General features: G+C 36.5%; 2 protein-coding genes across 3 annotated transcripts; both read right to left on the minus strand.

The window, feature by feature from the left end:
• Nucleotides 1–14,070: 14,070 nt before the first annotated feature.
• Nucleotides 14,071–14,814, minus strand: LOC123530487 (N-acylneuraminate cytidylyltransferase-like). The gene has a single exon (XM_045311262.2). It carries the CDS (start codon nucleotides 14,812–14,814, stop codon nucleotides 14,071–14,073), a length of 744 nt encoding a protein of 247 aa, XP_045167197.2.
• Nucleotides 14,815–20,372: 5,558 nt separating this feature from the next.
• Nucleotides 20,373–47,599, minus strand: LOC123529516 (uncharacterized). Of its 2 annotated transcripts, none has more exons than XM_045309883.2 (9): nucleotides 47,007–47,599; nucleotides 28,496–28,736; nucleotides 27,507–27,790; nucleotides 25,918–26,064; nucleotides 25,555–25,714; nucleotides 24,480–24,663; nucleotides 22,622–23,875; nucleotides 22,038–22,272; nucleotides 20,373–21,688 (listed from the first exon to the last, which is right to left on the minus strand). In XM_045309883.2, exons 1-9 carry the CDS (start codon nucleotides 47,235–47,237, stop codon nucleotides 21,188–21,190), a joined length of 3,237 nt encoding a protein of 1,078 aa, XP_045165818.2. In that variant the 5' UTR covers nucleotides 47,238–47,599; the 3' UTR covers nucleotides 20,373–21,187. The 2 variants fall into 2 exon arrangements, with proteins under 2 accessions (XP_045165818.2, XP_045165820.2); XM_045309885.2 differs by lacking the exon at nucleotides 47,007–47,599 and adding an exon at nucleotides 30,720–31,159.
• Between the last annotated feature and the right edge of the window lie 12,079 nt (nucleotides 47,600–59,678).

Genomic DNA, 59,678 nt, shown 5'->3' on the forward strand with positions numbered 1-59,678 from the left:
CTTGGAGACTTTATCGTATCCAGACATACAGGGCATGGCAGCTAATAGTTAGGGCACAATAACTAAATTTACATTACACATTGCGGCAGTTTTCACTATTGCCCACTCGGCCAACGCGGCCGAGTGGTTAAGGTCGCTGACTTCAAATCACTTGCCCCTCACCGATGTGGGTTCGAGCCTCACTCGGGGCGTTGAATTTTTCGTGTGAGGAAGCCATCAAGCTGGCTTATGGAAGGTCGGTGGTTCTACCCATGTGCCCACTTGTGATGAAATAATGCAAAGAGGGGCACCTTGGGTCTTTCTCTACCATCAAAGCTGGAAAGTCAACATATGACCAATAATTGTGTCGGTGCGACGTTAAACTCAACAAAAACAAAACACTGGTTAATGGGTACAAGCTCACTCTATAAGTATTTAGATTCTGCTCGCGGTTGTCTGTGTCTGTCAGGACCGTATATTGTGCCAGTAATGGTTTCATGGTATTCAGTTTATGATTTACAAGGTTCAACTGATTGACATGATTTTTGAGCATTACTGAGACAAGGCCATGAGGTTAGCTTTATTTTTCAGTCACAAGTTGACATTCACAGGCTCCTCAGAGATCCTCAGTTGCAGATAGAGTAGATTTAAGGACTAGCCAAGAGAAATCTGTAATGTGACAGCGAAATGTGATGGCCCAGTCTGATTTGTTTCGTTGGATCACTTTTATGCAAGGATTTGTCATACTCTCTACTGATGGAGGAAACTGAAGCTTAGTGGAAAAAGTGGATATTGTAGTAACATGTAAGACACATTCAATTATTAAATTCAAGCTCTTACCTGTCTGGGTGCAATACTATCCCCAAGCTATATGGCACTTGAAAAAAAATGGAGAAAAACTGCTCAAAACATGCCCAAACTACAATCATTGCCACATGCAATGGAATCGTTCTATAAGAATGTCAAAAGAGCACATATACAGACATGCATATATGGAGGAGTGGTCAGGACGAAGACTCTTCATTTTTATGATGCTTTCAGTTTTGGATGGAGCATGGATCAAACTCTGTTAGGCTAGTACCAACGACAATCCCAGAGCGCCAGTATTGTCTTTAAGAAAATCCTTTGAGGTCGTGCATCAGAACGGACATGTGTAACATCCCGCTATAGTTGGTCTGTGGCTCACCTCACCTGCACAATCTTCTATAACTGCCACAAAACTAGTAACTGTTGACATAGAAGGTTGGAGGATATAGACGAATACTCGGTAATGTAGATGATGATTCCAGTGGTCCTGTTGGAGGATATAGACGAATACTCGGTAATGTAGATGATGATTCCAGTGGTCCTGACGGAGACTACGAAAACTGGACAAATATATAAATGACAATAGTTCAACAGCTCTTTGGGAAAGTCAAACTAATAATTTAATACATAAATAATTGAGAACTACTATCATTACGAGCATTTGATCGCAAATTTTACTATGTTCTTTCAAATACTTTTGTTGAAATTGTAATGCTTTTGAATAAGAGCATCCATTCCATCCAACTCTTTCTTATAAAATTACTGTAGAAACATTCAAAGTGTAATAAACATGTTCAAATTATTATAAATACCCAGAAATGGTACAGTGATCTAGTTTCTTTTCTTCAACCGAATACATGCTTTCTATGTTTTCCCCTTAAATCCCAGAAAAAGCCAACATTGGATGCACATTTAATCCCAGACTGGATTAATTTAAATCCGGGTTTCAAGCACATACAGATCCAACATTGAACCCAGAAACAGCCCATGGTGGCACGAAAAAGCAGTCCATAATTCCAGTTTCAAATACCATCTTGGGCCATTTTAATGTTTGCCCATCTTGAGCCAAGACAGAAAACATTATTGAGCCTTTATTTCTTCAAGATTAAAAAATGATCGAAAACCTATTTCTTCGTTTTATTTGTCAGCGATTTGTCGTTTTTAAAGTGACATTTTTGTGATCTGTCAAAACATAGATAATAAGAGCACCGCAAAAAAATGCCCGAAGATACAATTTGACCTCTAAGTGCAACCTTGGCCATAAATCGACCCATCCGCTCTGCACGTCGTCTTGATGTGGTGAACATTTGAGCCAATTTTCTTTAAAATCCTTCAAGCAGTTCAACAGTTACAGAGCGGGCAGGAAACATAGTCATATGGCATTTGACCCCTAAGTGTGACCTTGACCTTGAAGCGAGCCATCCAAAACATGCGTTTTACAGGTTGTCGCGATATGGTGAACATTTGTCTCAATCTTCTTCGAAATCCTTCAAGATGTTCATGACAGATAGACGGACACCGGTGTCAGCGCATAAATCGCCCCCTTCGGAGGTATAAAAATCGAATAGGATTGTTTAATTGCAGCTGTCTTTGTGCATAATATCTCCTTGCGTTTTTTTTTTGTTTTTTTTTTTTTTTTTTTTTTTTTTGTAAACGTAAAATGTGTGCTTTTAGCTCACAGAAATACTTTAGAAACGCAACTAAGAGATATACAACAATGACACACAATTGACTGCTATATTGATATTATTTTCAAATCTGTTAAGTACCTTCTATCATTCCTGGAAGCTTTGCGTTATTATTTTGTTATTATTTTGAAACATGAATCGTCATTATCAGTTATCACAAAATAATGCAACACAATTCTATTCTTTGTATAACTTCTATTGTTAGAATTGGTTTATCTGTATTTTGATGTTTTTGGTCAGTTTGTAGACGCGAGTCAACCAACAACTGGAAATAGTCAACAACCTCTTCAACCTGTTGTTCAAACAACTTGCGACAAACCCTGACTTTTGATATTTCCAATATTATCCCATCAATAAGTACAAATACAACTTTTGAGAAAACAGAGCCATTCAATGATCTTTGTTTAAGATTTTGCAATTCATTAAGGTATAAGACCCCTAAAAGTAATGTTTAAAAAATGGCATTTGCTTGATATATTTTTACAGTTGACCGTGCTTCGCACTGTGTTGCAAATTTTTAAAAACTTTTACCGTGCCGTTTTTTTTTTATAAATTTTGTGTAATTTATGGTATTTCCTTAAGCTCAAGAAAAGACAAATTTCAAAGTGGCGGCCTTTATCCAAAACGTTTGCAGAGAATTCATTATCCCATTATTTTTAGCTCACCTGAGCAATGCTCAGGGTGAGCTATTGTGATCACGCTGTGTTCGTCGTCCGTCGTGCGTTCGTGCTTCCGTCCGTCGTCAACAATTCTGTTTAAAAGACATCTCCTCCTTAACGTCTGAATGGATTTTGATGAAACTTTGCATGGTTGTTCTTTGGATAGTCCTCTACCAAAGTTATTCCAATGATTCCGCTTGGTTGCATACAGGGGCCACCAGAGCTAAAAAAAGAAGAGAAAAATCTTCAAACGACATCTCCTAAACCGATGGTGGGATTTTGAAATAATTTCACTAAAAATGGTCCTTATGTCACCCTCTACCAAGATTATCAAATTATATTGATTTGTCAAAAAACATGGCCACCAGAGCTAAAAATATAAAAGCCTTCAACTGATATTCCTCCTAAACCGATGGTTTGATTTTGAAATAATTTCACCCTCTAAAAAGATTGTTCAAATTATATTGATTCGTCAAAACACATGGCCGCCAGAGGGCGTGGTCACTTTTCCCGATATGTATATAGTAAAAACTTTAAAAATCTTCTTGTGTGAAACTACTTGCCCGATTTTTGAATAATTTTTCACAAATGGTCCTTATGTCACCCTCTACCAAGATTATCAAATTATATTGATTTGTCAAAAAAACATGGCCACCAGAGCTAAAAATAGAAAAGCCTTCAAATGATATTCCTCCTAAATCGATGGTTTGATTTTGAAATAATTTCACCCTCTACCAAGATTGTTCAAATTATTTTGATTCGTCAAAGAACATGGCCGCCAGATGGCGTGGTTACTTTTCCATTTATGTATATAGTGGAAACTTTAAAAAAATTCTTGTGTGACACTACTAGCCCGATTTTAGAATAATTTTACACAAATAGTCCTTGTGTGACCCTCTACCAATATTGTTCAAACTATTCCGATTTGTCAAAAATAATGGCTGCCAGGGGGCGTGGTCACTTTTCCCTTTATGTATACCATACTTGTCCAAATTATTGCCCTAAGGTCAAAAGATGGCCACATCCCGGTATCTAACATATATTTATATTAGGAACTTTGAAAATCTTCTTCTCTGAATCAATAATTGCTACAGCTTTTTTTGATTCATCAAAAACATGGCTGCCAGGTTAGGTGGTCACTTTTCTTCTCTGAATCAATGATAGCTAGAGCCTTGATATTTGGCATGTGATATCAGATTTGTAACGTCTACCGTAATTTTTTTCAAATTATTGCCCTAGGTTCAAAAGTGTGTATGACATGTATGTAATAAAGGTTAACATAGAAGAAACCTAACTCTGTACTTATACAAGCACACTTGAAGCCTTGAACACAGGAGAGCGCTTTAGGGTCAATGACCCTCTTGTTTATGAGAGAAACTATTGGTGAACAATTATTATAAAACTTAAATTAAAACTGTCAATATCATTTTTCTAGGGTGCCTCAAGTAAACGGATTAAATTCTAACTCCAACATTGAAAAAATAAGGTCGAATCCAGCGGAACTGTTTTGAATTTTGCTCACTTCATTGAAAAATAACCTTGGGGCAGAAGTAAAACCTACCTACATTTCTTCCACAATATGTAATCTAAAGAATGAAGGCAAAATAGAGAACTTTTACCGCAATTAACTCAATATTTTTAAAGATGTCTAACTGTACCCCTTCTGTTTCAGAGGTAAATTCATTTTGAACAGCAAGAAATCGCTTATCAAATGATTTTTTTCCGCTTTTGTACAATAAATTAATAACAAGTCTTGAAAGAAGTAAAAGTTACTAGAAAAAAGGAAAATAAGGGAGAAAAAATGGTCCAAGTGGGGCTTGAACCTATGTCTCCCCGCCCCCATGAAAATTGCAGTCAAAGTAGGTTTATGGTAGGAATTGAATACTCTTCAAAAATGAGGTACTCTATCATGGGCCTAATACCCTAATAGATATAGTCTTAGGTTTTATATTATATTTTATTGACATTTAATCTTAACAAATCAAAAACAGCTAGCGTAAATGGTGAAAATATTTCAACTATTCATTCGTATCATGTTACAGTACAACGGTTCATTATTGTGGAAAACGAATCTGCTATTCAATGGGTTCAATGATCACAGCATTAACTGTACCAAACAGTGATTTTATATCACTTGCCGAACTTTTAACTTTGTCATTTGCATACATTTTATTCACTTTTACCGCAACATCTTCAGATGTAATTTCAAATCATTTGTATGACCAGAAGTATGACGGATTTTGTCATGCATCCATAGTCAGAAGGATAAAAAACTTGATCATAGTTCCCGCATCTCGAACAGGTAATTGTTATTTGCTCATCCCTCATGACGCAACATGGTCAGAATCTTTCCGTTGTATATCTAAGCTCACGACTAAATATCGTAGCAAAGGTAAAATGGATTGCCATGTTCTTGCATTAAAGCTATCTTAACGATTGAAAATGTTTGTAGATTTGTATCAATGACATCATATTGAGTCACTTTCGTCTTGAAATGGATAATGTGGTTCACATTGTAATAATATCAGCTCGTTTTTGTGTTTAAACTCTTCTGAGGTCAATTTTATCTACAGTAGTCATATCCGACATTTATAATCACTAACTGGATTGCGCATTTTCAACATGTATATATTACCTATTCAAAGCAACATATTTAGTCATATCTTTTATTGAAAAGAAACGATTTATAGATCTCATCTTATCTTATTGGTACAGTTCCATTTTACAAACTAAATGTCAATAGGTAATTCACGTAATGATCGCCGTATGATTCAAAAATATAGTTCTTTAATTAATATGCTTTTTTGAAACACATCTGCTAAAATGTCTACATGAGCTTAAATCTAGATATTTAGTCTACACAGGGATATATATGCTTGTCGCAAATGGTCATCCATTTTATAACATATTGTCTTTTAAAGGGATAGGCATGGCACCACAAATATTGAAATATGAATCAACGGATTTGATACCATGTTCTTCCAAAATGTTGACACAATCCTTGTGCTTATCAATAAAGCCATTAACAAACACATCATCAAGCGATAAAGCTTTCTTTATTTTTGCAAGACTTCTCACTAAATTGAAGGCATCTGTAGATCTGAAACTTGTCGAAACTTCCGGTTCAAGTAGCAAACGTATGTCTGCATCTTTTACAATATTTCCATTCATATATAATCCAGTAGTAATGCCAGTACCAAAAACTAAAAGCAGTATATTCTTTTGCTGTATATTATTTTTACGAACCAATTTCATGACAGCACTTTCACCATCGACTTCCATTTTGATACTTTTTCCATCGACGACCTTCGGAAAGATGGTGCCTTTCAAGAAAGGAATTTTTTCTGATCCTTCCAAAACAAGATAATTTCTTTCTTCCTCGATGATATTTCCAACGATGCTTATGTAAATCTCGCTTTCATACATTTGTTTTATCTGGTCCAAAATGAATGATTTCAGTTGGTTTTCCGACCCACATAAAGTTTGAGTACTCCATTGTTCGGTGTTGTAATTGGATTTTAATCGAACAGAAGTTTCATCAACACCAATAAAAGCAGTAAGCGTCAGAGACACCAGGGCTGATGCGCGTTGGAAATCTTCTTCTGTGTCAATATCACACACCGGATGTTTTATCACCATGGTCTGACACGGCATTGTTGGTATTGATTTTGTTTTGAGAAAATCGGCCACATGAATGACATAGATACCGCCATCTATAGCAAATGTCTTGGAGTCTTGTCTAGGTGTTTTCTTTGTCCACAATGGCTTATTGTCTTCATATAAATAAACATGTGCTGGCTGCACACTGATGCAACCTTTACCAGAGGCACTGATTCGCAACGCTTCTTCAATATCTTTGGACGTAGTTGTCGGTGAAGTTGCCTGCAGAAGAACAACTGTTGCAATATCTGGACGAGTTTTGACAAACTCCATAACAACGTCTTCTGTCGGTGATTTGTCTGTAGCCGTTTCCTTTGAACGCTTGTGCACTTTAACACCTGGCGGAGCTAGTTCAGCATAATGATCACTGTCTGTTGATATCCACACCTCATTCAAAGAGGAAACTTTTAGAGCCTGCAAAACTACATGATGAAAAAGTGGTTTACCGTTAAGTATTCGGATATTCTTATTTGGGACACCTTTCGATCCCGAACGGATAGGCGTGAATGACACGATCATTGTTAATGCAATTAGGGCGTTTAATCTTTTTATTGTTATTCCATTGTTATCCGTTTAATATAATAAATATTGTCTTCTTTTGCTACGATATCTGTAATATTACAATGAACGTTTTATTATATGATATACCTTGCTGAACACGATCGTCGTTTTGATCTGGATCGATGAACAAGATGTTATTCGAACCGTATATTTGGAAATGATTTATGTTTCCTTTTCAATACATATCAGACGATAATAAATTTTTATGGATGTGTTTAACATGAGTTGCATTCATTTAATTTAAGCTCGAGTGTTATTACATACAGTCCTTCATATAAATCAATCTGATTAAAACCATCTCCTCTTAACGCTGCGCATACATTTCTTAAGGAAGATCGAGTACTTTTGTCGGGTTGCCAGATAAATATACTCGCAAATCACAATGACGATTGCTAAAATATGTCTATTAATCAGGACGTAAACCTTTAATCAAACACAGAATCTAAAATTAAAACAAGTTGCGAAGATGGCTCAGAAAATTATAAGACTTTAAATTAAAAAAGCGTGTAAAAGCAGCTTAATGTATAACATGATGCTTAATGAAATCTAATTGACGTCACAAATGACGTCACACATCCGATATGAAAGTTGAAGGTTAATATGGAAAAATATTGACGTTTCAGGTTCCATTGAAACTTAACAGAGTTTCTAAGTGAGTATGTAATAATATGGAGTTATCACTCATATTTCAAACTGATTTCAACATTGTTTCAATATAAGGAACTCAGTATATTCTAGGTTGTTCTGTACAAAATTTAATTCTACAGAAGCGTCAGCACTGAGAATACATTTACAACATATAAGCTATGTTAGACATGTTATTTATATTTGCTATTTGTCTTCAATTGCTTCTGCCTTTCTAGGAATATTTCAGTACTTATTCGATATGTGTTAGTTATAAAACGTCAATTTATTCGATAATAAGTTCATGCAATTTCTGACCCTCTACCATGCCTGATTTGAGAACAAAGTGACACTATACTTTCTAATATTAGTACAGCTATGAAAAGTGAAAAAAATAATTCCCCAAGAATAATTATAAACAATGATTGCATTAAATTGCAAAGAACTTGATTCGATTTGTTATACAGAAATATATATATAAAGAATGAATCGTAACAAAATAGAATCAATATAGATCTATTAGCTAAAAGTAAGCATGTCGGTATTGTCAACTTGTTTTTTATTCAGTTTCATGTTTTTATATTACGTGTATTGTCTTGTTTATTTGTGGTGTTTCTTTCCCTATTTCCACGCCCCTTTGCATTTATTCCCCCTTTCCTTTTACAATATGTGTGGTTGTGTTCCTACCATATGTTTGGCCAATGGCTGTTCCTGGGCGGTACCCAGCATAATTTCCTGCTTGTCTGATTGTTTACTTTGCTTTTTTTGCTTTGCGTGCGTGCGTGCTTGTGTATCACATCGTTGTTTGCGCTGATGAGGATGGCAGTGTAGGAATACAGCGTCTTTCTTGGAGCGTGGTTTTCGCTGTTGAATATCTTGCTCTTCTCCACTTTTCCAGACACATTATCCCTTTACTTCCGTTAATATTTTTTTTTTGTATTTTGCATGCAATTAAAATGTACTTGTTGTTTGATTTTTAGCTCCACTATTCGGAGAATAGCGGGGTGGCGGGGGGGGGGGCTATTCTACACGTCCCTGCGTCGGCGTCGGCGTCGGCGTCGGCGTCGGTTTCGGCGTGACCTTTCTTGGTTAAAGTTTTTCGGCAACCTTTGTTTTTTCTATCATATCTTCGTTACTATTTCTTTTATCTTACTGTAGCTTCACATAAACATTGTCCAATATACAAACAAAGTATGTGTAGGGTCTGAGCCCATTATACCCAAGGCCAAGGTCACTAAGGTGTTATACTTAGGTTATTTTTAAGGTTAATGTTTCTCGGCAACCTTTGTTTTTCTGTCATATCTTTGTTACTATTGCTTATATTTTACTGTTACTTTAGATAAACATTTGCGCAGCATACAAACAAAGTATGTGCAGGGGTTGGGCCTATTATACCAAAAGTCAAGGTCACAAAGTTTTTATACTTGGAATTATTCTCATGTTAAATTTTTCGAAAGCTTCGTTTATAGACACATCTTTGGTACTTTAAAAGATGATGACTTGAAATTAAAAATATTTCTTTATAATCATCATCACTATGTGTGGTTACAAACCCCATAACTCTCATTGTATTTTTGACAGAATTATGCCCCTTTTTTACTTAAAGTTTTTTTTTTGCAATCTTCGCTTTCTGGATATAACTTTAATGCAATATAAGATAAAGACTTGAAACTTAAAATGTATCTTTATCATCATCATCTGCATGTGTGGTAACAATCCCCATAACTCTGGTTTGTATTTTTGACAGAATTATGCCTCTTTCATACTTATCTTTTTTTAACAAACTTCGTTTTCTGGACATAACCTTGGTACTATATAAGATAATGACTTGAACTCAAAATATATCTTTACCATCATCATCTACATGTGTGGTAACAATCCCAATAACTCTAATTTGTGTTCTTGACAGAATTATGCCCCTTGGTGTAATTTCCTTTTAAAGTAGGGGTCTCTTATTGAGACACATATTCATTTTACTGTCAAATAGCCGAATAGTGGAGCGCGCTGTCTTACGGACTGCTCTTGTAGAAGCAACCTGTCTGTTATATCTAACCGCTACAATTTTTCGCGGGCCTTCTTCACGATGTATGGCTTGTGCTTGTGGCGCTCTGTATTTCTGGGAAATCTACCCTATCCTTCTATATTTTTAAGGTCATCCACATATTTTCCTAGCCTATTTTATTGCGTGTTAAAATAGTAAAAAAATATTTGAATTTTAAAACCAGCCACATTGCAAGGTAATGAAGTGGTATGAAAGTCAAATGAAATTTCTGTATTTCAGACAATAACTCTAACAAGGAGAAACGCGTCATAATTTTATGAATGTTCACGCGTATTGTACGTTTAAAAGCTAGAACGAATGGTCTTCTGCATAATGTTTCGACTGTTCTACAAGATGACGTTGGCTCGAAACCCCACATTTATGATACGTATAATAGAGTTACTATAACAGCAGCTCGGTCTGGGATGCTGTATTCGGCTCGAGTGGATTTTTGCCAGATCGGATCCCACGAGGAGTACAAGCGCCGAGTGTGATCCGACCTTGTAAAATCCACAAGAGCCGAATACAAAATCCCAGAATTAGCTACTGTTATAATGACCCTTTTATTATATACCTCTACGTTTTCGTTAATTGTTTTGTTATTGAACGAAATCTTCAGTGTTTATCGATATGAAAATGGAACTAAGTGAAGTTTTTAGGTGCGCAATATATAATAATATATTCAATATAATTGAAGATTTTTCATTTTGTCAGCGAATATTGCTGTTTTATTTTATGCTAACTGATGAAATACTAGTACCGAGTTTTGTCAGTGAGATTTAATCCATATCAGATATAGCTATGCCGATCTACTTGTACATTGTGTATAAAGTTTAAACTACTTGCTTAAAACAGGATGAAAAGTTCTTTATAGTATTTCTTGGCTCAAATTATGTTACTAAATGAGAATTTCATAACGTTATGCAGCAAGAAATAAAATAAAATAGAACTTTATGTCCTGTGCGTCTTTCTAACGCCACAACACGTCTGACGTCATATTCGTTTACGCGCGCTGAGATTTAATATTGTTGCAAAATGCAGATCTCAACGTTATTAAACATAAAATAAAAAGAAATCTTGTTTGTTTTTCGTGAATATAGAATATCTTCTCATTTTGAGATGAGATATTCACTCAAAACAAACAAATATCCTCTATATATTATAAGACAGGTTTCGTCTGTTGATGATTTCTCAGAAATACTTATTGCTATTTTACATGATAATATGCAAAAACTTTGTAAAGAAATATTTAGGATCCATATAGAGTTCAAACGTTTCAATCTCGTAATATGAATTCGAAAGTCACTTACAACACATGAATAGCACAATAGTAATAATAGAAATGCATAGTATAATATTGAAATATTTGTTATGCATTGTTCATTTTTCATAATGATGTTGTAGAATATTGCTTACTAATTATTGCATTGTATGACTGATGTCACAGTGATATTGCTGCCGGTACCCGTATGTAGCGTCATCTTACCTTCAGTCATGTCTGTCATTTTATTCATAATGTATCTTGTTGAAGCCTGTTAAAATGTTTTTCGTGTCCCATAAGTATTCAATAATCCTTCGCAAATACCATAAATATAATAAGATGATTAATCAAATGCAAGACTTACCCCCTAACTCAAAGGTTAAAGACGATTTGTGTCATATTTCGTGTCTGGTTAATAACTGGTATGTACATAAAGGGGTACTGAAATAACTTTATACAAACTTTCACCCTATCAAGTTAATGCAACCTTTCATGATAAAAAGAAATAAAATAAATACTTGAGGTATTTTACGGTACGTGAGAATTCCTATAGTTTTTTTCCTTTCATAGACTTTTTTAAAATTCACATATATGATAGGAAAATTTGTGCTGAAAACTATGAACGAATAAAAACAATAGGTCACCAGGCTTGTTTTTGTGAAAAATTGTTTTGAACACACCCACTGTTGCTGAAACTGTCAGCGATTTTTCAACATTTTCATAATTTTCTGCTTTTTTATAAATACCAACCAAAATATACATCCAGGCAGCACAATACGGTTTTTTCTTTTTACAGATTTTATTATATACTTATTTGATATCATAGTCATGTTTGTAATACTCTATCCTTACAATAATGGGTACAAATGAAAAAAAAAATTGTTTCATATTTACTTTTGTGAACTTTTTTCAATGAAAAATACCCATAGTGAAGAATATTTTTTTTAAATTTTGAAAAAACTCTTTCATAGAATTTTTTCTTTTTCTTCTTGTGTATAGATAATTGTATTGTGAGCATAAAAATGGCTAAAAATGTATGGGTCACCAGGCTAAATTTTATGTTAAGACCGCTAGAATACAACACATGTTCGGACGGAAATGGCGCGAACCTGGCCAAATTGATAACATGTATGTCTGCTAAAAGTTAAAAAAAAAGTTTTAAAAATTCTTAATTCTTTCTATAATTGAATACTAAATAATCTGAAAGGTGACATTGTCTTATCAGTACTAAGTCAATTATCTTACATTATATGAACAACACTGTCTTTGTACTAAAATGCGATGTGAAAACACAACCACAAAAATAGCAATATACCTGTCAGGCATGATACTTGTCAATACAACATAAACCAGTATCAACATTTGATTACTGATATAACTTATCAAAAATGTTATTTCATTCAAAATTCCTCATATTTAAGATTGTCGGTAACATGTTTCAACAAATGTTGACTTCAGTTCAGTTTTCCATAGAAAGTGTCGGCTGCGCAGAAAGATGCGCATAAAAAACTATAGGAATTCCCTTCAAGACCAGAGGATTTCCGAATTTTACAATGTATCCATGGTAAGAAGGATAAAACTTGATCCTGGTTCCCAGTTCTTAATCAATGCGAAGAAAAAGAATTGTATGTGTATGACGCAATGTGGTCAGAAACTTTAAGTCATGTTTCGTTCAACAACGGAACATCCTAGATGAGCAACTGCTGGGATAAATGGTATTCCCTTTTCCTAGCATAAAACTGTCTTTACGGTTGGAAATGTTTGTAGGCTGGTACGAACGAAGTCAAATAACGTCTCGCGTCGTCTTGAAATGGGTAGCGTGATGTGCATTGAAATAATGCAAGATCGTGAGCTAGATCCTCGCACTTATAATAGTAAAATCCGACATCGAGAATCACTTAACTGGATTACGCTTTTTGCAACATGTATAACCAATACAAGGCAACAAATTAAGTTATCCACCTTTGATAAAAACGAATTATAGAGCTCAGCTTATCCACTGGTACGGTTATGGTAAGCATAAATAGTTGTCAGTAGGTAACTCCTAACCGCCTAAATGATGGCCGTATAACTCAATAATTTAGTTCTTTGATAAATATGTTATTTGCAATAGATCTACCTCTTGTTAAAATGTCCGCTTGTGTTGATATCTAGATTTTTAGTTAACAACTGTACTAGCATATTTACATTATCGCTAAAATGTTCATCACCGTTGCTGATAACATCTAATTTCAGCAATCATCACTGATCGTATTAAGAGTTTTTGTCTTTTGAAGGAATAGGCATGGCACCACAAATATTGAAATATGGATCAACGGATTTGATACCATGTTCTTTCAAAATTTCGATGCAGTGCCTGTGCTTCTGGATAAAGCCACTGACAAACACGTCATCCAGTGATAAAGCTTTCTTTATTTTTGTAAGACTTCTCACTAACTTGAAGGCATCTGTAGATCTAAAACTTGTCAAAACTTCCGGTTCAAGTAGCAAACGTATTTCTGCATTCTTTACAATGTTTCCATTCATATATAATCCAGTAGTAATGCCAGTACCAAAAACTACAATAATTACATTCCTATTCTGTATATCATTCTTGCGAACCAATGTTACGACAGCACAATCGCTATTCACTTGCATTTTGATACTTTTTCCATCCACGAATTTCGGAAAGATGGTGCCTTTCAAGAAAGGAATTTTTTCTGATGCTTCCAAAACAAGATAATTTCCTCCTTCCTCGATGATATTTCCACCGATGCTTATGTAAATCTCGCTTTCATATATTTGTTTTACCTAGGCCAAAATGAATGATTTCAGTTGGTTTTCCGACCCACATAAAGTTTGAGTACTCCATTGTTCGGTGTTGTAATTGGATTTTAATCGAACAGAAGTTTCATCAACATCAATAAAAGCAGTAAGCGTCAGAGACACCAGGGCTGATGCGCGTTTGAAATCTTCTTCTGTGTCAATATCACACACCGGATGTTTTATCACCATGGTCTGACACGGCATTGTTGGTATTGAATTTGTTTTGAGAAAATCGGCTACATGAATGACATAGATACCGCCATCCACAGCAAATGTCTTGGAGTCTTGTCTAGGCGTTTTCTTTGTCCACAATGGCTTATTGTCTTCATATAAATAAACATTTGCTGGCTGCACACTGATGCAACCTTTACCAGAGGCACTGATTCGTAACGCTTCTTCAATATCTTTGGACGTAGTTGTCGGTGAAGTTGCCTGCAGAAGAACAACTGTAGCAATATCTGGACGAGTTTTGACAAACTCCATAACCACGTCTTCCGTCGGTGATTTGTCTGTAGCCGTTTCTGTTGAACGCTTGTGCACTTTAACACCTGGTGGAGCTAGCTCTGCATAATGATCGCTGTCTGTTGAGAACCATACTTCATTTAAAGAGGAAACTTTTAGAGCCTGCAAAACGACATGATGGAAAAGTGGTATACCATTAAGTATACGGATATTTTTATTTGGGACACCTTTCGATCCCGAACGAATAGGCGTGAATGACACTATCATTTTTTTGTGAAATTATAGCGTACACTCTTCTTTTTGTTTATCCGTTGTTATCCCTTTCATACACTTAAGCTTGTTTTTGTCTTTCGCTTCACCCAGTACACGCTTTTGTTAGTAGAAATTAACTGAACATACCTTGCCGAACACACTCATTTTATTGATCAAGATCGCTTAATTAGAAAGAAAAGATATCTATCGGACCATATGTTTCGAAAGGAAATATCTTTAAGCCTTATGAATTAGAAAGGACGTTAATTGCATTTCATTTTAAATTGAGCTTGAGTGCCTTTACATACAATTCTTTATAATTAAAATCATCTCCTATTAGTGGAGTATTCTCGCCAGAGTGTCAGATAAATGTACATGTACACGCAAATCACTATAACGGTCGCTTAATATATATATATATATATATATATATATATATATAGAGAGAGAGAGAGAGAGAGAGAGAGAGAGAGAGAGAGAGAGAGAGATATACAAGTAGACTAAGTTTTAAACTAGGTTAATTATAGGTCTAATAATGATGCTAAATGAAAATTATTTAATGATAATGAAATCGTTCAGTTTTGTATGTTTATGTTGAAAGATTGTTTTCAGTCTTAAGGTCTGAAAATGGCAATGACACTAATTTCGTCGAACTTTAAAGTTGCACTACTGATAGTGTGTGCATTATATTTATAAAATGAGCCGTGCCATGGGAAAACCAACATAGTGGCATTGCGACCAGCATGGATCCAGACCAGCCTGCGCATCCGCGCAGTCTGGTCAGGATCCATGCTGTTCGCTTTTAAAGCCTATTGAAATTGGAGAAACTGTTAGCGAACAGCATGGATCCTGACCAGACTGCGCGGATGCGCAGGCTGGTCAGGATCCATGCTGGTCGCAAACCCACTATGTTGGTTTTCTCATGGCACGGCTCAAATATGTTTTGCAGTGTCATCATTTATGTTTTAACAGTAAAACATATTCTCACAAGAGTTGTCACAGGAGACAGCGCGCTCGACTATTTCGATGCTGGATAGTGAAACGGTGCACATCTGAGGAAGCTGGAGCTGTCATTGGAGTGTTTAATGATTCCAATGGTGGATGTAGATATTGCACAATAGCTTGAGTCTGTGTCAAAAATATTAAGTTATAAGAGAGATAAAGATAAAATGTATCGAAACACTAAATAAGTATAATTCTAAGCAAAAATGGGACATAAAGAAATAACTAAGTTAAAGTGAAAATGCATCAAAATTAACCTTAAATTCTTAGTCAAAGGGGGCATAATTCATGAAATACTGGTGCAAGGGTTATGGCTCTTGCGTCATATGATGTGAGTGATGATGCTGAACAGCTGTTTTAAGTTTGAATCAAATCCATTTAGTAATAACTAAGATATAGTGAAAATGCATCAAAATTAACCTTAAATTCAAAGTAAAAGGGGGCATAATTTATGAAAAATTGGTGCCAGAGTTATGCACCTTGTGTCATATGATGTGGGTGATAAGGTGGAATAACTATTTTAAGTTTGAATCAAATCCATTATTAATAACTGAGATAGAGTGATAGTGCACCAAAACTTTAACCTGAAATTCTACGTAAAAGTGGGAGATAATTCATGAAATACTAGTGTGAGAGTTATGGCCCTTGTGTCATATGATGTGGGTGATGATGTGGAACAACTGCTTTCAGTTTGAATCAAATCCATTTAGTAATAATTAAGATAGAGTGAAAGTGCATCAAAACTTTAACCTGAAATTCTAAGTAAAAAGGGGTAATAATTCATGAAATATTGGTGTGAGAGTTATGGCCCTTGTGCCATATGTTGTGGTGAGGATGAGGAATAACTATTTCAAGTTTGAAACAAATCCATCAAGTAATTACAGAGATAAGGAGAAAAAAAGAGAAAGTGTAAAAAAATTTTTAACCAAGATGGGGACGCGGAAGGACGCCGACGCCGGGTTGAGTATCGCTTCGTATAGTTGAGCTAAAACGTGCGTCAAATTCGGCTGATGAAATGTTTCTTAGATATTCCATCTTTTTCAAAGTCCTATGTTAATGTGATATTTAATTTATAAGAGTACGTGGTGTAAGTTTTAGATTGCAATATCAGAAAATAACGCTGATGCACAATTTTAAGACTTTGCATTGCTTTCTTAAACAGTACATAGATGACCATTTTCGCAGTAATTAGAATTAAACATGGACACTATTAAAAATTTGCTATTTTACACGTATTATCATTACAATTCTTAAATTTTAGTGTTACTTCATATTACAATGTAACTATCCTGGAGATCGACCTTTCATCAGGTATTGCAGCTATTACAGCAGATAATGATATTTACTCAGAGGTTACCATTAATTTATAAAATTATTTTCATTTCTGTACGTCGAATACATTATTTTCATTTCTGTACGTCGAATACATTACTTATTCTACGCTATAGGGTTAAATGACGTTACGCCATCACTTCCGGTTTATCAAACGTGCCGAACTACCTTAATGTTCGTGAATAGATTCGCCTTAATGTTTGCGAATAGATTTGCGTTAGCTAGATAATTATCTGATTATCTAGTAAATGTTAGCGATTTTTCCAGTAAGATTAATATCTTAACACAAATGCCTAGACTGCCACCGGTTAAGTTATTTTTCACTTAAGACGTTCTTTTTCACATAACTTAAAGCGAATGGAATCGTGTTAGCAGTTATTTAACAATTGAAATACTCTGGACATAATCGCTTTTACATAATTTATGGATGATCTTCTTTTAATTATTATTCCTTTTAATCTTTTAGCAATATATTTACATGTATGTATATGTATGTATGTGTTCTTTATGTTTTTGTAAAGCATTTTTGAACGCACATATTTTGTATGAAAAGGGTGCTATATAAGTGTAGTATAATAATAATAATAAAAACGAATCTTATCTAGTTATAAAACTGAATAGTGGCTTAATGTCAGTTTCATTTGCATAGTAACAGTAGCTTAACTGCATGAAACGTACCAAGTTTCAGCTTGATAAAATCATTTCCAAAGTTTTATAGCATTTTCAGTAAAGCGTGTCCATTCAGTAATTTTCCACACACACAAAAAAAAACGTATTTTTCAGCTCTCTCTGCAATTCTGATGCACAAAAACTTCAAGTGAAAAGGGGGTGGGGGTGGAATTAAGACAATAAAGCTAAAACGAAGTGGGAGACTCCCGTGTTTTTCGCTCATTTTACAGTAAAATAAATTTATATGATGCTTTTAGTTTAAAATCTATGGGGCAGTTTATTCCACACTCATTAGTTATCCCGCTCGAAAACAATAATTTCGCATATTTTTTGCATAAAGTAAGTTTTCCTTCGACGAATACTTGTCGTTTTCGCTATTTTCTCCACCTGTGACAATGTTTTTATGTTTTTATTTAGAATATAAAGACGGTCTAAATTAATCTTAATTTGTGGTAGAATTTACACTTTTGTAAAATTGAAAGAAGAGGTTTCCTTTATAGAACTTTTTGTTATATACACTACAGTGAATATACTATGAATAGTTTCAATAGGGCGCTCATGATAGTATTTATTTTAATTATTTATGTTCCCAGTACAAAGCCATTCTCCATAAGAAACTGCCAACTTCCCAACATAAATCAGAGGTGGAGGACGAATGATTTCAGACACAGTGTATATATTCAGATGTGTTTTCAACAATATAATCACTTCAAGATCTATAGACGATGATTTAAACAGAAAACCTAAGCATTATCTTTAATTTTCGTAAAAAGTAATTAAAAAAGATAAGTGGTAATTATAGGTCTAACTATTAATGAATTAACACGGATGACTGAATGAAAGAAAACATCATTCATCTGAAGAAGAAAAACTGATAAAAGTGAACTTTACGACATCGAATCTTTCCTGTTAAAAATCGTTTCCCAAGAGCAATGAAGGCTCAGACCGTACAGTGAGAAAAAAATCGTAGCAATATCGGTATAAATATTATATATCTGGTGGTTGCACCAAAACTATATAAAACCTGTTTTGACCGCGTGTCAGCTGTTAGACCTATCCCTCTGTAAGGAGCTGGAAAAATCTGTCCAAGCATTCCTCAAGCACACAACAGTTACTCATTCGTGGGAATCCTTAGTTCTATAAACAATGTAAATAACCAATTTAATATATATATATATATATATATATATATATATATATAATTATCTGTTTTATTAAGGAAACGCACTCGGGCCTCAATAAGGACATAGCCATTGCCACTTAATTAAATATAGAAAATTTCCTTGATGTACATGTACTTTGCTTTTATCAGTTCGAAAAATGCAGAATGTTTTTTTTTCTCATGAATGGGATCTTCTTCTGTTTCCGATTAAAGTTATCATAATCTGCTGGGTAAATCAAATCTTTATCAAATAGCACAGATCCGTGAAATTATTATCAATGTGGACGCTGTCTTTGTGCTTTGATAAATAAGATATGATATCACAATGACGCGTGCGTTCAAGAAAAAGCAACCTGGACCCAGTTGTTCCAAACTTTAACGGTCGATTCAAAATAAGTCTTGTTGGAAAACACTAGTACGATGTTTTAATTCTACTGTAAAGACAATTTAGTGTTAATAATCATTAACTCATATATTTGTTTTTCTAAGTTTTCTAAAATGTGGAAATGTAACCATATTAGTTAAGCGACCGTTAGCTTAATCGCCTTCAACAGTTTCAAACAACTGGCTCCAGTTGCGATTCATGTTTGAAACATTCATGTAACGTCCTGAATTGTTACTTCTATAACACACTACTGGTGCTGTAGCATTTTGCCCGATTTTCAAGACATGCATTATAGGATGTAACACCCGTAACATCATTTCAGTTGTAACATCCTTGTAACAACAATGTAACACTTTATAACTTCTATGTCTACTTGTCAAACTTTCTTCAGATCTGGCCAACCAACTGAGGTAAAGTTCCATGGACTATAAATCAATGCACACATGTAAACCTTAACAGTCAAGATAGTTCTGCTGCGACTAAAGATTTTAATTAGGTAAATAAGACAATAACTGAATTAAGCTAGTTACCTACTACTGAGGGAAGCCATATCATTCGGTATAATGGTATTATTTCGTAGAAGCACTCAATTCCGATTTAAAGTAAAATAGAACATAATAATTTTTTTTTCCGAAATGGGCCATTTCTGGCATTACATTTATAACAATTGTTGAACAAATAAAACAAATAAATTACTCCCAAAAGCATAAAATGAGTTACCAGGTGAATATTAAAAATACTGGTAGCCTAAATATTATCAGTGATATGTTAGGGAAGGGAGAGAACTTCAACAATCAATAGTAGTTAAGGAAGTTAGAATTTTGTCCCTTCATTAAACATGCAAATTCGGCTGAGCACAAACCCACCCACAAATTATACCCAAGTAATAATCCGAGCAAGCACACCGTTACCTCTCAGTTGTATAAGACAACCTTCAAGAGTAAACAAATGGAAGGTCCAGTTTCCCGCAAATGTCATTTGCACATGACACTAACTGGCGCCAACGGAACTAATAGTAAATACTATAATTTCTACATTTTATTTACGAAATAAATATAACGATTCAGAGAATAACAACATACGAGTAACAAAACAAAACTGTATATTGAATGACATCAGTTTACGTCAAACTAAGCGTTTACTAAATACCATATTTGAATAAATACCACAGTTAATCTCTGTTAAAGAGCCAATTTACAATTTTCAAAGACCTGCAATGTCCATAAATAAAAAGTATACAGTCAAACCTGTCTATAAAGACCACCCTTGGGAGAGCCAAAATGTGGTCTTAATTGGAAGGTGGTCTTTATTCTCAGGTCAAAATACACTGTAAATGTTAAAACGGGAAACAAAACATATGGTCTTCAGGGCCAGGTGGTCTCTGTTCAGAGGTAGTCTTTAACACAGGTTTGACTGTACCTGCCTAAAGAAAATATGTAAATCTATATAATCGAATATTATTAAAGTATTTCTCTCCATCTGTTCTGGGGGTTTTATCTCACTCTGTCCCTCTGGTCAGATCGCTCTGAGTCATGAATTTCGCGGCCTACGGGCTGCGTTTGCTATATGTAAAGCGCCTTTGAACGCGCTATATAAATCTGGTATAATAATAACAATAATAATAACAATTACACTTTTTCAGTAATATATGACCATATACATGCAGAAAAATATCTGTCTCACGGTCATCATCGTAGCTTATTATTCCTTATTAAACTTTTGGCACATATCTAATTTCTTGACAATACTTCCTCTAATAAATATACATTACAATATATTCTTATCTGTCTCTTACTCCTATGCATAATGAACAGAATACTTGTTAATTTCACACTCTATCAAAGATAAGTGTTGTTCATATCTTTTTCTACTGACGGTCGTTTTATTGGTCTCGCTCTCGACCTCCGTGACGGCAGTTTCGCAAGAGCGTCCGCTTCACTGCCAATGTATGATGTATATTCAACTACCTCGCACATCTGTGGACGATTTTCTTTGTCTATTTCAAGACAGTTTACAATGAGCGCTCTCGTTTTCACAGTGAACACTTCGACTACAGCATCTAACTTGAGCATTTCTTCTGGATTAACAGTCCTAATGAAGTCACAAAGAGTCATTTTTCTCTGCTCTTTGAACACTACAGAGATTTCTGTTTGCACCAGTTCAAGAATAAGTAATCCGAAAGAGTATATATCTGCAAATGCTTCATATTTTTCACCACGAAGAACTTCCGGTGCCAAATACACAAAATCTCCTGTATCAATTCTCTCTGTATCAAATGGAAGCTTGGCAAACCTTGGCAAGCAAGCGCCTGTGAGTTGAACTGTTCCAGTTTCATCCACCTGTAAAATATATCACAATAATTAACAATTACTTTGTTATATCTGTTACCGAAAAGGACATCAGCAGTTGCGCTATAATGGGGTACAAACTAACAACATTAAGACAAAAGATCTGTCTTCAAGTTACAAACTGCTGCAAGTTTACTGTTGTCATTTCAGAATGATGTTACACTTCTTTGCCAATAATTATCAAACACATACCTACAACAAGTAAAACCACTCGTTATTGTTGTCATTGCTACAATCCGATAACATTTGCAAACAGCGTTAACATTATAAAACTATTCACTATACCATATCTGTATCAGGTGTTTTTAGACAACTACATATACAGTGGAACGAAACTTACTGTTATTGTATCTTGACTGAGCTCCATATGAACAAGTCCCTTGTTATGAAGATATTCCAGACCGCACGCGGTCTCAAGTAGCATGTTTGGAACACTTTCCCGTTTATTACAGAACCCACTGAGTGAACGCCGGACGGATTTTAAATCTCCGCCATATACAAATGCCGGAGTGATTGTTTCGGCATTGTGGATACCAAGAAATTCTGCTATGCTTCTGGACTGCCATGTCAAACACCTAAAAAGGTTATATATTGTTACATTCAATAAAATTGCATTGCTAGCTATAGAAATACTGACATGAATCATGTGTCATCTCATCAAAACAGAATTCTATAAACTTACTCAAAAAGTATATTTTAGACACTACGCTGGATAGGTGGCTCAATCAAACCGAGTCTGCTATTATTCTTCTTGGTTGCTCTTTACTTCCAAAGGATCTTTTTATAGATTTTATTATTCATTACTTTAGTTGCCATAGTAAACTTTGTACAAGTTAACAAAAATCTATAATATATTATATATATTAATATCACAGTACTGTGATCAGTACACATACTACGCAAATAGAAATATTTTCAACATACCTCAGTTTGGCTACTTCTTTATAGGTGAATTCCACTCCAGAGGAAGGAAGGTAAACTTTAATTGCAACGGGCCTCTCAACCTCATTTCGAATAAGACAACCTGAATAAGTTACTGTCCACAACCCTCGAATGTCTCTCCTCCTACAAATGTCTAAATCTCCTGAGCTTCCCCGCAGAAAATCAGTCACATTAAATGCTACAGAAATCGCTTCGCCGCCCTCATGTGGCATTTGCTGAATTTGTAACTCGCCTCTACTGAAATCAGCCACAAAAATGTACCCCTCGCCGTATTCCATCAATGCTTTCTTCAGAGCTTCTGTAGACGACATCATCTCCTCGTATTCCGACTGGTGTAATCTTTCTGTTTCAATGGACTTTTCCAGGCGATTAACGAGAATTTGGTTGGCTAGAATCATATCTGGTATCCTTCCTTCTACAACTAATATGTATTCACGCGGCCGTTCCAATAGGTATTCAGCTAGATGAACCAGTCCAGAACATGAATGATCAGAGTTATTTACATGTTGATTATACATCACGGTTGCAGTTTGCTCCGCCATTTTCACTGGATCTGTTTTATAGTCGCTCACTTTCATTTTGTTTTTGATTGGGTTCATTAGCGTTTTAAAAGGTCTAATCACTCTTCCAGCGAGCTTTAATGGCATTTTGGGTTCAGGAAGGAAACATTTTGATCTGGTTTGTGACATTCTTGGCATGCTTTTCCTCCGGCTTCTTGATAAATTGGACATTTCATCAGAAGAGGTAGACGACGAGTCGCACTGAATTTGTTTCTCAATATCGTCAAGTTCTTCTTCTAGAAGTTGCAATTGAAACTTCATCTCGTAGGAAAGTTCTTCTTCGAGATTTTCTATACGTCTCTCGTCCCTGTTCCAGTCTTCAACGCAATCTAACATCCTATCATAGAAAGCTTCATGGATTCTCATTTGAATCCACGGCCAGTCTCCTAGTCCCGAGTCAACGGATGGTATCTCCCCTGCCGACCAGCCACGTGTCAATTTCTGCTTACAATATTCAGACTTCAAGTGATCCTTCAGTTCGCTGCACATTTCTTTTGACTGGATATCAAGTTTTGCTCTAAGCTCTCTAAGTACTGACTCTGATTTTAGCCTCAGTCTGTCCAATTTCACTCGAGCTGTTTCCGACTTTTCTTTTAGGTCCATATCAGAAAGATCCAGTCGCCTGACAACTGTTTTCAGATGATGTATAGTTCGTTTTAGAACGTTTTCTATCCATCTGTAAGTTGAACACATGCTTGATTATGGTACCTTAAACGCTAAGACCTTCATAACAATATTACATTTTTGTGTATGAACGCCAAACTTCAAAATTATTAATACAACCCAATAGTCATTGAGTGCAAATACTTTTACAAGATTATTGATAACAAAGAAAATTATCACAGCACATAATATAACAAATACAATTTTACAAAATTAAGAAGAAATTGTGTTTTGAAATCATCTTTGTCAGTAAAGTATTTGGGGTTTTTTAGGGTTTAACGCCATTTTCAACAGTATTTCAGTTATGTAACGGCGGGCATTTAACCTAACCTGTGTTCCCTCTCCACAAGTAACTGCCAACTTCCCCACATCTATCAGAGGTGGAGGACGAATGATTTCAGACAAAATGTCCTTTATTAAATCGCCACGGAGAACATACGCCTCGCCCGGGGATCGGACTCACGATACCGCGATCCGTAGACTGCGCTCTCCCTATTGAGCTAAGCGGGCGGGTCCTGTTTATTGAATCCAGCTACAGTAACGTTTGAACATCGTGATGTACATTTCATGCGAAGGTAACCGGATCGTAGGAGAATTTGTCAACAAAACACACTTACTTGAATGACTGTTTTATTCTTTTCTCCATTGCAGATATGAACAGATTCTTCAAACTGTCTAGAAATTGTTTGTAGTTGTCATTTATGTAATCCCTGTCCGTATTTACATCTCTCATTGCTTTTTCCGTGGAGAAAAATATCACCTGAGACTCATCAAAATTTGGCCAGCACTTGGACAACTTGTCTAGAAAAAGAAATATTAGCTGAGTTTAAAGTACTACAACTTTCAAGCGAGAATATGATTTATTAAGCTGTTCTCAGATGTTAGATGTTCTATGGGTTTTGTGTAGTGAGAGGTGACCAAATATTTTTGCAAGTAACTGATATCCAGAGGAAAATGTTATGAATTATAATACTTTATATTTAATTAATATAATGGACTTTTATACTTCTAATGACTTAGTTTCTCTGTAGTGGACTCCTTATCCGTCCTTATATGTAAATATACTTTTATTAATTACTCACCTGGTCATTTTAACAAAGAAATGATAAACAAACTTTGAATAATTTACTGCTTAAAACTTTTTTGAGTTCTCTGTGTGATTTGACCAAGAGAATAATACAGAGTGAATTAATTTGACTAGATTAAAACTGGAAATACTGAAATAAACCTATCAAAATCCAATACATAAAGAGTAATATATTAAGATTAAATAAAACTGATCGCCAGTTAGAGGATGCATCTACTTGATTTTGAAAGAGAAAACAGTTTAGTTCTAAATAATTTACAGATTTTAATGAATTTAGAAATGGGAGCCTCCGTGGTCAAGTGGTTAAGGTCTCTGACTTTGAATCACTTGCCCCCCACCAATGCAGGTTCGAGCCTTACTCGAGGCGTTGAATTCTTTATATTAGGAAGCCATCCAGCTGGCTTACAGAAGATCGGTGGTTCTACCTATAGGCGCCCGCCCGTGATAAAATAATGCACGGTGGGGCACCTTGGGTCTTCCTCCACCATCAACTGAGTTGGAAAGTCGCCATATGATCTATAATTGTGTTGGTGCGACGTTAAACCAAACAAATATAAGAATTTAGAAATGATGTTAATGTGAATGTGCAATGAAATGTGATTTACCTTTGGCATTCTTTTTCACTTTCTCCAATTCATTTTTGCAAACGAGGTCCACCCGGTTACATACAAACAAGGCGGATTTAGGATCAAACTTTATATGCCTGCGGTTGGCACTGTCAGGCGACTTTTGCAATTCTAGAACTATCTTCAACAAACCGAGTAACTGAAATAGAAATTAAATATCGTAAATTAATGAATTTTCTTTAGTATCAATCAAAGTCGCTGACAAAGATGGTCCGCACAAATAATTACATCGAAAAATGGAAACATCTTTGATAACCGCATACCTTTTGTTTATATCTTTTGCTTTGAAAGGTAATTAATAACCTATAGGTGAAAATAGGAAATGTATGTAATTTAACATACCCTGTCTTCCTGTACGCCTCCAGCGTTGTCGGTCTTGATTATGTACATAAACCCAAGTATAGTGTTATCTTTGATAAAGTTGGTGAGTTCTGATTCTAGAAACTCGTTCTCACCAATGCCTGGAGTGTCGACAAATACCAGACCGGACTGGAAAACAATAAGGAAAGGATGGTAAATGCAATAGCTTAAAGAAAACATAATACGATCGCGTAGGCAACACTAATAGGAAGTATATCTGAGCTTTATGTTCGGGTTTTGGCCAGTTCAAAGTGCTTAGACATTGGGCTGCTAATTTTCAGAGACTTCAAACAGTTATAATTTGTTGTCAGTAAAACTTTTCAATGTTTCTGGCTGAAATATTTACTAGTAAGTTAACATTTGTTCAACAATATCGCTCTTTTCCTAGTATGCTAGATTGTAGCATCAATTATATGTTCCAAGTTCATATAAATTCTATATGGTATTCTCATTTATATGTGTCTGCAATTGGGAATTTAACCCTTATCATGCTGGACACAACTGATTCTGCGTTTGCGACCAGTGTAGATCATGATCACATCCGTGCAGTCTGATCAAAATCTGCACTGTTCGCCAGTCAGTTAGTATCTTTTTGGTAAACACTCCTTTTAACAGTTTATGGTACTGTCGAAATTTAAAGATAGACGTTTATTATAGAAACTAGAGCTGTTTTTTGACAAAAGCGCATGTCTCCCACAATTGCTTAATCATCTAAATAGTAAGTCAGTCTTTATATACTGTTTACTCACTACAATTATACCTTTGAAGAGTAAAAAGGCTTATTTTGGGTATTTCAAGGACCATAATTCTCAAGTGCCTGGGGCGACTTGGCTAATTAATGAACTTGGCCGAGGAGTTATGGTCAAAAACATTTGTTTCAAGGTTGGTAAAGATCGGATGAGAACTGTTCGACTTTAGAGTGCGGACAAGAGCAAAAAGGCTGATTTTCGATAATTTAAGGGCCATTATTCTGAAGCGCTTTAGGCGATTTGGCTAGTAATCGAACTTGGCCGAGGACTTATTGGCAAACACATTTTGTTCATGTTTGGTGAAGATCAAATGAGAATTGTTCGACTTAGAGCGCGAACAAGAGTAAAAAAGGCGATTTTCGGTAATTCAAGGGCCATAATTCCAAAGTGCCTGGGTCGATTTGGCTAGTTATCAAACCTGGCCGAGGACTTATGGTCAAACACACTTTGATTAAGTCTGGTGAAGATCGGATGAGAAATATTTGATTTAGAGCGCGGAGAAGATTAAAAAGGCCGATTTTTTGGTAATTCAAGGGCCACAGCTCCAAAGTGCCTGGGCCAGTTAAGCTAGTTATCAAACTTGGCCGAGGACTTATGGTCAAACACATTTTGTTAAAATTTGGTGAAAATCGGATGATAAATGTTCGACTTAAGAGTGCGGACAACATTTGTAACAGTCACACGGGCACACAGACACACGGACACACACAGACTGGAGTAAATTAATATGTCTCCCACACCACTGTGTGGTGGGAGACATTTAAGCAAGGTAAGGGTAAAAACGCAAAGAAATGGTCATTACACAAAAGTCTTTTCTATTACCTGCAACAATGGAAGGGGTAGGTAAACTTGAACTTCTTTGATGTTGTGATTTTCCCGCTCGCTTGCCGATTTCATAAAGGCGATTGCATGCAGCTTTTTAAGCCCTTCCTCATTCAAATCAAATTCTACATCCGGCTCTCCATTCTTATACACTATACGCGTATGTTTTCGTTTGTGATAACGCACTATGGTTATTGTTGAGGTAGAGCTATTGTTATGCACAGGTAAAATGTCATCTTCAAAGAGTAAATTCAGAACACTAGATTTGCCAGCTGAAGTTTCTCCTGAAAAAATTAAAACAAATGGAATGAACATATCATTTTAGGCTTGCTGATGAAATACTGATGCATCAAAGATTGGCATGTTTTATTTTTGTTATATAGACAAATAAACTTCTTAGTTGTGGATAAAATGTGGCCGAAATATGCCACCATATTGAACAAATTTTGTAAAAAAAAAGCTGATGGAGCAAAGTAGTGGTGTTTAGCGTCGTGTATAGCCCGAAAGTCAGGGTACATATAGCGTAGGAGCAAGAGGGCGGTCCCACCGATTTTGAGAGGGGACGCCCGTTCAACTGTTAACCCGAAATAACAGTAAATATAGGAAGAAAAGTCAGTTTGAGCACAGGTGTTTGAAGCTCTATCAATGTATATGCAGGTTAGATCTCTTGAAGAGATCGTAGATTTGTACTATTTCAGAGTATATTAGGTGGGTGGGATATGGTAATGCATATTTATTTAATGTATTGATAGAGCTTCAAGCGCCTGTGGTTTGAGAGAGCATTTTATGTACTAAAAATAATTTGATGTGATTTTATGTTTATTGTCAATAATGGGAAGAACGTTTATTTTTTGCGGTGGGGACTGCAATTCAGAAATCTAACTGGTAAGACTTTTTCAGCGGCGGATATAACGAATAAAGAAAACACTCCTCTGAAGATTGTACGCTCGATATGTTTTCTATGTTTTATTGTTTGTTTCGCCGTATACCTGCAACTATGACAACGCATTCTCCTTTCTCCAAATTGTTAATGTATGCTTTACAGTCGTTCGCTAGATTATCACTGGTGCCTTCCTGTCGCAATAGTCCCTCTACCAGCTGGCTGTCCCTTCTTGGTGCCATGTCAGGTCCTTGTTTGTGTATGATAGACAACATGTCAGTCATGACGGACGTCAACTTCTTTCTTCGGTTTGCGTCATCCTGACCAGCCAGTTGCATGTTCTTCTCAATCTGAAATAATGATCAAAGTACAAATGTTATGTGAAAAATGCGTGCTTATTTTCTCTGTAATAGTGTTATAACCGTGTTGTTAAACAGCGTCCTCAATACTAAGACACTATTATTTTTCCCAGGAAATGCTGTTCTTTTTATAACATCAAAAGTCTTTTTTCTTATTATCTCCGCAAAACGAATTATTCCATATGTGTACATATCAACTGACTGTAGAAAAAAACAACAGAAAATCGTGTAGGCTTAGGCAAAACGTTTTGATACGCAATGTAACAGGGTGATCTTACTAATCTATAATTCATGTTTTCTTTCTCTCCATCTCGGTAATCGTAAAAAATCATTTATTTCTGCGAAAACTACCTTATGAGTATATGAATATAAAGTCTGTAAGTGGATTAATTAACCCAACGTGTGTACAAAGTAGAATTTTCTGTTACAAGAATGCATGTAATTTTAAATTTAGTATTTTTATGTATTTGTTTTCTTTTTTTGTGTTGGTGGATCGGTGGTCTAGTGGTAACACGCTTGACTGTAAATCCAGAGGTCCGGGGCTCGAATCCTGGTTCAGGCACTGGAAGTTTCTGAGATGCTTCGCGTATATCGGTGCTATACACCGGGCACGTAAAGAACCAGACTGTCTATTCGCAAAGAGCTAGGCTAAGTTAGCCGGACAGGCTTTTCATTCTGTCCCTCTGGCCTATTTTTCAAAGGATCAACGCAACCCCTGCAGCCGTTTAATGTCAAGAATATAACAGGTGCAGCCAAACAGCCGGTAGTTTTATATGAAGTCACGATTAATAAGAGTGAACAGATAGGGTGTTAACCGACGTGCTAGAGCATGGAATACTAGCATGACTATATATATTGCACACCTTTGTTTTTTTTATGTCTTCTTGTCTTCAAATTTACGCTTGTTAGCGAGAATAAAGCGACTTCCTTGATCGGATAACCTTAAAAATATTTATTAAGCTCTCCTGCATTGACTATTGGTTCTATGTCAATATTTCATTGCTGTATTTGATCTTTGACGAATTCAATACAGACAATTTTAAGTTTTCAACGGTGATTGGTTAGTTCATACAATGGACTCAAGGGCAAATATTTGTGTCTGAAATATGATATTTTAATAATATTTTGTTTTTTATGCATTCACCTTTGAATTCTTTAAGAGTTTGTATGCATTTATGTAATAACCTATGTATGTCCCTATCATGTGTGCATGCGTGCTTGCAGTGAACGATACTGCATGTTTCAAGCGTGACTGACGGGTGTTTCAAAATGTAACGTGAGCCTTGGTTTTAATTACCATCACGAATACTATCCAGATGAAGATAATTAGGCTGATTGCGTTGTCTTACCGCTACTGTAACCAATTCCCCGCTTTCCAACGTATTTATCAGTTTAATAAAAGAAAGTATTCAGTCAAAACAAAGAAGTTGGAAAAAAGAAATTTATTTTATTTCAATATTTTATTCATTTTACGAAAGTAAGCGTCTCGAAATTTTGTTGAAAAAATGAGAATTTCTTATATTTTCTACTTTAACCTGAAAATGTAAGAATGTTGCTCGCAATGTCGGTTTTTAGCTTTATACGGAATTTCACATTTGCTTTGTATCCTACTGTTTAAGTTCTGAATTATATTTTCTTGTTTTATCATTTAAATATTTTTACTATATAGAACAGCTTTATCCGCTACCGATGCTTCGTGAAAGTTTGTACGCAGAGAGAACAAAATTAAAATACGAGTATTATCATATAATATTATATTAATAAAAGTTGCTGGATCTCGCCCCCACGCCCACCTACGCTCACCCACATCAAAAAACACGGGTGTTAAAAAATACAATGTATCTAACTTTCTATGCAGCCTTTCTTCATTTTGTTTCAATATTTGAGTCGCTGTTTATAATAGTTTGTCACAACTTCTCTATGAAATAACGTGTAAAATAAAAGAACATGATTTTTAAATTATAGTAAAAATACCTTGACTTTTCTGTTTTTCCCGCTATATTTCTTCAAATGTAATATAAACCTTTCTTTAAGTTCTTCCAAAGTTTCGATTCCATCAATAGGAATACTATTAGAATTTGCAAAGTCGTCTGCTTCTAAAATATCCTGAAGATCCTCAATGTTTTTAAGTGTTAATTCCATGTCGTCTGCTTCGCTAGACGTATTTGAAAACTGTCTATAAAATTCCATTTTTTTATTTGCTTCTCAACTGTATAAATATACTTTATAGTGATATATAAAAGAAATATTTTAGTTTTTCTTTATCTTTCATGAACAGTCATTCTTTCAGTCAGTCCAAAAACGCGACTAAACTTTGGCTGTCGCTAAATGTATGAATAATCGGAAGAAGAACAAACGGCTATATACTTCCTTGAAATCCGCTCCTGTTATTTCATTCTTTCATTTACAATTCAATGTGACGATTAATGCATGAATAAGATTGTTTAAATACCCGGCCAAAAAGATAAAGACGAGGGGATTCCCACATGAAACTCAATACATATGATATATCAAAATATTGGTTTTCGTGTAGGACAATACTGAAAGATATAATTATTTTTAGTGGAACATCGTTTGTCTACCATTCTGTCTTATCAACAAAATGAAAGTAAATGACCTGCGAATTTTAACAGCATATTTAGAATTTGAACATAACTAGACCTTTTTTCTTTTATAACAGCATGGAATATGAACCATTATAAAATTCCAGTGCCGACACACTCATTCAGATCGATTCTACATTCAGAACAGCAGTTTGGACTCGATGTTCTATTTTCCGTGATCCATTGGGAAGACTGAGCCAAATCATGCTTACGCCGTGTACAAAATACAAGTAGGTTCCATTTAGTGATTTGAAGGCCATTAAATATACTAGTATGTTAACAAAAACCTATACTTTTTCTTCTTCAGCCTTATACATTAAAAGGTGTGTGGGGCCAGTTGTACGGATACCCGCATACATTTCAAGAGGTTTCTCCAAGGACAATCTGAATAATTTGAAATACGATACTGTTAATCAATGCGATCATGGATAATCTTAAACAAAATCTCCATAATGCACCAGTATAACAGTATTGTAAGATCTTTTGAAACCTTGTTGATAATAGCTTCTGTAAAAATCATTGTGCCGTCGAAGTACGAACGAAATGCAACGCCATTTACCGTTTTAAGTTTCAGGCTAGTAAATTCATTCTTTCAACTTTAATTGCATAGTATGCTCTTACAGCAAGTTAGAGAAGTAAACGAAATGCACAATAAAAGTGTAAAAACATGTACCTTAATTTTAAACTGCGTTGTCACATTTTAGAACTACTTTTATCTCAAAGTTTTTTCAGAGCAGGTTCTTTTCCTTAGAATCAGAATGCACGGATTTTCCTAGTTTTTGTTTTATAATAGATTATCACCTATATAATTTCCGACATTTTTCGTCCAAAATTTGGACAGAATTAGTACCTGGCGTGTGGAACCTATCCAGCTTGCATGCAGAAGGTCAGAGGTTCTACCATGTTACCCATTAAAGCTGGGAAGACGCCATACAAAATCATTGTGTAACTGTGTTGAAACCAATCTAAACTACAACAGACAGCGGACAGCGCTATTACATTTTTGTTTAAACTTGGCTAAATGCGGGAGCCAGTGGAAGCCGGAAACTAGAATGTGTCTGTAGGACACAGGGTGTGCCCCCCACTGGGCAATAATTCAAATGTTTGCAGACTTAATGGGGTATAGCCTCAACAAACATTTTATGAAAAGGGTTCATTATTCTAGGCCCTATACTTTTTGAGCTATGAGCATCACAAACAAAAAATCTACTATTTTGGCTATTTCAAGGGCCATAACTCTGTAATAAGAGTAAGATTCTCAAGAATGCCAAGTGTGCAAGGCCACATTATGATAAAGACTCCTGCAAGGTTTCCTGAATTTACATCAAATACTTTTTGAGCTAGGCACATAATTAGGTGAAAAAGTGCATTTTTTTTTACTATTTCAGGGGCCATAACTTTAAAAATAGGGGGTGGAACCAGCCAAAAAATTAGAGGTGTGCAAGTTTATATCATGATAAAGACTTATGCAAGTTTTCAACCATTTATATTAAATACTTTTTGAGCTAGGTGCGTCACAAGGTGAAAATGTACATTTTTGACTATTTCAGGGGCAATAACTTTAAAAATAGGGGGCGGACCCAAATGAAAAATAGGAGGTGTGCAAGTTCATATCATGATAAAGACTCATGCACGGTTTCATGAATCTATATCAAATACTTTTTGAGCTAGGCATGTCACAAGGTGAAAATGTGCATTTTTGACTATTTCAGGGGCCATAACTCTGAAAATAGGGGGCGGACCCAAATGAAAAATAGGAGGTGCGCAAGTTCATATCATGATTAAGACTCATGCAAGGTTTCATGAATCTATATCAAATTCTTCTTGAGCTAGGCGTGTCACAAGGTGAAAATGTGCATTTTTGACTATTTCTGGGGCCATAACTGTAAAAATTGGGGGCGGACCCAAATGAAAAATAGGAGGTGCGCAAGTTCATATCATGATAAAGACTCATGCAAGGTTTCATGAATCTATATCAAATACTTTTTGAGCTAGGCATGTCACAATGTGAAAATGTGCATTTTTGACTATTTCAGGGGCCATAACTCTGAAAATAGGGGGCGAGGCCAGACGAAAAATAGGAGGTGCGCAAGTTCATATCATGATAAAGACTCATGCAAGGTTTCATGAATCTATATCAAATACTTTTCGAGCTAGGCGTGTCACGAACTTTGGACGGACGGACAGACGCACGGACGGACGCACGGACAAGACCAAATCTATATGCCCCCACCACTCATGGGGGGGGGGGGGCACAAAAACGCATTACGACAGAACCATCCCCACCACCAAAGAAAGAAGAAAAGAAACGAGACAAACTGCACAAAGTTGGTGCTTATCGTTAAGTACATCTTCGTAAAGGCTGCAACATTTTAAAGATAATTAGCGTTTTATTGTGGGTGCTATTATACACAGAATGTTCGGGATACAATGACTGAAACCCGAAACAGACAACGCATGTCTCAATAAATCATGGGTATTTATTTTTTGTCATTCTTTATATGAAAGCCTGCAACGTACATTCAGATGCACAATGCAGTATTAGATATTAGACACTTACTGTATAGCTTGCCGGTCAATAGTAAAAACTATTGCCCGGGGTTCGTATGAATAGTTCTGACAACAGGAAATCAGATATTAATATATTTTTAATTAATTTATTTTTAATATTTTAGTCAAATTAACAAGTGTTGTATATAGACAGATCATACTGCTCAAAACACCACCAGCGCCAGCCATAACTTACGCGGTAGAGGTAACATGGCGACTAGCCAGCTTTGATGGTTGTAGACAGCTTTACAGGCTCGCACGGAGGATATAAAGCCAGATCCTTTGCATGCATTTTATCCCCGGCGAGGATCTGTGGGAGAGTGATTCTAAATCATTTATGTGTTGACTGTGACGAAATGATTTACTGGTATATTAACCAGCCCACATTTAAGGTGTTTCTGAAGCCTAGATCTTTGTAGAGTAGATGTATTTGTTAATCTAATCAGTATTCTACGCCATGGCTGTATTGTCAGCAGAAGGTATCATGTATCATTTTATGTCTTTTAAAAGTCATTTTATGTCCATACAAATAGATACAAAATATGCCCATTATGAAATACCTGTGCAAAAATATTTTAATGTTGCAAAGAATAGAACACATTTTAGTCTACAGAATGATAAAATCAGTCAATATAGTTTTATTGTTTGTTTTCTTTGTTGTTGTTTTTTTAGATTTACAATCATACATCATATGGCGATTTTCCTAGCTCTGATACTGGATGAAGATCCCATACACCCCTCTGGGCATTATATCATCGCGGTCGGGCAACTGGGTATAGCTGGGTGGCTTCCTCACATGAAAGACCTGTACATCAAGTGAAGTTTCGAACCCTCAGTGGTGAGGGGCAATTAATTTATCAAAGATCAACTTCCTTAACATTAAACAATTTTTCACTCGAGAACTACGCTTTCGCTCGTGGCTACGATCTATAGAAGAAAGCACCACCCAATTCAATATTTACGGAATGACGAAAGAAAAACTGGGTCAATTTCAACAGAAGGGTAATATTGTGAAGCAAGTTGGTCACTTGGTATCCAGGATAAAAAAAATATTTGAATTAAAACATAGCGTATGCATGAGAGATACTGCATATTTAAAGTGCAGATCTAAAATCAGATCAACGAAATATGGCAAACGGCCATTGAAGTTTGATAATTGAACCAGAAAAAGGACCCGCAAATTGTCGCGCACTTTTAAAGAAATATTTACATTTTATTCAAAGTTACTGACAGATCATTGTAAGAATGTAAGGGTGTTCATCCACAAATACGAATAATATGCTATTTATTACTAGCGTTTTCCCAATCCATGAGTCTAGTTACCTCCCCTGACGACCGAGATTATCACTAATTGTGGAAGACGGTTTCAGTAAATAACATTTTTGAAAACGGTTTTATTGTTAAAAGGCTATATTGCCTGGCCACTGCTAGAAAAAAAAAACACTGCCAGACCAACACATGTGGTCAGAATGACCTTAATATGCCCTACTTAAAATGGATTTAAAGATGGATCCGTAGGCAGTCGACCATACTTCCACAGCTGTATAGGACTATTTTTCTTTTTTTTATGTACTTTAAGTATTTTATCGGATATTTTTACTTGTCATATTCTTAGGAAACTGCTGTCTAGCTTTTTTGTCAATAGAATCTATATCGACCAATTAAATGCGTTTTATCAAAGGAACGACAAGGATTGGTAAATATTTGAATAAAAAAAATTACCACTTATTATATCTATTATGTATTCAAAATGAGACTTCCTGGTTGAAATAATTTGAATTACAAAGAATAAGATACAGATATAACTTGCGATAATAATGATTTATTTCGCTTATGGGTATAATGACATTCATTTCAGTATAGGCTAAGGATTGTGTATTTTGCTTAGAGTCACATCGACACACTTTAGGTCATCTGACGAACTTTTCAGCTTTTGGTGGAGGAGGAAGACCCCGGTATCTCTCCAAGCATTCTCTCAGGCACGGGGGTAGAAACACCGACCTTCAGTAAGCCAGCTGAATGGTCTTTTAACAAGAAGACATCTGCATCTCAAGCGAGCATACGGCGCAGTAGCCCAACTCGTCACGTAATTACCACTGCCTGACCTCAGGGCAGCTGTTCTCCAGCCCGTAAATAAAACTAGTCTGGCCACTAACTAGATTTTTTTTTCAAACATATTTTTCTTCACCTTTATTATCTCGGCAAAATTCCGTCTCAACTACTTATGTTTTGAAAAGATAAGGGCAATATTGTCACAATTTGAATAACTTCAGGAGTTACGTCCCATGAACAAAATCATGTAGTCTACGCATACTAATTAAAAGCTATATTGTTGTATGTGACAGACACTATCCCTAGTCATATAATCCATACATTTGTGTACGTTCATAAGTTTGATCTTAAATTGAGCCGTGCCATGAGAAAACCAACATAATGGGTGTGCGACCAGCATGGATCCAGACTAGCCTCCGCATCCGCGCAGTCTGGTCAGGATCCATGCTGTCCGCTAACAGTTTCTCCAATTCCAATAGGCTTTAAAAGCGAACAGCATGGATCCTGACCAGACTGCGCGGATGCGCAGGCTGGTCTGGATCCATGCTGGTCGCAAACCCACTATGTTGGTTTTCTCATGGCACGGCTCAATTATTAAAAAGGTATATACTAGTATCACAAACCATTAGCAGTTTGAAAGCGTGTCATGGACAAAACTATATATTACATTTTCTGTAAGTTTTTAAACACATAAATGGAATAAATTTCGTAAAACCGACGTTGAAACTTTGTCAAAAGTAGGCTTCTTGACTGTTTGCTACATGTATAAACAGCTGAATTTTCTAGGATTGATAGACTTTTATTGATAACAAATAAAAGTTTAGGGTAGATAACCCGGAAGCGCAAAGCCTCAGCGTACTAGAACATCGAAATTACAACATTAATGTTTTCAAAAATGATATTACGCGACCTATGTCACTGCTAAGTCAGCACAGACATTTATTTGAATAGAGCAAAGAGTCAGTTTCAGAATTGTGTCCGAAAACAAATATCTGTTTAAGATATATATGGATAGTTTAATCAAAACTACTGAAGTAGCCAGTAAACTAACTCAACTATGTCTAAAATAGATTTGTATTTCACGGAAACAGTTTTATCAATACATATATTGGCCCGAACTCCACGAATGATCCCATATATTACTGGCCTGAAACGCCCGTATAGGAGCCCTTGCAGATTATTAGCCCAAGGGTGCGACGTTGCGCTCTGAGCAAAATTTGACCTATGTATTTTGGTCCCAAGGACGGGCGCTATCTTATGGGCCCACCCTCTTTGGGTAGGTCAAGAATTCATTTTTTTTATTTAGCGGTATCTACCCCGTTTGTTTGATATAGAGGCTTAGCATACTGCAGTAACCTCCCCACATATTATTCCCCTTGGATTGAGTCGGGGTAGGTCCTGGGGATTCCTATATAAAGGCTTATGGCATTATTTCCTCTTGAATTATCCCCCCTTGGCTTAGGGGCAGACAAGAATATTCCTATATAAAGGCTTTAAGCTGAAGTTGTTGCCCTTGGGATGGGGTCGGGGTGAAGCTCAAGGTCAACGTCAAGGGAATGTCGTGTTGCAATCCTGGCCAGAAATGTAGGGACAGGGGTCAAAGTTAAGGTGAAAGTGAATGTCAGGGTCAAGGTAGGAGTGTTAGGGTTACTATCATGTCCCGAACTTTTTTCAAAGTCCATGAGTTGAAGGGCCTTTGTATATGAAGAGGTTTCATTATTTCCCTTAAATTATCTCCCCTTGGTTTGGGGTGGTCCAGAATATTCCTATATGAAGGATTTAAAGCTTGCCACCCTTGGGGAGCCTTAAATTATCTCCCGTTGGTTCGGGGTAGTTCAAAATATTCCTATATAAATTAAGGCTTTTAAGCTTAAAATGTTGCCCTCATAGGGGTCGGGATAGGGATAAGGGTCAAGGTCAAGGTCAAATTTATCAAGGGAGCGGTGGTCTAGTGGATAAGGTGCCGGCCGCTCAATCCAGGAGTCGTGGGTTCGTGCAACACTGGGGTCACGACCATGACTTCTCATATGACACCAGAACTAGTTTTTCCTGGAAGCGGACTCGCGAGTGGTTACAATAAGCTTGAAGCTTTCCTTACAAGCTAAAACAAATTAGTATAAACTAAAAATAAGTTCGGGGTTAAGGTGAAAGGTCAATGTGAAGGTCAAGGTAGGAGGGTCATGTTGCGATCACGTCCCAAATTTTTTTCCGAAAGTGCACGAGTTGGAAGGCCTTTGTATGGGAAGAGATATTGTTATTTCCCTTAAATGATCTCCCCTGGAGAAGGTTTTCAAGCTTAAAATGTCGCCCTTGTGGGGGTCGGTTTATGGGTAGGGGTCAAGGTCAGATCAAGTTCAAGGTTGGGGTGAAAGTGAAGGTCAATGTGAATGTAAAAGTTAAGGTAGGAGGGTCGTGTTAGGATTATGTCCCGAAATTTTCAAAGTGCTCTAGTTGGAGGGCGTTTGTATGGGAAGAGATACTGTCATTTCCCTTAAATTATCTCCCCTTGGTTATGGGTAGTCCAGAATATTACTATATTAAGGCTTTCAAGCTGAAAATCTCGCCCTCGAGGGGGTCGGGGTAGGGGTCGGTGTCAAGGTCGAGGTAAAGGTTAAGAAGGTCGTGTTCCCATCAGGTCCATGAATTTTCCAAGGCCTCGAGTTGGAGGGCCTGTGTATATGAGGGGGTAACTTTTTTATCTGGTTAAGAAAAAATGCCTTTGTAAAGGAAGAGAGGCAGGGGTGGGTAATCTCTGGACAAGAGCCACTGTAAGTGACGGTTTTTAACTTTTAAGGTTTCAGGTGGAAAGTCCATGGTGACAGATCTGGGTGACTCTCGGTCGAGTCAATCGGGCACAGTTCTGACATCAATCGGCCGTGTTATGACCCCGATTGGTTCGACCACTTACGAGTTATGGGCCCTGAAACGCAAAATATCATGTAATGGACGGTCAATTTTGGCACGCGATCTGCCCCGAACGGACGTTGGAATCCTACCCCAAGACCCCAGGGCGGAACGGGTAGACCTTAGAGGTCGGGGTCAGTAAAAATGTGCGCGGTCAAGATGATGCCAACTTCCGGAAGCACCGCCTGAACGTGACATTGCGTGCCCAACGTAACGCGCTGAAATGTCCTACGTTACAGGGCCTCTGCACGGGAAAGCCTTTGCACGGGACGGTTTTCTACCCCAACCCTTCGATGCAGAGTTCAAAATATTCGGGCCTTTGCATAGGAAGTCCTTTGTATAGGATATGTAAATTGTAAGAAGTGAAAAACGTTTCCGTTGGATGGGTCTTTGTATGGGAAACTGTCCCATATAAAGGCTTGGACGTGTCCCATATAAAGGCCTTTTCCCGTCTGAAGGCCTTGATAACAAAGTCGAAGTCCAATAATTTCGTAGACTTTACGCGGGATTGGACCTTTGTATGAGATTTTGGTTGGGAGTAGGATTAGGAATTCCTATGCGAAGGCCTTTTCCGTTCAAAGGCCTGAACCAGGTAGGGCCTTTGTACGGGAAATTCTACTTCTGCCCCTACTCTCAGTCCTATGTAAAGGCTTTTCTCGTATAAAGGCCTGGTCGGGGTATAGGGGTAGGGGTAGGAATTTCCGTGTAAAGGCCTTTTCCTGGATCAGGTAGGGCCTTTGTACGGGAAATCTGTATTCTACCCCTACCCCCATCCTATGTAAAGGCTTTTCTCGTATAAAGGCCTGGTCGGGGAAAAGGGTAGGGTTAAGAATTTCCGTATAAAGGCCTTTTCCTGGATCAGTTAAGGCTTTTTTATGGGAAATCTGTACCCTACCTCTAGCCCCTTTCCTATGCAAAGGCCTTTTCACTCATACAATCGTATTTTATTTGCTCTATACATATTTACAATAACAGAACATATACACATCATGAAGAAGTAAAGCAGAAAGGGTTGGGCAACAAGTTCTTGCAACTGAAGTTGTCGTGAAGTTGACCCAGTTAACCGCAAAGCCGAACCGTACTTGCACCAGTTTTACAGGTAAGTACTTATACCAATTTTACAGGTACAAGGTTCAATTCAGTGCGAACTCATGACCCTAACCGGATGGGAGTGTGCGAGTCTTGAGTCGAGGCCAGAACCAAAAAGATGGAATAGAGTTGGTGCCAAAAGGTTGACCCAGTTAAGGGATCACGCTTCGGGCCTTTGCATAGGACAAGGTGTAAGTTCGATCCTGAGCAAACCCTTGACCTCAACCGGGTGGGTATTTTCAGGCCTATAAAATGGAATAAAGTTGAGGTTCCTGGGATTAGCCACCTAAGCGCTATACCTAACCCTATTTTTTACTCCGTCTGTAGGTTCAAGGTTGAATTCCCAGCGAGTCCTTGACCTTGACCGGTTGAGCATGTGCCACTTTTAGTCGAGGCCCAAACCAAATGTTGACCCAGTTAAGGTTTGTAATTCGCATACAAAAGCCCTTTGAGGTTAAAAGTTGAACTGCCAGCGAGTGCCTGACCTCAACCAGATGAGCCTTTCCAGTATATAACTGACGTGTACACCTACAAAATGGAATATAGTTGGGATCCCCCGGTTGACCTACTTAAACGTTATCCTGAAATAAGTTGTTCCCATACAAAGAACTTAGGGGTAGATTTTTAGGGTTTGGGTAGAGTTTGGTTGGGTAGAGTTTGGTACCTTACAAAGGCCCTTCAATTAACAAAAATCTTGAGCCCCAAGGTCGGAGCCAACGGAGTATAATGCACTGGGTGGACGGTAAGAGGGTCTATAAAACGCACTCAAGTTTGTTACCTAACAACCCGATTTTTTATTTATTTCATATATAAAAGCTCTATGCCATGTGTTAAAGGGCTGTAACTCCTTTTCTGGTGAAGAAAAGTTGTCCAACTTAAAAAAAATAGCGTCACTTAGGCCGTTCATGTTGGCGGGCATAACTCTTCGGAACTCCTGCTATAAGTGTTCCTGGTTTAACAGGGCTTTTATATGTGACTCTTAACTTATACCCCTTGGATGAAAGTTTGGCGACCTTGACTTTTGTCCCCAGATAGAACTCGTCGAGTCATGGTCACACACCAAAAAGGCATGAAATCGGTGACCTACATAGGCTAATGGTAGGGCGACAATTAGGCCATTTAAAAACCCGGACCCAATTTTTAACAAGGCAAGTTACATACCAAAATGTTCGTAAAAGTTTGAAGTTTATTAGGCTGCCGGCATAAACTGGCATAAATGGTGGCGATCTGAGAAATCCAAGATGACGTCCAAGATGGCCATTACAAAAGTAATGATGACTACAATATACCATCATGTGTACATTTTCATATAAATTTTAATTATTTTTCTGTTTAATATTTTACTACGATATGTTAGATTTTATGAGTATCTTTTTAACATAAATTGCCTAAAATTATTATGCAGATTAAAGGTCAAAAAGTCAAATAATCATGAAACTCAAATATCGGACAGATAAACGTATATATTTAGCATATGATTTCAGCAAAATTTTCAGATTTCAGAAGTATTTATGCAAAAACATGTCCTTAAGTTCATTCTCGGTGAGCAGTACTCATAGTACCGTGAACGCTACTCACTGAACACTACTCAGTGAGCAGTACGGTGCCATAAACACTACTCAGTGAGCAGTACTCACAGTGCCGTGAACGTTATTCAGTGCGCAAAACTCACGGTGCCGTGAACACTACTCAGTGAGCAGTACTTACGGTGCCGTGAACACTACTCAGTGAGCAGCACTCACAGTACCGTGAACACTACCATTGAGCAGTACTCACAGTACCGTGAACACTACTCAGTGAGCAGTACTCACGGTGCCGTGAACACTACTCAGTGAGCAGTACTCACGGTGCCGTGAACACTACTCAGTGAGCAGTACTCACGGTGCCGTGAACACTTCTCAGTAAGCAGTACTCACAGTGCAGTGAACACTATACAGTGAGCAGTACTCGCAGCTGAGGACTACTCAGTGAGCAGTACTCACAGTACCGTGAACACTATTCAGTGAGCAGTACTCACGGTGCCAAACACTACTCAGTGAGCGGTACACACAGTACCGTGAACACTATTCACTGAGCCGTACTCAGGGTACCGTGAACACTACTCAATGAGCAGTACTCACGGTGCCGTGAGCACTATTTAGTGAGCAGTACTCACGGTGGCAAACACTACTCAGTGAGCAGTACTCACAGTACCGTGAACACTAGTCAGTGAGCAGTGCTCACGGTGCCGTGAACACTACTCAGTGAGCAGCACTCGCAGTACCGTGAACACTACTCAGTGATCAGTACTCACACTACTGTGAACACTACTCAGTGAGCAGTACTCAGGGTGCCGTGAACACTACTCAGTAACCAGTACTCACAGTATCGTGAACACTACTCAGTGAGCAGAACTCACGGTGCCGTGAACACTACTCAGTGAGCAGCACTCGCAGTACCGTGAACACTACTCAGTGATCAGTACTCACACTACTGTGAACACTACTCAGTGAGCAGTACTCACGGTGCCGTGAACACTACTCAGTAACCAGTACTTACAGTATCGTGAACACTACTCAGTAAGCAGTACTCACAGTGCAGTGAACACTATTCAGTGAGCAGCACTCGCAGTACCGTGAACACTACTCAGTGATCAGTACTCACACTACTGTGAACACTACTCAGTGAGCAGTACTCAGGGTGCCGTGAACACTACTCAGTAACCAGTACTCACAGTACCGTGAACACTACTCAGTGATCAGTACTCACACTACTGTGAACACTACTCAGTGAGCAGTACTCAGGGTACCGTGAACACTTCTCAGTAACCAGTACTCACAGTATCGTGAACACTACTCAGTAAGCAGTACTCGCAATGCCGTGATCACTTCCAAGTGAACACTACCCAGATGTAACCCCAGCACACTAAGAGTCCTTCCCACTGAACATTTCTCACTACACTAAAAATGGACACTGTTGTAAAAAGAAAATGTGACCATGCTACCACATACACGCATCACAGGACTGATGCCCCTTTCTCTAACGAAAAAGGGGCGACATTTTTGTCAACCTACAATATCCCCTTTTGGGATAGGTTATCAGTCATTTATTAATCAAGGGATATGAAGAAATATTTTATATATACGTTCAAGCAGGGTAATAGTGTCAATTTGTTTTCAGTTTTGACAGTTAAAACCGAATATGATTATATATATTGAAAATATGACGATTATCATTTTTTTTCAGCTCCTGTAAAACTGAATTCTGAGACTTTTAGATATTTCAGTAACATCGTCGAAACTTCTGAAAAACGTTTTATAATGTTCTATCAAGGTGCATATATTTCAAGTTATGCAAAAGTATACTCTATTTTGTATGCAAATCTTTGCTTGAGGTAATATGCGCACAATAATTGAATAGCATTGAAAACCTGTCTATGGGTAATACGGCAATACCCGTGTCCATGAAAAGAAATGTAAATAAATGAACTAATCTACAGAATTTAAAACAATTACCGTAAATAAACAAAATGTGTAGCTATTCTGATGTTCTGACCTCATAATGGATAAAAAATCCTTATCCTTGGAGGAATAGAAAACATAAAATAGAACTAGAGACTCACCACAAAATGTTTTTCCATACCTACATAACTTGAGGAAGAAAACTAGACACATGTATCAATATGTATCAGCTTCTTCAAGTACTTTTCTGTTTACCTGCTTGTAATGCGCATATAAAGTTACATTAGTATGAGTACCTTTAACAACAGTTTTATTGTAAAACATCAATAATTGACATTCTTTGTAACAGATAATCTTTTTGTGTCATTCTTTGAATTCTTTCAAAAGGATTTATAAGTTCTAATTTTCAAAACTACAAATTAGTGATAATGAATGGGTAAAATTTGTATTTTAGCAGGAATTTGACCTTTTAACATATTTTTTACATTTGAATGTTTTACAATTCATGAAAGTTGTGTTGCGATAATTCTACAAAACAATACATGCCAACAGTTTATTTCATCAAAAGTGAATGAAGAAAACCTTATTTCTAACAAAAAGCACTTTTTTCATTTTATGGCGGCCATCTTGGACGCCATCTTGGATTTCTCAGCTCGCCACCATTTATGCCAATTTATGCCGGTGTAATGAAGTATTTCGACCCCCATAGAATGTCGACCCCCCGGTCATTATTCTATAGAAAATGTGACTCCTTTCCTGTAAAATATTGACTCCCCTTATAAAAAACTGACTCCCTTTGAAAACTCTATAGAATAACGACCCCCGGTCATTATTCTATAGAAAAGCAGACCCCTCCAAGTAAAATACTGACTCCCTAAAGATGACTCCCTTCGAATCTCATAGAATAACGACCCCGGTTATTATTACATAGAAAAAGTGACTCCTTCCATGTAAAATACTCACTGCCGAAATTACTACATTCGAACTCTCATACAATATCGATTCCCGGACATTATTCTATTTAAAAAAGTTACTCTTTCCGTGTAAAACACCGGCTCCTAAAAAGACTTTCGACGATAATATCTATTAAAAAGTGATCCCCACCAAACCTAACGGACAATTTTACTAGATCTACAACTCTAATGCCCTCCATTGCCAATAGTTAACATTTTCATTGTACTACTACTACTGGTGCCGTTACTTCTATTGCTATTACTACATGAACTTCTTCTTCTTCTACTACTACTTCTACTACTACTTCTAATACTACTACTACTACAACTGCTACTACTGATACTACTATACCTGCTTCCACTAATACGTCTTGTACATCTACATCTTCTTCTTTTGCTGCAGTTGTTGCTGTCACTTATTCCTCTGCTGCTGCTGCTGCTGCTGCTTCTGCAACTGCAACTGCCACTACCACTGCCACTACTACTACTACTACTACTACTACTTTCTATTGTTGTTGCTACCGTACTTTACTGCCACTGCTATTGTATTACAACTTCTATTAATATTAAGTTCTATGCTAGCAGTTTCTTGTGCAGTTTTCTTCTGAAGAATTACTTCATACCGAAGTTTGCAGGGATTATTGACACTGGTGTGTTTTATGAACGTATTGTGAATTTTTATTTTCCTGAAAAAAATGTATACACCAAGATACAGCGTCTAGAAATAGAATCCCTTTTCCCGTTGCGGAATGCTCTGATTTCTGTGTCAAGTGATGGTATCTGGGGCTAATGGTCAAACGGAAGGACGGACGGACGGACAAGGGCAAATCTATATGCCAATTAGGCCTAAGATACATGAGTTATCACTAAATTTGACCAAATGACAGGGGGTCGTTTTTTTATGGGAGTCAATATTCTTCGTGAGGTTCAGTTTACTTCACGTGGGGGAGTCATAGTACTATGATCTGGAGGTCATAATACTATGACCGGGGGGTCACTTTTTCTATAGAATAATGACCGTGGGGTCATTATTCTATGGGGGTCGAAATACTTCATTACACCGGCACTTTCAGAATCTACAAACTTTTACGAACATTTCGGTATATATCATGCCTTGTTAAAAATTGGGTCCGGGTTACCCCTAGAAATAGTGGACTTTCTTGGTCGAAGTCACCCTACCATAAGCTATATTTCACGTTGAGATAAAGATAGTTTATTAACAGTGTATAAGTTCTACTGTATAAGTTCTACTGGACTTTCGTCGTTTTCTCGAACACCAAGTGCTTCCTAACCCGGGGATACCACTGGGGTAAGTTAAACCACCAACTGGAGGTCTTACCCCTCCTTACCCCTCCACCCCTGCCCCACCGTGACCTAGTCCCTTTTATAGTCACTAAGCCTTTATGCTTGACTCGAATAAGGGTCATAGTTACTGTGACAAGCCTTGCAACGTGAGCAGGATAGATCCTTTCCGAATCAAACGTTTCTTCGATCAGTCCGGTCCGGCTACGGAATTTATCCACGTAAAAACATCAACTGAAGCTTGAAGATACCACTTTATTCAAATTACATCCTAAATATGAACGGTATGTGACAAGATCTTGTGTGTACACAGAAACTTATGTTAACCGCAATGATTTAACATTATGTGAAATAAAAGTTGTACAGATAGCCGTTTACACTTTTGAAGATTTTCTGCTAAATGTTGTGCGGGTAGCCGACTACACTTGTGAAGATCTTCGGTGAAAAAAAAAATGTTGATTATTCAATCTGCTAAAATTGGCCAAATATTGGATAGTTATCCTTGAAAAATATTATGAAATTGACTGAAAATCTTAACCCAAAATGCTTTCAAGATGCAAGAAAAAACGCACTTACTGGCATCCCAAATCTTAAAATTTTCGCGGAGGCAGTAGATCGAGTCTAATGTTCCAGCTTAGGCCACATGAATTCATTGCCCCTAACCTTACTGGATCTTTACCTAATTTTTGTTCTACGTTAAGTATTTGTTACATACCTTTCTTAAGAAATAATTTATAGCAAAACCGTGCTTTAACAGTATTTATGCACGATGGACGGTTATACGGCCGGCGTAATAATTTCACAAAGGTGCATAACCGACCGAGTACTTAGCACGGCTCGAATCCGCGACTTCCGACTCAAGTACCTTACACCCTGCCAAGTAGACCACAAAAACATATGATTATTTTGTATATCATGTGGTCTTCAGACTCCCGGTTAAGACATCATTCATATCGTCGGCTAAGAGCAAAACGTATGTCAACGCAGTTAATCACTTTTTGCGCTGATGTTATGACATAGTGTATTTTCTCCTATACCCTACCAATTGGTTAGAACCAAACAAAAACGTAACAGAAAAACTCGGAAACAGACTGAATTTGGAATCGAGGATACTTAATTAATACACGACCTTAAGTAAGCGTTTGTTACCAAATGCAAAAATCTCATGTATGTACCCGCTGCGGTCGCAAACGCATTCTGCAAATGAGTTTTAGGCCCAGCTTTCTTCTGAAACGGTCAATATCAGTCTTCTTCTGAAAGTGTCCATGAGCGTGATACGAGTTCCAAGCGTTTTCAAGATTTTATTTTCAATACCTGGCTGATATTGGTTAGTGCAGACTAAATGGGTTTCAAAATACAAATACGTACCTGTTGCTTCCGTGATTCTGCAAATTTCTGCTTTATAAAATGCAATCTCAGCCTTTCAATGAATTCGTCAATATTCTCGAGCCCGTCATACGGTACTTCATGTTCCTCACAGAGATCCATAGCGTCTACTATATCATCAATACCGGCTAAGTCCGGCCCGTCCATACCATCAAACCCTCCGGCGGACCTTTCAGTGTCTGGCAAAGCACCCATACCATTTAGATTCGTCATTTTAAGAGGCAAAGTGTGTTAGATACGCAATTTATTTACCCCCTTTATCTTTTACATCTGTACCGTGTGTGTTAATACCTCGTTGCTGTATGTGTTATTTAACATATAAAAGTATTTTTGCGTCTATACTTCTTCATTCGGGTATAAATATGTTTACAAACGTAAAAAGTTTAAATCTCTTTGGCATATATGAAATACACTACGTTTTTTTTTATCCTTCAAACAATCCGTTTTGTGATTTGAAACACGTGTAACATTCCTGTCCTTGCATTAAAACATCCTCGTTGCTTCAATAAAAATGGCACGTCATCGACGTTAAAAAAACACTGACACGAAGAAACCATTAACTTAGGATGTGCGAATTGGGCAATCTCTACATAATGTCATTCAAATAAAGATACTACCCCAGATAGTAGTTCATAAACGTCAGGGACTTGCATCAATGACCACACATCTGAAAAATCTTAAGCTGTAAGCCATTACGGACTATTATATATATTATATTATATTATATATATTATATTATATACGAAATAGCTGAACGAGGTAACACTATTTATTTAAATAGATGAAGTCAGCGGATGTGCTGTAATGGTATAATGGATTCGGGCGCGATCCCTGTTTTCTTTTTTTTAATTGGGGACGTAAATCAATGCCAGAAAAGTACGTCAAACTTGTCTGTGCCTTGCACACGGTGTTAACATTTATTTGTTCTTTAAGGCAAAGGAAAATAAATATAGATGGCAGTCCGTACCCGTACTTCTATGAGCTAGGGTATCCACAATTGTTTGAAAAAGCCCCGTTGACACTTAGAGTGTTTACAGTGACAACGGTCGAATTGTTTTGACAAACTTGAATGGTAGAGACCTCGATCCGTCCTATTTCTTCATTTTCTTCTTTATTTTTTGTGGACTTTGTTGGGAACCGGCAAGAATGGTGTTGTTTACATAATGCTAATTCCCAACAATTTATTCGACAAACTATCAAAAGACTTTTGTCTTTTCCTCGGTAACCAACTTCTAGTCCAGTTTCATGCCACCCTTACGCTGTTCCGTAATCTCCTTCTTAGCATGCACATGTAATGCACATGGTTATTTTGGGCCATTTTCATTCTTATATTGTATTATTTCTACTATTTTGTAGTAATAAATCACTGAAAGACGATAGCGTCAACAGAAAATTTTCACACAGATTTTTTTTTGTCATTAAAGTTTTCATTGTCGGCAAACTGATATCCCTTTAAAAATTAATTAATTAATTAATTAATCAATTAATTGATCGATCGATCGATTGATTGATTGATTGATTGATTGATTGATTAATTTTAGAGTTCGTAGTACATGTATTCAGAACCACTGAACTTAACTGACATTGCCTAAATTAGTCAATGCGGTACTGAATATAAATAATAATGACACTTTGAAATGTTAAACAACTTTGGTCAGTACGTCATTTAACTTAAGATTTAGTTTCGCTTATATTCAAGAGTGGGAACGGTTTAAGTGTTGACCAATTAGGCATATTTATATAGACATAAGTTATATGTGTATTTGAATTCAGTTAAGTCATGTTTGCATGCCTCTGATTTGCTATTTATCAATGCAATGGCTTCCAAGATACAGTCAGTAATGTTATAGTAAATGAGATAACCCCAATACATGTGTGTGTTTTTAATTGCCACGGCAATCATATACTTTACTGTGACCTTTTGTCGGTGATTTTGACCTTGTCTATTAAATGTGGACCTCCAATGATGTTCATATCTTGTAAAACTTGAGGAAACACTGCTAAATTGTAAATGGAATGTGCGAACAATATGATCGTCGGTGTCGGAGTTGGGTTTGGTAAAGATGTTTGTTAACTTCCACATTTCTTGAAAACTATAAGGTACCGCCTTGAAACTTAAAAAAATGCACATTTTAATTCATTTTAGGACAATTTGTTATCGGAGGGGAACGCAGGCTGATACCATCAATTCTAGACGTTTTACAGCTGAATGTAAAATTTCGTATTTCTTTAATTCAGACAAATGGTGTGGTATTGTAACAAAGTAATAGAATAAATAAATGTAGTGGACCCGTACTCTCCGTATTTTCCGGTTTTTATGCGTGTGTTACACCTCAAAATGGTAGCCACGCATTTTGGTAGTCACTACGGTGAACCGTTGTATGTCAAAGTTAGACCTCTCTCAAGTGTGCTCCTGCTTGACTGAATCTAGGGCCGTTATTTTTTCAAGGTCAAGGTCGGATGAGCGACTAAGTTCCATCATGACTCTCTTTGAAATAATATTGTCCATTGGTCACAAAATATTCTTTTTTTTGTAAATCATAAGATTATTATTAATACCCATTTGCGTTGGATGTGTGCATATTCAATGCATTTTAGTATTACATTTTTGTAAACTACCAAATTGCGTTGAGTGTAACGCATTTTGGTAGTGACTACCAAAACTCGGCCGAATTTTGGTAGTGACAACCAAAATGAGTTGCTACCATTTTGAGGTGCAACACGCGTTCAATTACTTTACGTTGGAAGAATACCGAATGCATAACGGGAAACGTAATCTCAAGAAAATTATCGAGTGTCATTACTGGTCCACTACTTTAAGTCACTTGAACTGAAATAGTTTCTTGTAACAGCTTGGTCACTGCCATGGTCACTCTTGTAAGACAGTGTGGCAGCAACCTGGTCACTGGTTACTCTTGTCAGGCAGTGTGGCAGCAACTTGGTCACTGGTTACTCTTGTCAGGCAGTGTGGCAGCAACTTGGTCAATGGTTACTCTTGTCAGGCAGTGTGGCAGCAAGTTGGTCACTGGTTACTCTTGTCAGGCAGTGTGGCAGCAACTTGGTCACTGGTTACTCTTGTCAGGCAGTGTGACAGCATATTGGTCAATGGTTACTCTTGTCAGGAACTGTGGCAGCAACTCGGTCACTGGTTACTCTTGCCAGGCAGTGTGGCAGCAACTTGGTCAATGGTTACTCTTGTCAGGCAGTGTGACAGCAATTTGGTCACGTGTTACTCTTGTCAGGAAGTGTGGCAGCAACTCAGTCACTTCTTACTCTTGTCGGGCAGTGTGGCAGCAACTTGGTCACATGTTACTCTTGTCGGACAGTGTGTCAGCAATTTGGTTACGTGTTACTCTTGTCAGGAAGTGTGGCAGGAACTCAGTCACTGGTTACTCTTGTCAGGCAGTGTTGCAGCAACTTGGTCACTTGTTACTCTTGTCAGCAGTGTGGCAGCAACTTGGTCCTTTGTTACCCTTGTCAGGCAATGTGGCAGCAACTTGGTCACTTGTTACTCTTGTCTGTCAGTGTGGCAGCAATTTGGTCACATGTTACTCTTGTCAGGCAGTGTGAGAGCAACTTGGTCACTGGTTGCTCTCGTCAGGCAGCGTGAGGGCAACTTGGTCACTTAATTGTTACTCTTGTCAAACAGCGTGACAGCAACTTGGTCACTTGTTACTCTTGTCAAACAGCGTGAGAGCAACTTGGTCACTTGTTACGCTTGCCAGGCATTACAGCAGCAACTTGGTTACTCTTGTCAGGCAGTTTGGCTGCACTTTGGTCACCGGTTACTCTTGTCAAGCAGTGTGGCTGCAACTTGGTCACTGGTTACTGTTATCACTACCAATCATCCCATGCCTTGTCAGTAAAAATACTCACTTAATTGCGTTTCTTCATCTGTTTTGTCTTCGTTGTCTACATGGTTAATTATTTCATTCAGTATTTCGGAACTTAATAGACTTCTGCTTAAGCCAGTGCTACATGGCATATTTCATTATCTCTGGTGAACCTACTCAGTAGATCTGAATCTGTTAACATTTCAATGCTTTCAATAATACTACTTATAATTTACGGTAAGCCTTATCATGCTTGAACATGCTTAGTATGCCAAATAGATTGTCAATATAGCTTTAAACTGATTAGATTTGTCCACTGTCAAGAATTCTGTTTTAATTCCCTCTGAATTCTTAAAAATTGTGTCCAGAGACCAATCTAAACTATCCATTGTTGATAGCCTTACAGTAATCCCTCTAAAACTTGTCTATCTCAATGCATTCTTAATTTAATCTGTTGATAGTTATAAGACTGTCTAAAAGCTCTAGCATCTGATTGGCTATTTACGGATTATCGTGGTCTAATTTAGAGTATAGTGAGCGACTAGAGACATGGCATCCATTCTTGTTTTATAATATTGGGATTTGAAAGGTAAAGCTAAATTGAACGTGAGAATTCGGCGAAGTCCCCATCTGGAATGTTTGGAGCAACTGTTTTCCAACCGAGCCCACGGCGCGTGCCATATTTACCTCCCCAGCATCCAGTCTAGGCCGATACTGCCGGTAGCAGTACTAATTTAATTACATCACCCAGCACTGAACACTAGTCGGGATATCATCCGCGACCGGGACTCGAATCCAGATCGATGGCGTTTAGTCCAACCTGCAAACCAATAAACCTATGATTCCCTGTCTGTTTGACCAGTCTAGGAATACTTATCTTCCCATTGGTCAATTTCACTAATGTGTTCAGGATCAACCAATCAAATGCTGGCTCTTTGAGGCTGGTTTCCAAAGCCTTACGGCGTAGTACTCTGGTTTTCAATTAGTTCATCTGCCAGCAACATCAAGAGCTTTGTGGTAACAACGGATTATTGTAGGTGACCTACATATGAACTAGATTTATATGTCTGAAGTTCTCTGTTGACTTGACTTTTGACCAAATGACTTCAGAAAGATACAACAGACAATATCAGGTTATTTGCAGATGACACGGCAGTTTACCTCACAATCTCTAAAGAACAAGACTGCGTCACACTACAGCAGGACCTCCAGAAACTAGAAACTTGGGAGCACGTCTGGGAGATGGAGTTCAATCCCAGCAAATGTCAGGTCATGAACATAACAAAAAACAGAAAGAAATTTACACATAACTACATTTTACACGGTCAAATCCTGGAAGTGGTCTCCAGTGCAAAGTATCTAGGGGTAGATATAGCAAATGATCTCTCCTGGAACACACATGTAGATAGAATCACAAACAATGCAAACAAATCACTGGGTTTTCTACGCAGAAACCTCCCGGTCAAAAACCAAAATATTAAAGAAACCTCCTACAAGACTCTAGTTAGGCCACAACTAGAGTATGCCTCTACGGTATGGTCACCACACACACAAAGAAACATACATAAAATAGAAATGGTGCAAAGAAGAGCTGCCAGGTGGGTAAAGGGTCAATATTCATATTATGATAGTGTAACAAACATGTTAAATGATCTCAGTTGGCAGACACTCGAGGACAGACGGACAATTGCTAGACTTTTCATGTTTTACAAAATCGTTCATGGTTACGTAGCTATTCCAGTCCCTCCGTATCTAGTACAGCCATTGAGACGAACACGTCATATGCACGAACATTCCCTTAGGCAGATCCATACAAACATTAATGTTTTTAAGTTCTCTTTCTTTCCATACACCGTTACCCTATGGAATCAGCTGCCACCCCTGATCGTTAATCAGCCTTATCCTGAACATTTCAGACATGCTGTTAACGCATCCCACTACTATTAAGTGACTACACCCTGTTTTATCCTGATTTTACTCTTGTTAATACAGTTTTATCTTGCACTATCTTCCTTTTGACATCTTACTGTCATTCTTTTAACTTTATTCTGGCACAGACGCGCACCTGCTAGTTATACCCGAAAGGGGCGTCAAGCAGTATACATACATACATACATACAATATATGACAGTTGTTCCAAGCATCATTTTAGAAAGAGCTTTCAGGCTGGTGATCAATGTGTCATTTACCTTTCATATACCGATTCTTTAAATAATATGGGTCATTTGCTAATAACAAACTATCATCCTCTAATGTTTGACAATTATAAACCAGAGTTCTTAAGTAATTAATCAGAAAAAAACTTCAGTCTCCCGATCAGTGACATTGACCTTTGATCAACTGATCAAACACAACACATGTCATCTACTGACCATATGCAATCATTCTAAAACGTTTGACAAACACAGACTAAACATTCTTCAGTTATTGATTGGAAACATATTTCAGTCTCACAATCAAGAGCCAGAGATCTCCAGTTTTTTAAATCAGTAATCATGTTCAGACTTTTCGTTTGTTTGTTTTGGGTTTAACGCCATTTTTCAACAGTATTTTAGTCATGTAACGGCGGGCAGTTAACCTAACCAGTGTTCCTGGATTCTGTACAAGTACAAACCTGTTCTCCGCAAGTAACTGCCAACTTCCCCACATGAATTACCAGAGGTGGAGGACGAATGATGTCAGACACAATGTCTTTTATCAAACTGTCACGGAGAACATACGACCCGCCCGAGTCAGACTTTTCAGACCTTTGACAGTAACTTTTGACACTAAAACAGTAGGGGTCACCTTCTGACCTCTGCCATTTAACAGTAACATATGCAAGCATTCTTTACTAAATGATCAGAAATCAAAATTAATGGCCAAGGAATGGATGGTTCAACTTTCGCAAACATTTTACATTTTATATTCTCCCTACATCTAAGGGGTGTCTTTTGGGTTAGAAAAGATTGAATAAAAACTGTAGACATTTTATTAGATATACTTTTATTAGCAACAGTATTTTCAAGATGATTGTTAACCAACAGCATAGTAAAGATGGACGGACATTATCAATGGAGGGAATGTATTCTTTTTTAAAATGTCAACAAATAATCAAATATGTACATCCTCATTAAAATAATGAATTATCAAAAATGAAAATCAATTATGCACTTTCTATGCAAGAAAAACATGATTAATGCCATGAAAATGAAACATGTAGATCTAACAACTGGGTAAGACTTTTCTCAGTAAAATCTGCTCAATTGCTGTAATGTGTACATAACTGCAACTGAAATATGTTTTAGTTCATGATTTTTCATATTTAAATTAATTAAAACATACTTCAATTATATAATTTCTAAATTTAAACTTTTACAAAAATATCTCCAAGCTGGTTTTAAAATGCTTTGTGCGTGTATTGTATCTCTGGCTTCATAAACATACTCATATTGGTCTCCTTCAAAACTCACTGTGCAACAACACAACTGTTTTAGATTCATGAATTTTACTGAGAGAAGTTTTACTTGCAAATGATGATAAATGAACTATCACATTGCTTTTTACATTAAAATAAGTTTTACAATACATATATTTATCTATACATATTCTTCCTGTGAAATTATACAAACAATTCCAAAAACTCCTTACAAAGGGTGCTACACTTCTTCCATACTTAACAGGGTTAACCAATTTCCTTATTTCCATACTTAATGGAGCTAACCATATAAGTTCTTTATTTCCTTGTATTTAAGGGGGTTAACCATACAGTTTCCTCACTTCCTTACTTAATGGAACCAAACAATTTCCTTACTTCCTTACTTAATGGAGCTAACTTAATGCAGCTAACCTTACAATTTCCTTACTTCCTTACTTAATGGAACCAAACAATTTCCTTACTTCCTTACTTAATGGAGCTAACTTAATGCAGCTAACCTTACAATTTCCTTACTTCCTTACTTAATGGAGCCAAACAATTTCCTTACTTCCTTACTTAATGGAGCTAACTTAATGCAGCTAACCTTACAATTTCCTCATTTTCTTACTTAATGGTACTAACCATACAATTTCCTTACTTCCTTAATTAATAGAACCATACAATTTCCCTACTGCCTTACTTAAGTGAGATAATTATACAATTTCCTTATCTAATGGATCTAACCATTCAATATACTTATTACCTTAGTTAAGGCACCTAACCATAAAATTTCCTTATTTCCTTAATTAATGCAACTAACCATACAATTTCCTCGTTTCCTTACTTAAGGGAACTAATCATTATCATTCCTTATTTCCTAAACCATACTACTTACTTATAAAGGGAGATAACTGTCAAAACATTAAATTTGGCTTCACAAGAACTTTTCTTTTCTTTTATTATACTAACAAAATCTGTCAGAAACTAATACAAATTTGACTATAATTTGTCTGATTTTCAAGTGTGACAAAAAATCAATGCCTATGGTATAATTATGAAGTTTGTTAATATTAATCTAGGAAATTAAATCTAAACAAAGCAAAAAGTATGTGTGAAATAAATACCTATTATATTGACACATAAAAGAGCCGTGCAAGGCTAAAATACATTTTTTATAATGTTCTGTTAACTGTAAACACCCAAAGATGGCAATTTTTAAAATAAAATAACTTATTTTTCACTATTTTCTATTTATCTGCAAGTTCTACCGAAATGTTTCAGGATTCCCTTCAGGTAACATGCATCACAAGGACTGAACACTCAAAACTGTCATAACTCATATTAAATAAAGAAAGAGTAACAACAGTTCTGCATTCAACCCTTAAAATTTTAAACATTCATATACCAACAGTTTTATCTTTTATAAACATAAATAATTTTTATTAACAGCTCATATTTTAGTATACAATATCTTACATATCTTCAGAAACATTAATTTACAACAGTGTACTATACAGTCATTATAATAAATACATTACATAAACTTTGTTATCAAAGTTTAAGTCCAACAATATGTACACGCTATGTAAGTTACACATAAACAAATTACCTCAAAAAAAAGACTAGAACTTTTATCATTTCCCGAATTGGAGAATTTGACATAGACCTTAAAACTACATAGTAACAGCAGTCTTAACGTGCCTTGCGGCGACTGTAGACGCCTTCTCTATTGTACGCAGTACTGTTATAATTATCTTTTAGTCTTCTGGGACATTCAGTCTTTATGTATAATAGAGTTCTGCTTGAGCAAAGAAGTATAAAATACACAGAATGGTAACTGGCTGTAATCTCGTGTCAGAGCGTGAATCGGCATTATCTTAGTAAAAACAAACATCGGCGAGCATGGAGTTACAATCTGTAGCTTTAAAACTACATTTAAAATACATGTTAGCTTCTAAAACAACATTAGTTTAATGTAAAATAGTCTTAAGACACAAAGTACATGTTTCTTACCATCAAAAGAAGCGTGGTCATACGGTGATAATTAATTTACCGATGAATAATTGCTTTCGCATACAAAATGGCGCGTGGAGAACGCGTCACTTCCGGTAAACGAGATCTCATTCAGTAGTCAAGAGATGTTGGCGAGATTTGCTCTTTATGCCTTTCAAGTTACCGATCTATTTATTTTTATAGCTCTTTGGCTTAAGTCAATACTGACATGGCAGGGGTGTAGCATATATTTCATTACCAGTCTCCCAAATGGACTCAATCAAACTGTGTCCGAAATTTTTTTTTGCTTGGTTATATTCTTTATTTCCAAATGTTTTGATAAACTTTATTTCCAGTAGCTACAAAGGATTTCTTTAAACTAGAAATACATTCTGCATGCCCATGGGCAGAATGTCGAGTCCGCCAGCACCTTTGGCCTCTAAGTGTGACCTTGATCTTAGAACCAGGGACCTGGTTCTTGCGCATGACTATCCATCTCATAATGGTAAACATTCATGCCAAGTTACATCAAAATCCCACCATGCATAAAGAAGAAATGCTCCGGAAAAACTTAAATTTGAACTTTGACCTCCAACTGTGACCTTTACCTTTGAGATAGGATAAGGTTTGTGCATGACACTTCTTCTCAATGAGGTAAACATTCATGCCAAATATAAACAAGATTGGTCCATGCATCGAATAAAATCGGACAGACGCACGCACGTACATACATACACCGACCCACCAAAAGTGACGACTATATTGAGCTGACCGCAAGCGGGCTCGACAAAAATGAGATTCACAAGACCAAGTCAATATTCAAACTGGTATAAAATTTGGGAATAGATTATAAATGAGACCTAAGAGTCAAGAAAATAATGACAATTTTTGTTCATAACTTTTTTGTGCCTAACAAAACATTTGTTTTTTAAATTCTTTTAAAATGTGGTGTAAAACTGACTCATCAATCTACAAGAAACTGAAACTTACACTGATCATTGTATTAACCCTTACCCTGCTAAATTTCTTTAATGAACTTCAATTTGGACATGTGCATTACCATTAACTGTTAAAAGAAGTGCACACCAAAAGTTACTGACTGAAAGGCAAACAGTGCAGATCATGATCAGACTGCACGGATGCACTGGCATGATAAGGATTAAACAATACATAGCTATTAAGTCAATGTGCACTTAACTAACCATAAAGTATATCCTATAGTTATTCAACATGACATCATATCTTTTGTTTATTTGAACATTAACTAGTAATGCAGTTCATGATGAACATTGTGAAGAGGGTGTAGGCCCTACCCAATATAACCTTATCCATTTTCTTTTTAATCAGTCTTTGTTTTGATTAATCTATCTATCTAAAATCTTCAAATTTATCCGTGTGTAAAAACACCCACAATGCGTTATGTTACCAAAGTGGGTTTAAAACAAAATTTCCTGTTACAATTCTTTCAAATGCAATCAAATATTTGTCATCGCCATATCTTTATGTATCAAAATTAATTACATGTTATAAATAAAGATGTTTCAAGACAATAGTTATACAGAATTAATCTTTTCAAAGCTGAAGTCAAATTTTTGTGAAAAATATCAAAACAACACTTGAAAAATTATGCAGTTTGGTTGATTTTTATATGCAGCACAAGGCATAAATACAACATCACTGAAACCATTAAAACAGAGAGTAAGAAAATCAAGCATAATAAATCTACGAGTACAAGAAAAAGTAAACTCCTTCTTTTTTCTATCATCTGTTCTTTGTGACTAAAAAAATATACAATTACATTTTCTAAATATTTTCAAGAAGACACGTGTTTATATAAATAAACAGGGTCTAAAATTTCACCGAAGCTCTTTAGTTTTTACTTTTAATTAATGATAATTTATTAATGGAAGAATTACGGTAGAAGTAGATATTCTGTGGGTCAAAAAGTTTGTGAACTGCCGATTTTGACATTTCACAAATGGAAATATTAGTGTATCACCAAAAACTGAAGTGCCAAAGCTAAATTTGTATATCTTTACTTGACTATAATGACATGTCTTGAGAATGTGGCAATTTATGCCAATATTTTTACAAAATTCTTGAATTCATAAATTTTGCGAATATTTCCACGTATTAAGGCTAGGGGACATACTTTTCGACCTAGAAAGAATTACCTAGCCAAAAATGGAGAGAAAAAACAATTGCTTGAATTTTGACAAACTGAGGATTTAAACAGTACAGGTATTTTAGTACCAAGATTTCTTTCTTTCATTCAAGCATTGTAGCACCAACAAACTTTTATATTTTGTATAAAATTGGTAATGATTATTCAGGTAACATAGATTTTGAAACTTATCCATTTTTGTGCAAGTCATGTCAAAAATGTTCAACTTATACTGAAAATAATTGATTTTTGCATCCTGGTTCCCCGAATGATAAAGCATCATAAAAACATTGAAAACCACATAATAAATCAGAATTCATTTACAGAAAAAAGATTTAAAGAATCATCGTCAAACTGCTTTTATTTTCAACTAATTGCAAACAAACAAGATTTGTGTAGGTGTCATCTATTTTCAGCACTTTTGAACCAATGTCATCCTGTCTATTCAAATCTAAACAATCCCTTTCATATAATTATCATAACAGTTTCAGTTTTCGGTATTAATTATGTTTCTACAATTACTTTTTGTGGGTCGCAAATCTCACATCAAGTAAAAGTACATATTCTCAAGGTCTGTTGACATAAGAAATTCATTTTCACAAGTCTAATAGAACCAACTTCAATCTTCACACAAAGAGTGCAAAATTTGATAGATAATCACCTACAACAAGGTTCTGCTAAATTTCTGTAATGAACTTGTCCAGCTTTCATTTTGGATAGTACCATTAGCTGTTAAAAGGGGTGAGTACCTAAAAGATACTAGCTGAATGGCTCACAGTGCAGATCTTGATCAGACTGTAAGGATGTGCAGGCTGATTGTGATCTATACTGGTTGCAAAGGCAGAATCAGTCTGTCCAGCATGGTAAGGGTTAAAGAACAATTTTACACCACACCTGTCCTGAATAAGGAAGTAAAAGATTAAATTTTCACAACCCATAAAATTATAAGGTACTGCAACATTTTGATTACATTCACAACTACTTTATACCCTGATAATTATATGTTATCAAAACTCTGAATCCCTTTCAAAAGTATTTTTGCTTGATGTGCACAGAATAAATTACATTTAGCATCGTCATTTTCAAGGAAATTTTGCACTATGAAAAATTTTATTGAAAGACAGTCCTAAATTTAATAAGAGGTGGTGTCTCATAGAATTAAAGCCACATGGGGAGTAAAAATGGTTGTCTTTATTCAGGGGTGGTCCCTAGAACAAGTTTGTACTAAAAGTGATCTTATCTGTAATAAATTTCTATGCAAGATAAAA

Source organism: Mercenaria mercenaria, chromosome 13, assembly GCF_021730395.1.
Source record: "Mercenaria mercenaria strain notata chromosome 13, MADL_Memer_1, whole genome shotgun sequence".
NCBI lineage: Eukaryota > Metazoa > Mollusca > Bivalvia > Venerida > Veneridae > Mercenaria > Mercenaria mercenaria.

Excerpts from the sequence above, each read along its gene's own strand:
- LOC123530487 (XM_045311262.2), bottom strand. The coding sequence starts at position 14,814 with ATGATAGTGTCATTCACGCCTATTCGTTCGGGATCGAAAGGTGTCCCA.
- LOC123529516 (XM_045309883.2), bottom strand. The coding sequence starts at position 47,237 with ATGACGAATCTAAATGGTATGGGTGCTTTGCCAGACACTGAAAGGTCC. Across the intron at positions 26,065-27,506 it reads TACCCCTTCCATTGTTGCAG|TCCGGTCTGGTATTTGTCGA; the intron begins GTAATAGAAAAG and ends ATTGTTTTCCAG. Across the intron at positions 24,664-25,554 it reads AGTGAAAAAGAATGCCAAAG|ACAAGTTGTCCAAGTGCTGG; the intron begins GTAAATCACATT and ends TTCTTTTTCTAG.